Here is a 72,089-nt window from a genome sequence, read left to right as displayed (position 1 = left end):
AATTTTTTCTCAATCCATCACCTCACCTCTATACCTACATCAAGCCCACTTTGGACTTTTTTCTCAAATTTATCTCAATACCTACGGCACTTAGCCAAATCACGCTTTTCCTCCCGTCACCCCATTTTTTCATTCTATACACGATATACCTACGTCAATTTTGACAACTCATCGTTTCTGAGGTCCGCTCTACCCCCCTCCGTGTCCCTGTCCAATTTTGGATAGGGACCATTTTTGGACCGCGGGCCCAAATTGACCTTCCCTGACTGGAAGTCAAGGGACCCTATCTGGACCCCGACCCCCGACTTGAGCACCCCTGATAGCCAGGTGGGTAGCCGCGTTATATACATAGCATTACTACCGCCTCGCGTCGGCCGCTCACACCATCCCAAAAAGTGCCAAAGTGTTAAAACACTAACACTGTATAGACGCCAAACTACCGGCCGTGTAACGGACAATCCATCTCAATACAGGTTCCATCCGTTCGCTTCTTTATCCCTATTTACTCGCCATCACGCTATCGCATGCCCAAAATGATGCGCACTCCTCCCCAGGAGGACCCTGATCCTATTGACCCCGACAACTCCCCAACCCTCACGGCATCCACTTCAGGATCCACTGCCTACGCACCATCTTCGGCCAGAACTGCCAAAACAAAGCAACGTTCGCCCAAAACACCCACAAAGAAAACGACAAAAACTACTTCTCCAACCACAATCACGGAACCGGAGGCAAAAAAACCTAAATCAAGAAACCATCAGGCGCCCCCCCCACAAGACGAAGACTCTTCCTCCTCTGGTGAGGACATTGAGATACCGATGGACTTCTCCAGGATAGACCCCGACCAGCATGACGATATATATACCGACGTTTCAACCTGCCTGAACGAGGTAATAACGGCCTTCCGCGGCAAACAGGCCGGCGCCAAGGAACGAATAAATAATGCACTGCTGAGCCTATCGGAAGCCCACAGCCGGCAGAATCTAGCCATGGCCAAGCTTGAACGGAAATCTATCGTCCAAGAGGCTAGAATACTGCACTTGGAAGAAATGTTGAAAGATAGGACCTCTGGCCTCAAAATACAGAAGAAGGCTATTAAGGACTTGCACGCGCAAACTAAAATATTAAAGACCATCCAGCCTCAAGCGCCCACAAATGCCCAACCCACCGCCACGACACCTGCTCCTATGTCATGGGCCACAGCATTGGGCAGGAAAAGCCGCCCTCCTACGGCCACGATAGCAACACATGCAGCACCCTCTACTTCCTCCGCCTCTGCCAACCAACAGTTTCCGTCCCTGCTTCCCCTCGCCCCCAGACCGGGAGTTCTCTTCTTCCCGACCGGATCTGGGGAGAAGAAATCGGATACCACGAAGGAGATCCTCAAGAAGGCCTTCGACCCCAGGTCCCTTGGGGTTCAAATTACGGGTATCCGTAATATAAGGAACGGAGGCGTAATTGTTCACCCCCGTTCTGAAGTCGAGGCCAAGGCCCTTATGAAAGCCCTGGAGACCTCGGAGGCTGCCCTACGAGCCGAGCTCGCCGGGAAAAAGCAGCCTCGTGTAATTATCTTTAACCTTCCGTCGATTCTCACAGAATCACAACTCCGGGAAGCTATCTTCAACTCCACTAAGGAACAGACCAGCCTGCCAGAAAGGGCATACCAAGATATCAGACTGAGTCACAAAGCCGGGCCTAGAACAGGCAGATGCCACTTTGTGGTCTTCGCCCCGGCGGCCATCTGGTCTGCCCTAATGGCAGAAGACAGACTTTACATGGGGTGGGAATCCTTCCCTCTCAGGGACTACGTTGGGGTAGTAAAATGCAACATATGCCATCTCTTTGGACACATGGCCAAAGGATGTTCAAACAAAACACCGACGTGCAGCCACTGCGCCATCTCCGGCCACGACCGCGAGGACTGCCCCAACAAAGGAAACCCACCCAAATGCGTGGCCTGCCATAAACACAAGCAGCCGTCTGACCATTCCACCGGCAGTCTCGATTGCCCAGCAAGGCTACACGCTGAGCTGCGCGAGAGGGCGATGGTGGACTACACTGCCACGCGATGATTGCCTTCGCTCAGTTGAACGTCAACCTGAGCGACGCCGGCTCGGCGGAGCTAATTGAGACTATGCGGGCCACAGGCTTGTCTCTGGCACTGGTGCAGGAACCGTACCACTGGGGCTCTGAAAAGGGCCCCAAGGTCACTGAAAAGGGACTCGGGTGCGCGGGCCTTGTCGTCAGCGCCAGATGTTTAGAGCCAAAAGCCTGCGTCTTCGCTCTTGACCCTCGCCTTGGCGTGCTGTCGCTCTCGCACCTGTCAACTGAGCTAGTCGCGTGTGCAGATATAAGCTTTCCCGGAGGAGGCAGCGTGGTGGTTATCTCCGCCTACTTCAGCTTTAAGAGCACAAAGGAACACGTGGCATCAGTGCTCGACGGCATCTTACGCGCAGTTGGTGGCAGGGATGTCATCATCTGTGCGGATGCAAACTCGCAATCCCCCCTCTGGGCGCCCGTGGATATCCCCCTGTGCGACGCGGACGTCATCGAGGAGTTGGTTCACCAGCACAACCTGGTCGTCCTCAACGACCCCAACAGCATGCCGACTTTTGTGTCGCACGCAAACTCTGGAAGCACCCACATCGACATCACCCTGGCCACTGAGTCCGTCGCGAGACGAATCAGCGGCTGGAGAGTCCATGAGAGCGCTTCCATGAGTGATCACCGGTTGATCACTTTTGAGCTGGCCTCTGACTCCTCGCACGATGGCGTCTCTGACGTATCCCCACCCCCGCCCACGCGATTTAGAACGCGCGACGGGAATTGGGAAAAGTTTGAAGAGGTGCTTTCCAAAAAGCTTGACAGGACATCTAGAACCCGATTTCCGGACCTACACTCGGCCGCCTCACGACTGACTGAAGACATCACCGGATCAGCCGAAGCTTCACTCGGACGCTGCAAGCCCAAGCCACCAAGCCAGTCGCCGTGGTGGACGCAGCATGTTTCGCGCCTGCGTGACCTTTTCAGAAAAGCACGCAAGGCCCATCAACGTGCACGCCTGCGCAAGCAACCACCTGCCTCCATCGATCCCCTTGCAACCATGGCCAAATCCATCCGAATGGAATACAAGAAAGCGATTACTCAAGCCAAGAAAGACTACTGGCGTAACTTCGTCACCATTGAGGGAGGTTCGGACCCCTGGGGTCCTCCATACCGTGCACTGAGGCTGGGACTCAGACCGACGAGCCTCCTGTGCGGCATCGAGAAACCGGGTGGCGGATTCACCAGTACCGAGTCTGAAACGGCTGCGGTCCTACTCGAGGCCCTCATCCCCCTGGATGACGAATCCAGGGATGATAACGCCATGAGGATGGCCCGCTTTGAGGCTTCTCTTCCCATCGACACGGATCACTCATCGTTGCCTTCCGAACAGGAGATCAACCACACTCCTACATTCAGCAAGGTACTGGAGCGTCTTATGTGCACACGACTTGAGACTCACCTCGCAGAGACTGTTCCACTCTCCCCGAACCAATATGGTTTCAGGCCGGGTAAATCCACCGAGGATGCGATTCGAAAAGTTATCAACTACACTGAAACAGCAACAAGTAAATACGTACTAGGCATTCTTTTAGACATAGCGGGTGCCTTCGACAGTGCTTCTTGGCCATTAATATTGTGTAAACTTCGATTAAAACGTGTACCGGGAGACATATATGCACTAATTCAAAATTATTTCAGTGACAGATCTATATTATATGATACTGGCAATACAATAATATCTAGGAAATCCACAATGGGGTGTCCCCAGGGATCAGTTCTTGGACCCCTTCTAAGGAATATCCTTTTTGATGACCTCCTGTCGATCACGCTTCCAAACGACTGTAGTATTATTGCCTATGCGGATGACGCGCTTCTCCTTGTGAGTGCGAACAGCCGCAATCAGTGGCGCACCCAGGGGGGGGGGGGGGGGGGGCAAGGGGCCCTGGCACCCCCCAAAAATGAAAATTATCTGAATGATTTTAAACATTGAAATTGAAAGCCAATAAACTATACCTTTGGGCTTACACAAATAAAAACACGGCAAAAAATGATTTGTAACAATTCTCCAGCACCCTTTTTTGAAAAACTTCTTAGATTTTAATTCCTAACATTTCGAAACGCTAATGTCAGGTTTTTTGAGAAACCCAATCCCGAATGGAACTGTCAAAAAATTCTCGGTGTCCACCCGAATTCCGGAGTGGTGTAGGTCATGACTGGGGAGGGCTGACAGGGCTCTAATCTGGGGGCCCGGGCTGTGGGGGGCCCGGCGTGTCGGGTTGACCAGATAAGTGAGATAAACACACATCATAAATTAGCTTTAGTAGTAAAAAAAAAAGTCGCTATTATACTTCATGCCCATGAACATTTTCAATTACTTGTGCAATATATTTTTTTGATCATTATGTGTCAATACTCGACAGCTCCATTATTAAAGTAGATGTATTAAAAATCGCCAATAATTCACTGTATAAGTACCCTTAATTTGAACTAAAACACAATTTGAAAAACGTTAATGTAGTGTTTCACACTGCCTTTAATCTTAGCGGTAGGTAGGGGCCCCCCAAAATATCCTAGCCTGAGGGCCCGCTTCAGGATGTGGGGACCATGGTGTAGGTACACCGAATGCAATAGACAAAATACCGATAAACGAGAAATTAGGCTGTGAAGAAGAAAAAGAGCCTATGGGACTAATTTACATTCTCCTGCTTGGGCCCCCCCAATAATAAATCCTGGGTGCGCCACTGGCCGCAATAGTCTTGAACTAGCTGCTAACGAGGCTTTGGAAACCATTATGATCTGGGGTTTTACTAACAAACTCACTTTTGCTCCGCATAAAACAGAATCCATCCTCCTCAAGGAAGCAGCCAACCTCACTTCAAGGTCGCCCACCATCCGTATGGGTAGTACCTTAGTTAAAATCACAAACACAAACAATCAAATAACATTTTATTGGATGACAAATTATCATTTTTGCACCACGCCAAAACTTCGGTGACTAAAGCCAAAGCAGCTTACCATCGGGTCTCCTGGCTTATTGGAAGTAATTGGGGTCTTAAGTTCAGATCTCTTAAAATAGCTTATGATGCAATCTTTATGAGTATCGCTGGATATGCCGCCAGCACGTGGTATCATAGATATAAGTTATTGTCCATCCGGAAAACTCTTCTCAGCGGTCAACGCTCAGCATTAATTGCTCTCACTAAAGCTTATAAGACGACTTCTACCGACGCGCTGCCTGTCCTTGCCGGAGTGCTTCCGTTAGACCTGCACATTCAAATCCGTGGTGCCACGACCGCCTTGCTCAGGGATCTGGAGGCGAAGGTTGGCGGTATCTTTATATCGCCGCCTTTAGGTCTTGGATCCATGAGCCGGTGCTCTCGAAAAGTTATTGTACGCGACCTGGCGTATGACACGGCGCTGCGTGTGTGGCAGTGGCGATGGACCACTTCTTCCAAGGGCAGACAAACGCATTTGTTTTTTCCTAATATTAAGTGGCGCATGTAGATAACCAGATTGACTCCAGACCTTTGGACTTCTCAGTTCTTAACCGGACACGGTGGTTTTGCCTCCAAGCTCTATCAGCTTGGCCTAATAGAATCTCCGACTTGCTTATGTGGCGAATTGCAGGATGCCGATCACATCCTCTGGGAGTGTCCCCATATGTCGGTTGAAAGGGAAGAGCTTCTCAAGTCGGTCCGACCCTCAGTTGGACCGGTCGGCCATTGCGACTTGGTATCTACGAGGGAAAATTTCTCAGCTTTTAAAAAGTTTGCGGCATTATACGGCGAGCGAGAAGGTCTTTTCTCATCGAGAATTGACCATAATACATTATATGGAATTAGGGATCACGCACACTCTAGTGCACGCCAACCAAAGTCTTGGGAAGTTGCTCCTGGGACACTTTCGGCACAAATTTGAACAGCGCCTATCGTTCGTTACGCCACGGTATACGCCTGCATAACGGGTGTGGAGACGTGGCGGGTGGTGGAGGGAAAAGCAAGTAAACTCACGCTTATAAAACGCGTTATATGGATGCAGCACACATTTGGTACTCGCGCGGAAAGCGCGGTGAGACACGCGCCATCTGGACAAGATCTTATGCGTTCAACGCATATCTACGTCCTACGTACCCGGCAAACGCATGAATTTATTTTCAATAATTTTCATATTGCGGCAAGAATAATTATTGTCGATACCTGCCATAATCATTTATACTAGATTTATATTTCGCACGTATAACGTGTGCATTGAAGGAATTCATATATTTTAAAAGATAGCAGCGCATCTATTCTGTACACAAGACTGCTATCGGCAGCTATCGAGCGTAAATTTTCATATGTTTGTATTGAACATTTACAATAAGTTAACCGTCAAAAGAGTTAAAACTGTCTATCTCGCTCTAAAATTTAGCACACCCAAGAGAGGTGCTGTTAAAACATAGCACTTATTGTAATAATTACAAGTTCATTGTAATTGTTACAATAAGTGCTAATACTTCGATAAAAAACTACCCTTGATAGCTACCAATAGCGGCCGATAGCAGTATTGTGTATAGAATAGATGCTCTGATATCTTTTTCCTATTTAATTGTAAATTACAGACGAAATTTAAATTTGTTTTAATTTGTTTATTACAAATAAAATAGACCATTTTTTTTCTGAGAGTATAATAAAGTTTACTGTTTACTCTTTGTCACAATATTCACTAGAAATGGGGCAATAATATGACGTTATCGAGATAATGTGACCACACACGGTAACGATAGTATTGATACAAAACTACCGTCGATAGCGGGCGATAGCAGTCTTGTGTATAGGATAGATGCGCAGATATCGATTAACACACATTTCGTGGTTATCTAAAATTGCATAGCTTTCCTATAACTAATATATGTCGATCTTTCAAAGGAAAAAAAACAAACATTTTTAATACGAAAGTTACAATAGTTTCATTGTCCGTTTGTAACAATTTTGTATCTCATCTGTCCGAGCCCCAACATGAACGTGAAGAAAAAACTTACAGTAGGAGAAAAAAATGTCGGGCCTCTCACACTAATGCGCAGCAGCTATACGTTTGAGTTACGCAAAACGCTCAACGCTGCGCCGAACGCTGCCACTCAGGACGTACACTTAGTGTTGTTTTAAAAGAGATTTTTATCAACCGCGTTTTTTTCCCGACTCATACAATATGTAAATAAAAATATGACATTCTTACGAGTGTTAATATGCGTGTTTGTGATAAAAAAATATCTTAGTAATCGAAAACATCTATTGTTTGTTCTCTAAAATTTTAGGGTTCAAATAGACTATATGGCGATCGGGCACATATATGCTAAGAGCGTTTTAGTGTCTATGATCAAATCTATGCCATTCCGACATATTATACATACATATTGTATGGGAGCTATGACATCGTATTTACACTCTGTGACTCCCTGTGACACAGGACGCCAACATAAGAAACGGTTTTTTCGACATATATATGACCGATCGTCATAGAGTGTATTTGAAGCATTAGACTTACTTGCCATTGGTAACGGCAATTAACATTGAAATAATTGTGTTCAACCAGATTTCTTTATTTATCGATATATTTCATATACTTTAGGTGAATTTGGATTAACGTTATTTTTTAATATGGTCTATTTCACTCACTTATATTCTGTTCTGTTCATATTCTCAACTATTTTTACTATATTTTTTATACTATTTACTTTATAACTTTTAAAAATCTTATTGAAACAGCATTGTGAACGTCTCGAACTAATACAATATGATCAAATAAATAAATTAACGTATAATTTAAGTGTAAGGTCTTGTCTTAATTATTTGGAGATATTATCCACTGCTTTATTATTATCGTACATTGTTTTTCAATGATTGCTTGGAGTGAGAATATGAACCTGTGGGTCTATTCTATGCTTATCGACCGCTAAAGTCATAAAGTGATAAATATTATCAAACTTAGGGTAGGTTTGTATCAAAATATTAGCACTTATTGTAACAATTACACGAAGCTGGTTTTTATTGTTGCAATAAGTGCGATATTTTAACAGCAGCAAGATAGGTGCTGTTAAAATATAGCACTTATTGCAACAATAAAAACCAGCTTCGTGTAATTGTTACAATAAGTGCTAATATTTTGATACAAACCTACCCTAAGTTTGATACTATTTATCAATTTAGTGTTCCATAAGTATAGAATAGACCCACTGATAGGTTGAAGAAGTGGGTAACATTCATTTCTCATAAAAACAAAAATGTACCTTAAGGTCTTAGGAACGGACATGGTAAAAAAAATTGGACTGAGTGGGATTCAAACTCACCATCATTTACTGCATACTGAATGAGTGCTCTTATCCTATAACCTTTAACCGTCTACAATTCAAGCGAAAGATTTATAATAACTACCCTATTTGAGATATTTAAAATTCTGACATGTTAACGGCTTTTCAATTTAAATGAACGTAACGGTATTATTAGTATGATTTATCACTGGCGTCAGGGTGATCCAAATTTAAAATGTGGTTCCCTAGCACTTAGGAATAATTATCATTAATGGAGTTATTTGATTTAATATTTAATACTGAATAAATACAAGCTTGAAGATGAAGAAAATTTTCAAATAATGTCATTAATAAATAAGTAATCATAATTTAGTATTGTTAAATCCTCTGCGTATGAAATAATTTAATTGTTATACATTATAATATTATATATATATTGTAAACAACATTAACGCGACAGTTCGAAATTTTCACTATTTAATATTAGACAACAGCTGCTTTCTACAATAATAAATTATTTATTTAGTAAAAACATGTTTCATAATATCTTCTGATATATAAAAAATAATATTTGTTTGTTTGTTCGTATTGTATGCGCTGCCATACCGTTCATCCGATTGTGATAAAACTTTGTTAACTTATTGCTTGCACTTCCGCGAAGAGTATAGGCTATATTTTATATATAAAAATGAATGTCTGTCTGTATGCCTGTCTGTCTGTCTGTCTTTCTATCTGTCCCGTATGCGTTCCTATACCATTCATCCGATTGCGATGTAATTTTGGTAAGTGGTTGTATGCACATCCGCAAAGGTTTCTAAATTAGAAAAACCATCTTCTTCTTCTTCTTCTTCATTATATCTTCTTTTATTCGTATGGTTCCTACACTATTCATCCGATTGCGATGAAACCTTCGTCAGTTGTTGTGGTAACACCCGCAAAGGTTTCTGAATTAGTACAACCATCTTCTTCTTTTATTTTATATTCTTCTATTCGTATGCATTTCTATCCCATTCATCCGATTGCAATAAAACTTTCGTCAATAATTGTGCCAAGCCCCGCGAAGGTTTCTGAATTAGAATAACCATCTTCTTCTTCTTCTATTCACAATGAAACTTTGGTGAGTTGTTGTGCGCATGCCGACGAAGATTTCTGAATTAGATAATCATCTTCTTCTTCTATTCGCATGCGTTCCTATACCATTCATCCGATTGCGATGAAACCTTTGTCAGTTGTTGTGCGCACAGCTGCGAAGGTTTCTAAATTAGTATTATTTAAAATACAACGTTTGTTATTTGTTTGTTCCATGCAATTTTGATTTTTTTTTTTACTATATGTTAATAACATTAATAACGTTTGCATATTTTGGATTCGATTTTAATTTACTGGTCTTTTGTTTGACCTTTACTCCTATTAGAATTATTTTCATATTGCAATATTGTATAACACAGATATTTTAATATTAAAAAAATAATTACTTTACCTCTTATTATTTTTTAAATATCTAAGATAAATATAACCTCGAAGCGACCCTGTGCGAAGCCAAGTACTTCATCTAGTAGATAATAAATTATTATAGAAGTTTTTTTATGTAAAAAGTCACCATTTAAAAAAAAAACTCCAAGTGAAATTCGAACTGACGTTTACATAGTTAATTGAATGATCTATTAAATATAATGGTGTTTACACATTTTTTGGTTCTTGTCGGTTTAAGGGTAGCCAGCGGTAAACAAATTTTAAACATAGCTGATATACAGGATTGATTGTTAGGTTTTCATTCTTGAATTTATGAATTTTGCCAAAATCTGCTATGAAAATTGGCGCGGTTCCCGCCTGGCTTCCCGTAAGCCGACTTGTACTCATTTAAAAAAAAATGTGCTTTAACCGAGGCATTTACGTTGACAACTATTTCGGGCTATATACCCATCTTCGGAACGATCGACTATCTACAACTATCTTTAATATCTTTAAGCCACTTCATTTTTTTTTGCACGACGTATTAGCGTTTCATATAAACTCTCTTATGACACTGACTATATTTTTTCAGAATGTTGAGTATCCAGTATAAGAAGCCAATCACATATTCTGTGTAGTTCAATATATTATACAGAATCGTAGAATTATCATAAAGTTGATTTCCAAACATTTTATAAAACTAATTTGTTACATAATATAATGAACACTTAATAATTATATTATTAATTGTTTTAGAGGAAAATTAATGACCTTTTGTAGCAAACGATAATAGTAGCGTAGCTATTATAAAGATGAACCGTCCAGCAGTGGCGAAGGGTGGAGGTAGGCTGTTAAGATCCGCCATAAACAGTGCAAATTAAACTTTTTCAGACACACATATTTGTTTTCATTGAAATAAGACTACAATTTACAGATAATGTTGGTTAATTTTTAAAATTCAATTAAACCCTGAAAAACCAAGCCATAATAGATAATAGTCAAAAACTACATGTCTATCTATAAAATATCTAAAATTATGCAATTAAATCATACATAACTTTGAATATTTTATAAATATAATAATATTTTTTATTTATTATAGTTTGGTTTAGGCTGGGCTTAATGAATTACAAAAATTAACCAATAATATGTGTAATATCTATTTTTAATCCAACGAAAACAAATAACTATGAATGAAAGAGTGTGCATAATTTTGTCGTATTTCCCAAATTAGACCAAAACTATTATGGTTTCGTTTAGGCAGGGTTTAATTGATTTTGAAAAACTAACTAACACCATATGTAAATTGTAGTCTTAGTTCAATAAAAACAAATACATATGACTAAAAAAGTTTAGCGTGCACTATTTATAGCGAATCTTAACAGCCTACCTCCACCCTTCGCCACTGCCGTCCAGCCATCATGGTTGATCAATTAACTATGAATTAATTTAATCCATCTACTTCCTTTTCTACCCTCTCGAGGTTTTGTTATCGATATAACAACACGCCTTCATTATCTATGGTGTCTTCTTATCTCACAAAAAATTGGCAACAGAGGATATAGTTACTGCTTATTCATAGGAAAGTTTATACATTCTAATATACCTACAGAGTAGAGCTTGTGATTTATCGACTTTTTTCATTTATCTGATCACGATTATGAACATTCGATCCTATTAATGTGAACCTTGGCTTTGGATAAGCTTTGAGAGATCATCAAAGTTTGGTTTTATATAAGACAAGCTGCATCATAGGAAAGGATTGCAATACCGGTATTCCAGTATTTATCAATACCGAAATACCGGTATTTTAAATCCAAAATACCGGAATTTTTGGTATTGAGAATGCACACTCGTTTACGTTTTTGAAAATGATTTATAAGTTATGTGCTGCTAAAATGCAAATATATTAAGTGAATCCAACAGAGGTGAAAAAATAATAAAACAAATTTCATTAAATATATTTATATAAGTAATTGTCGGGATGAATCATTATAATATTATTTCGAAATAGAAAACATCCGTGACAAAATTGTTTAATTATTCTATAATTATTGATGACTGTACAAACGTTGAATTTAAGAAGCTTTTCCTGCAGCCGGACTTCATGAGATTTGAGATTTGCACTTGATGAACTTTTGAGGGCTTTAGTTAAAATTATCAATATATATATTGTAAAAAATCACTAGTTCTACAATAATTATGATCAATACATATTTTTAAATGTCAACATAATAAATGTAGGTATGCAGGTTTTTTCTGTAAAATATTATTTTAATAGCTATATATATTGATAAGCACCTACTTCTGTTTTTTTAATGTTTAAGAAATACCGGCATTAATACCGGTATTCAATAAGAAATACCGAAAAACCGGTATTGACATTTTCATTCGGTATTGCAATCCTTAATCATAGGTCTACTTCTGGCTGCAGTCTATTTATGAATTTAGATTGTGGCTTGTCTTACCGCGATCATTAATGCAAATGCAACCTATCTCTTTATATTCACGTTTTGCCATTGTCGGTAGGGTAGAATAGATTTTAAGGACTTTAATATAAACAGAATATATTATAATGGTAACAGAGAAACAGAGGAGAATGTCGTCTCGAAAGAAATTATTAGTTTTGATCACTGCGATCACGTGAAACGCTAACGTTAAACAGTGTTGCTAGTATATTGTATTCAATACAATATTCTTGCCAGCATGTATACTATAAATGCTAGCAAGAATATTGTTTTGTTGAGAATGTTTCGCGACCCACTAAATATAACAATCATTTGGGTCGCGACCCATAAGTTAAGAAACGCTGCGTTAGACTTGTGTTTCCCAAACTTTCGACATATGTGTACCCATTCATTAGAATCAATGAGAAGGATGAAATTGTTTATATTGAGACAGATCATTATAATTTGGTTCCCTGGTTGTTAATTTTAATATGAGATGCGGTTCCACATCCAAAAGCCCGTTCCTTTTTTTGACTTAATGTCTACAAAATAATATGCTGAAAAAGTAACTTCACATAGATGCAAAGATGTATTTCAGGACTTTCTCTGTTAAAACAGGATACACATGTTGCATTTGCAACCAGAATGGTGTTGAAGTAAACTCTTTATATTTATTTTTCAAGAATCCATCTGAAGCTAATTCCGACAATAATAATTGCTCTTCTTCCGCATGCGATAAACCTTCTAGTATGGATGTTGTATTGATGTCGTATTAACGCTTGTTGTACCAGGCGCAGCCAAAGCCTGGTGCAGCGCGTACCCCCACCAAACTCTTCCCGTACCCCAGGGGGTACGCGTACCACAGTTTGGGAAACACTGCCTAGAGGATCATAATATGGGTCTCTACAGAGTGGAGGTTGTATTAACAGATTTGTTTTTATGAGAAATTGATGTTAGCCACTTGCTCAACTTATTAGGTTCATACTCTGACTCCAAACACAAATTGAAAAACAATTCGGGATTCGAATCTTGGACCCACGCCATTTTAAAACAACGCTTAAGGGGGGACATGCTCGTCGAAGGTCAAAATTGAGTTTTTATTGTATTTTCAAACCATGATCCTGGACACTCCTTAAACGTTGTAGATAATCTATTTATATAATTTTGAAGCCTAATTATCCTTTATAGTTATTTTAAACATTTGATGACTGCATAAAGTATTTTTGTTACATAAAATAGTATTCTTTTAAACCTCTCGCTCTAATGTTTTAGAATATAGTAATATTTCGGTACATAACTGTGCAGTGGTGTTAAGATTTTTTAAATTTATTAATTTTTAAACGCATTTATAAAACCATTAGTATAATTTAATGCGAGATAATTTTTGTAAAATATTCACGATAAAAAATTATATTGATAATCTCTGTGATCCCAAATTTGACAAGAATTAAGCATTTTATTATTCAAAAAATCGGCAAAATTAACACATTTGAAGATGATTCTAAACATACTTATTATAAGATATGTCTTTGACCATTCAAGCGTGATAAACATCTTATGAATAATGATTGCTTTATAATAATTATTGACCTAAGAATAAGATAGTGTTTTTTTGAAATACGCCATTTCTTTTGTCATTCCCCAGTGGTTAAGCTACAACATACGGCCGTAGCCATAAATTGACAAACTATAATTGAAGTAGGGAGTAAAATGATATTGACGCGCGTGTTTGAACATGTACCGTTTCAAAAAAAAATAAAAAAAAATTCGGTTAAGTACATGTTCAAACACGCGCGTTAACATAATTTTACTCCCTACTTTAATTATAGTTTGTCAATTTATGGCTACGGCCGTATGTTGTAGCTTTACCACTGGGGAATGACAAAAGAAATGGCGTATTTCAAAAAAACACTACCTTATTCTTAGGTCAATAATTATTATAAAGCAATCATTATTCATAAGATGTTTATCACACTTGAATGGTCAAAGACATAGCTTATAATAAATATCTTTAGAATCATCTTCAAATATGTAAATCTTGCTGATTTTTTGAATAATAAAATGCCTAATTCTTGTCAAATTTGGGATCACAGAGATTATCAATATAATTTTTTATCGTGAATATTTTACAAAAATTATCTTGTAATAAATTATACTAATGGTTTTAATAATGCGTTTAAAAATTAATAAAAGTTAAAAATCTTTACACCACTGCACAGTTATGTACCGAAATATGACTATATTCTAAAACATTAGAGCGAGAGGTTTAAAAGAATACTATTTTATGTAACAAAAATACTTTATGCAGTCAGCTAATGTTTAAAATAACTATAAAGGATAATAAGGCTTCAAAATTATATAAATAGATTATCTACAACGTTTAAGGAGTGTCCAGGATCATGGTTTGAAAATACAATAAAAACTCAATTTTGACCTTCGACGAGCATGTCCCCCCTTAAGCCGCTCGGCCATCGTGAGCGTAATACTATACACAGAGTGTATATGGCGGGGCAACGGGATGCTGACATGGCCTGGAATGACGGAAGAAGATTGGTGAGTGACAGGGATTCTTGGAGGTGCCGTTTAGTGTCCATATGCATCAACTAAAGACATAGCTAATTAAAGAAAAAGAAACTATCAATATATTGTAAATGTTAAATAAATGTATGTATCTTGGGAATTTATTATTATGCACGTTTTGGAATGTTTTATTTGATTTAATCTAAAATTTTGTAGAAATGCTTGCGATTTTTCACATGTTGTGACCGATAGTAATTTATGGTTTGTTACAAATATTTTTTTTAAGCTTCATTTGTCATATATTTACGGGTAGGTTACATCTTCGATAGAAGGCTGTCTTCAACGTTTTTGAATATATAATAACATTAAGTGATTCATATTTGTACAACACAATTCTGTGAAGATTAATTTATTATCTATATGTAATCAGAACAACATCTAAGTACACAAGTATCAGTAAAAAAGTAAAAGATTCTTGTGATTTGTTCACATCCCATACCTACCGATTCCGTTATCATATCAAATAATCAATAATTATCTTATCAAATTAGCAATAATGCTAAATCTACTTGAGGCAAAAGTACTTGTCTTATTATCATCGATTTCCAGCGAATGACGATTGCGTTCAAATTTAAATGGTCTGCGTTGTCAAGCTAGCCTAGCTGGCTGGATTTAAAATATAATAGCAGCATACAATAAAAATAAAAACAAAAGGTTTCAAATATATAGCTCCGTATTTTTCCAGCAGGCGCCTCCAGTAGATTGAGCATTCACTTGTGCTATGTGTGTTATTAAAAACAGTAAAACATCGACAAGAAATCTCAAAAATAGTTTAATAGCTTACTGCTAATATCCTCTCTATCGTTTTTTTATCTCTAGGGGTTGTGACAACCATCTACGGTCATTTTCTGAGCGACGAAGACTCGCCACCCTTCACTAAAACTACTCAGGGCAGATTGAGGACTGAACGCAAAAAAACAAACATTTTTTCGTATAAATACTATATTTTCGAATAATTTTTACATAGATTTTTGTGGAAAAGTCAAAAAACAGAATTAGTTATTTTACACATTCATAAATAATTATACAATATTAATTTTACACAATAACAGGTTGTAGTGATTGAATTCGCATTATTTTGCGGATTTTATGTGAATTGAGCTGTAAAAATTAAACCATATTTTTAATCTACTATATATTATTTATAGAGAAAATTAATTCAAAAGTTTCATAAAAAAAACCACATGACTAACTTCACGGCGTTGAGAATAACTACTACAATAAAAACTGTCTAACTGTCACTTGGTCATTTTTTATTTTAAAAAATTACAAGGAGAACTGACTATGTCAAATAGTAACTCAATTTAGTTTGGAAAAAAAATGTATTCTTATGCAGATAGTCATTTTGACAAATTCAAAATATTACGTTTCCAGGCTGTAATTCAGTTGGTCATTTTTCCAGACAACCATTATGCTCAAAAAAATCCGTATGGACTGACCGTCTGCCACGATTGCCAAAAGCTTATTATCAATGGTTAAAAATCACTTTTCTGGAATCGTGAATGGTCGTGAGTAAATTGAAACAATTCCTATTTTCGTCTGCCACGATTAACCTACAACCTCAGCAAAAATTGAGAGAGGACGATCGAGAACGTACGAAAATATCCGAAGATCCCGCCCGCTTTGCGAGTCACGGCATCGTAGTTAGCCGTGCCATTTTGAACTTATCAATTCAACAGTCAACATTTCTCTGTCCAGTACTGTCAAAACTATCCACAAGATGGCAACAAATCAAAGATGAAAAGTAATAATAATAATTATACAAAACTAAAGTATTTTCATATTAATACTATCTACCAAAGTTACTTGATGGAATTTGAATTTAAATTCTAATGGATTTTAGTTTTGTTTTATTCCATTTGAGTCGTTTCTTGCTACCCGGGTTTCGCCTTTCGTGTGTTTGGTGAGTGTAAACGGCGCTTGAAGATGCCGATATGCGAAACCAGGGTCGCAAAAAACGACTCAAATGGAATAGTACAAAACTTAAACCCATTAGAATTTAAAGTATTTTCTATCCGTCAAATGACCGCGACTCGCTAGTTGTATAAAATATATTTATAGTTAGGTTTGACAGCTCAGTTTTCACGTAAAATTGCGAGGAAAAACTGTTCAGTGTAGCCACCAGTCTAACAAAGAAATAGTTTTTGGTCAACCTATATTTTTAATAATAGCAACACTATGTTTATTTTAAAGCAAGGATCAATGCGACCGAATCGTTGCGTGTAATTGCTTATAGTGTAAAGCCGATTGGTCATGACTGTCGGCGTGGATCGTTGGATCTGGTTGGAGCTGCGCGTCTGTTGGTATAATTAAGCCTTTATGTTAGTAAGATGTTAGATAGTCCAAGTTCGTAAAAAATGCACTTGGTCAATTTCTCTTGTATGACGACGATATCAGCAACTAATATTATGTAGTTAAAATAAAAAAAAATATTTTCTTCAAACAAAAAAATTATCTACGAGTTATTCAAAATTATAGAATATCTAATCCACTAACGTTCACAACATACCTACCTACAGTCCCTAATTTTTATTGAAAGATTCGTTCGCGATATAGCGTTATTTTATAACATACAATTCTTTTTTATATTAAATTTATTCAAAACCAAATCACTGTACAACAAATATCTGAACAATATTACTATCATAATACACATACGAAATGCTTTTTTTTCAAAATTATTTTACACATTTTAATTTAAAGCGACATATTATATTAAAAGCGGACATCAATAATTTCGAGCATGTGTCTCATTTATGAATTGTCAGTCAGTACCAAACACATTGTATTATTACTTTTTTAATTGTTATTTTTTTTAAATTTAATATTTATATAATATAATAATTATAATATTAAAACACAGAACAGTTGTTTAAATATGATGACTCTACAAACAAAAACGGCAGTTTCCATTTTTTTTTTAAATTTTGGCAAGTCATTAAAAGTGTACTATTTCTTTCTACAGATATAATTAATAAAATAAATATTAGTACTTTTACAAAATAATTTAAGAATATTTTTTTAGAAATAAGACATTTTAAATGACTAACCAACATTTTGCGAAAATGGAAACTGCCGCCATTGACTGTAGGCCTCTCATATATATATTTATATATTATTTTGTATTCATCTGCGTTAAAAAACAATCGTCACAAAATTTATATTGGTTCATTTGATTTCTATATGATAATTGTAATTGAGTTGTGGATTAATTATTAGTAGGACTTATTTTTTTCAAAAAAATTTGCATCTACATGTGATGATTAATAATATAAAAGTGATTTTATTCATTTAAATATTTCAATTACAGAAAATACTCTTACATATTTTTAAACCCACCCTTCATATTATTATATACATCAGTGGCGAGTGGTTTATAGATGCTGTAAAGTGTAAAGGAATGTCATCCCCAGAAATAATCGAATAGTGTGTATTTTTTGTGTAATTGTATGGTAAGCATTACTTAACCTACAATTTCTGCATTGCATAAATATTTTTAAAAATCGCAAAGCTACTACTTCGCAATACCAAATACCGTATTATTACTTTATTGGGCGCACGCCAAGATTTAGATGACTCCAAAACCACACTAAGATAATATTATTATGTAGTAAATAGTAGACATATGTGTTTTTTAACAGTATTACTGCAAACATACATCACCGCACGCCACTGATCAAATCGAATTGTTTGCAAACTAATTATATTGTTAACTGAAAGAAGATCACTAACTCAATTTAGATAACGAATGTTTTAAAAAGTATCGTAATAATAACGAAAAAAATAATTATATATTATATCTGTAGTAAGTTTGCAAAACATGATAATATATGTCCGTCTTTTGGCAAATTGAGTTATCCATACCTTCAGACTCGTCTAAGTGAGATCTACAAGATATCAAAATATGGTATGTCTAGGTCTTATAGATTGGGAGAATAATAAACTGTGGCAATATGTGTAATTATGTCCATTGTTTTAATTTCTTTCGAAGTTTAAAATTGCTCCTGAACACTTTAAAAAAACGGACATATCGTGTTTTGCCATCTTACTACAGATATTATGTGACTTAAAAATATTTTAGTTTAAAACATTCATTGCAATAAGTATACTGCATTATTACCAGTAATAAATACATTATTCTTGCATTGACTATTTTTTATTTTCATTAATAATTTATTACTGACAAATCAATCTGAAGTTGAAAATATAAACCGTGTTTTTTTTTTACTTTCATGTAGTTAGATCAGGGGTTGGGGACCGGAGTAAAACACATTAAGGTTCAATAAATATTTAGGTACATAAAATTATACAAAAATAATTATTTGATAAGATGAGCAAATCTTAGCTGTAAAAATTTCTGAAATTCGCAATAATATCGGGTAAGAATTCCGACCGCACCCCATACCGAACGTCATTAATGACTCAGCAGCCGTCACAACCACAAATTTATGAGACATACTGTCGTTTCACATGCAAGACTCTATTCTTAATATAAAGAGAATCAATAAAATTAAGTTTAAATGTTTTTTGAGTTTTCCAATTAATATTGTAAATAAATATATTATGTTACATACTTATAGTGATTCCAACCCCTAACTTACACGAACAAAAAATTATTTCTGAATATTTATTGTTAACAGTCAAAGTTATTATTACAAATATATTGAATACGTAATGTTTTTTTCTGATTTTCCTAACTGGATTTAATTTTTTTACTGTCAAAAAATTAAATATTAAATCTGTACCTTAGATATGAAAGCCTGGAAGTCACATATTCAATATTTTGCAGGAGAGCAGTTTTAACATAGTCAATCTAATCTAGTTACAATACTTACTTGCGTTCGAACTAAAACTCCGTATCTTGGACTTCCGCACTTTTGCAACTAACCTGCCATTAGTTATGCCAATTGGGAGGGCAATAACCATGTTTAATGAAATCGCTTCGGATATTGATATATTCCACTTACGTGGACGTTGTTTTATAAGTTTTTAAGATAGGGTCTATCAAAGTTCACTCTGTGTGCTTCCATCTACTTTTATTTTGTTATTTACTTTATTTCTTTTCTTATTTTATTACTTATTGTATTATTAACTCACACTTCTCTGTATTATGTACACATATTTTATGTCATGTCATGAACGCTTTGAATTTATAATTTGTTATGTTCATTATATGTAAAATAAATCAATTTTATTTGATTTGATTTGAATTAATATTTTTGTTCCAGCTTAAAAATTAGTTAAATTGGACATCCACTCTTTCAGCTCTAACGTATAATAATTGGACTACCGTCGTTTTAGAAGCAAATATTTTGAAAATTTTCAGCATTAAGAGAACGTGAATACACATTTAAATCTGTATACTTAACTAAAAATGATAAAAATGTAACTTCCGCACTTTTAGCTCTAAGGTACAGAAATATTATCTCCCAGCCTTATATTTTTGTTAGTTTTAAAATTGCGTATGTAATAACTATGTATTTTGTTAAATAATGTTTTTTTTTTTAATATACATTGTTTATCAATAAGTCAGCAAGTTTATTTCTTATAAAAGTTACATGCGAGCTTAATTTAGATATCATCATAAAATTATAAAAAAGACAATCAGACAATTTTTTAGTTGAACTTTGCAAAATTGAAGATTTCATGTACTTATTTGAAACTTTTACCTTTTTTTTAGATATTCATATAACATATCTATGGGACAACATTTCGCTAGATGAAAGCGTAAGTCATGAATCGTGATACTAGTTAAAATAAGTATTTGTGTTTAGACAGGTTTTATTGAACTGAGGATTCCAAAGTATTCATATGTGGGATGCTGTACAGTAAAACGGGGTGAATAGACATGTCAATGACATGGTGAATAAAAACAGTTCCCAGAAAAAAAATTCAGAGTGATACAATTATTAAAATATTTAGGTTTGCATTCCAATATGTAGGTATGTTATTTGACAGATAATTTATTTTTCTGGTTTATGGAAACTCCGATGGAACAGGAAACTTGACCGTTTGTTATTCATCAGACGTGAAAAAGTTTGTTGCGATTCGCATGTTTTGCGTGTCTGATAAAACTTTGTCGAACGTTTCAATTAAATAAGTAGGTACCTACTTTTGTTCCAGCTAATCCACTGATTAATGAAATAATACGGTTTATATTATTAAAATAAATATTTTTTATGTACATATTATCATGTTCTTTTTTATTATTAAAATTTGTAGTTTTCCGTTTCCGTTACTATTCACCACATTTTGTTGGTTAATAGGAACAGATCATAATTTTGAGAAAATAGTGATGGCTAGTGAATAATGAACATTCCCATTAACTAACCGTATTGCTGAATTTGCAAATACAACTTTTGGCAAATAAATTTACATTTTCAGTCATCCAGCATAAGGTGTAAATTGAATATTAATTCTGAAAACGTTTTTATTCACCCCGTTTTACTGTGTGTTTCATTACTGAAAATGAAAAATCAACAATCAACTTTTTTCTATGAATTCACATAATTATTTTATGATCTTGGATATTCATTATACAGAAGCTTTTAGCTCTCAAGTACGGTTTGAGCTTGTTATCTTCAAAATATTTATGTATTTTATCTTGTCTCCTATACGTGTTATTGGGAACACGGATTGCCGTGTCCTGATTGTCAACAAGTTGCTGGCAACCTCATTAAATTTCACGATAATTATCATAATAATTTATATGACCATAAATTATTTTAATCGAAATTTAATGAGGTTGCCAGCAACTTTTTGCCAATATGGACACCGCTTTAGTTAAAATTCAGCCACATTTTTTTAGAGTCATCTTTTAACACCTTTGCACCAAAATTGTGAAATGTTTTACTTTCACTTAGATGACGTTAACAGTATTAAGGAGGAGATCTACAATATTGAGGTTATAACGGCTTGGCGCCGATATCCAGGTTACCAACTGAATGATTTTCAGATGAGTATCGATAAAGATAAATTAAATGCGTGAATAAATACAATGCTATTATGGTTTGAAACAGTAAAATGTTAAAAGAATATCTTCAAAATAAGTTTACTTACATATTATATTAAATTATTATAATATAAAATATTATAAACAAGTAATATTATCAAGTTATCGTAGTACCTATATAGTGTTGTATGTAGTATATAGCTTTGGACTGGTTGAAACTATTCTTGTTTATTAAAAATAAAAGTACCCTTCATTGGAATTTTTAGATCATTCTGGTGTCCATGTGACGTGTGTCAAATAAGCAACACCTAATTACTAAAACCTGCAGTATTTCAAGTACGTTTGATTATTGATTAAACTTTGTTATTTCGAATATACTATATAATATACTTCATTTTTGCAAAGTTCTAGTCTTTATTCTATATTAACATACATATAAGAAATTCGATTATCTCGACTATATGGTCATGTAAGAGGACAACAGAGGCTTACGCACAAGGTGTTTTTCTTAGTAACACAACTTCAGAAGTTTAATTAAGATTTGGAGAATTGCTTGCATGAGATATAGAGATTTTTTTTATTCTAGAGATGTAAAATAGTTTGAACGCAACTTTTTTAGTCGAAGCAATTAAATTTGATAAAAAGAACGCATGCAAATTTAATTGAAATGCGTATCACGTATTACGTACCAGTGTATCGCTAAATAAATGAATGTCGAACGAAAGCAATACAACAATTACGTTTTTTGTTTTTACAGAAAATATCGCGTTTGATTTAAATCAATGGTCAGTAAATTATTCATCACATAATACATTAACATCCAAAGTGTATGTCGTGGGAAAAATCCATGGAGGCCGTAAGTATTAAGCAACTGCTCCTGAAACATTCCTAGACATAAAAAAATGAAAATGCTCATTTGATCGCTGGATTAAGACAGCGTATATTGCGGGGCGGTATGGTTTGGTAGGGCCATTAAAATTCAATGTATATTTAACATTTGCGACATCATAACGCGTGTTGCCATTGTAATAAAAATGGTAAAGGTGTGAGTCGCTTAAAGGCTCTATGGTTATCGCATAACTATTATTTCTATTTAAAGGGCATCTGTTCCCAGACAAACTAGACATGAATATATATTTCATAGTTTTAGGTTAACAGCGAAATGGAAAGAAAAATAGTAACGTAACTGAAACGGGAGAATAATACTATGTGCTGAGACTTTAATTCATAGTACAAGGTACATAGGTACAAGTTCACCAGTGACCCTGTTGAGTAAATCGTTAATTTAAATTAAATCGTAATTTGAAAATGCCCGGCGGGACTCAAACCCGCATCTACTGGATTCGTGCAAATGTAATTTTCCAATAATTAAGCCTCGTTCGTCCTACCTAACTTAGCTAGCATTCATAAATCTTAAAGCTTAACAAATTCCGTAAATTTTGGTAGTCGGCTTTTGTAGTTTGAATGGTTTACTAATAATAGATACTTACCTTGATTGGTAGCCGAGATCAGGGTCTCTCCAAATTTTAGTTTTAACGTACTTGCACTTTTTTCATTCAACGAATACCTTATTGGCAATATTTGAAAATTTTACATTATTTTTTGAACAAAGATAATTTGAAAACGAATCATGTAGTTTTTAATGTAATGTGTAGGTACTTACATATTATGTTCAATAAATAAAAATAGTTAATTTGATAAAAATAACATTGCAAATTCTACATAACTAACCGGTTTTAGCATTCTGATCCATTATTATTATTATTCCAAATCAAAACATATTAATTTATGCTTTTTACTATTTTTTGTATTTGTTGGAGGACGGGTCATACTAATATAATTCACTTAAACTACAAACGTAGCTATGAAATAAATAACCACATTTTATACACCATTTAAATGGGATATAATCCAATATTAGTTATAAAATGCGTATAAATTTTCATATAAACAGTTCCACATTGTTTGAATCATATTAATATATAGGTAAGTTGAGATGCGAAAACTGTTGCTAGCTCATTATTTTTCATTATATGTCACTTGTATTCATTTAATCATCAGCACTTCAAAATAATATACAAAACTTTTTTTCAAAGAAGCCCATATCGACTGTGGAAAGGAAAAAGGACGTAATCCACGTAAATCAAATTTTACAGGAGGCACAAAAACGTTTTTGTTATGGTTAACAGTCAATACAAAAAATGCATAACATTAAAGTACCTACATGATAATTAATAATTTGGTTGTTATATCCTTAATCATTGTTAATTATTGAGTTGATTATTGAGTCAATTAAAAAAAAAACAACAAAAATAATGGTTAAGTCGTTTTTCCCACGTTACTTCCTTCTTTTTTTTTAATTGCTACCTAAATTTAGGCATTTGCAGTTTACATCATTTGGACACAACGTGTATTTAGTCATGTACAATGTTATTATGCAATAAAACAAATTTTGAAAAAACTGAGGGTTAAGCCCTTTTTCTTTTCTAGAATCGATATGTTTTGAAGAAACTCAAGAAACTTTACCTCTTACTAGACCAATCTAGTAATCTCACACGACAAAAAAATCTCATATACTTCATAATAGGTTCATCCTTAATTAATTAATTAGGTTTACATTTTTTTTATAGGTCGGTATCTCTCTGCATTATCCAAGTCCAGATAATCGAGCTTCAATTAAACTTTTCGCATTTTCGTCCGCTTGAAAATGGAGTACATTATTATGAAACTATATCGATAGTAAGGTAATAGCGGCGATGCCGTATGTCTGGCATTAAATTTAACATCATTAACATTCAGTATTAAATCGATACGTTTAGCGGAGCATGGCGTAGGAACTCGATAAGAGTACGAAGACAAGGGCTAGTGGCGATGGCTTGAAGATGGCCGGGGAGCCATTGCATGCGTCCGTGGTGCAGGTGTCGCAGAAGTTGAGGTAAGATCCAGGGTTTCTGTTTGCTTGCTCTTCAAGAACTCGGCAGGCGCCACGGGACTCGGACCAGCTTCCTCCACCGCTGCTTGCTTGGCAACCTCTGACTATCACGCGTTCCTCTCCAACTGTTCAAAAAAATATGTTTAATAATTAACAAATAAAATCTCACCTAAACAGTCAAAATAGAAGAAATTATTTTAATAATTAAACAGTATTTCCGACTATGTCCGATCCTAATAGGATCATATTATGGACCTCCACAGAGTGTAGGTTTGTATTGACAGATTTTGTTTTTATGAGAAATGGATGTCAGCCACTTGCTCTAGGGGCGGCAGGTTATATGAAATTATGGTGAAGCAGGCTAGTATGGTGAAAAAGTATGGTGAAGCGGGCTGGTAATCAAGTTGCGGCAAAATTTCAACGTTAACATTATATGGGTAGTGGGTACGTTATAATGACCAAAGTAAATCCTCTGTGATGCCCTGATTTTTTTTTATCGCGTCGCTATATCTCGTAAGTTGTCGGCTATTGTTGGCCTGCTTCATTCAGTTGTATGAGAAAGCCGATTCCTTGCCCCTCTTTTTATTTAATACCTCTATGTACTTGCTCAACCTATTAGGTCCATACTCTGACTAATACACAAATTGAAAAACATCTGTACTTGCCAGACCCAGGATTCGAACCTGGGACCCACGACGCAATAGCCCAACGCTTAAGCTGAGCATAAAAAGATTTCAAAATTTTCAAAAAGTATTTTTCTATTGGTTATCGTTATAATATAATATTTTCTCAGAAGTGTTATCAAAATTTTGTATGTTCAATAATTAGAATGTTTTATTCTTAAATCTTGTGAATTATTTGTTGAATAAAAAAAGAAATATAGAAAAATTTAAAATTATCTATTATTCTATTCAGAGATTCAATATATAACATACTTAGTAATAATACTAACAGGTCTTTTACCACATTGACGAGAAATATATGTCAACTACATAATGTATAATATTATGCCCAATGAAAGTAGTGTCGCCAGCGACGAGTTTCTTTGACGCAGATGACGCAATTGATTTAAAAGGTGGCGAAACAACATAAACATCATCCAGACCAACCGCCCCGCACCACACTAGGTCTTCAAGCGTATCACGATGCCCTACGTTTGGTGGTGAAGCATCAGTAGTTTGTTTACGCCTGGTAATGTCTCAGTAACAGATACCCAAGTTGAGGTCACCACGCTGTCAAGTGAGCTTTGACTGAAGTTTACTGAGTTAATAAAAAGTTTCATGGGAAAGAAAGGCACGGAGAACCAACATAAAAGAGAATGAATTTAATTATAAGTATATTACAAAACAAAGTTAAATAATACGGACATGTGAAAACGATGTGAAGAGTTCTTCACGTCCGCAAAAAGACGTCGATTTTTTTAAAAGCTATGTTCCAACCAGTCATACAATTATTAAATTATATCAACATTATAAATTATATTTTAATGTAATTCGCCAGTGTGTCGGGGTTTTACGCTACTAAACGCACCACAGTATAATAGACGAAATGAAACAATCATGAAAACACCCAGGTTTTGAGAAATCACATAGATATATTGTGACCTCACCAGGAATCTAGCCCGGAGCTCGCGGATGAGAAGCCAGTGCCTTACGCATTGGAATATGAGGGATATAATAAATATTGTGTCTGCTAGCAGTTCATTGATAACTCAAGCCATGATGGTCCAGACGATCCACCGGTCTCCCGCAATATCATACAATACAATCATGTCATAATGTATGGATTTTGAGTGTGAAAAAATATGGAATAAACATAAACACGCGTTAAAGAATAGGTTATTTTCAATAGTTACGACATTCTCATAATTTTCATAAAATTTTGACACGTAAACCTAACGCGCATTCATTATTTGAGGACAGTCGGCGCGCTTATGTCCTTTGGTTCTATGGCCTAAAATAATAAAGCGAACTCTCCTTCAAAACTGCTACCATACCCAGTAGGCTAGTAAACGTTTGTTCCCTGGTGGAACCCAATCGGACTGATACCGAGACATGCACAGCAGCATAATTAAATCACATCACTTATCTTTCTAAATGTATTTTAGAATTTTTTTCTCAAGCACTTAGTAAGTTGTATCAAGTATGAGTACCAATATTTTACGGTTGAGTTTATATACCTAATATTATATTATATTACCGTTCTCAAACTGTGAAGTGTGGGGGATGAAAAAATATGTATGTAATATGATTAAGAGGCAGCTATCTGTTACTCGTAATGATCTATCCAGGGAACTCGGAAATAATAGGAACTGAAATACCTAACAGGTATGGAGTAACAGACAACCGATCTCGAGTGTGGAAGAATATGGGATAAATTTAAACACGTGTCAAGAATACGCTTGTATTTTGTTCTAACAATTGCTCTCGGTTTATGCACTGACGCTGATACAATATTGGTGTATTTTAAGGTTACAATACACACTATTTCACGTCTACAACTGTCGACACTCGTCCATTCAAAACCCTACGTAAAAATGTATAGCTTATCGGAATTATATTTATTAATCTGTTCTATGGATATATCTCACGGTTAAACAAACATTTTTTCGAGAAATTTTAGTTAGAATATTTAGATTAACATTAGAAAATAAATGTTAAAATTAATTAGTAAAAACACGCTGCCATTTTTTAAAATCTACAAACAGTGCTGCCAACGTGAATAATTATTGTTTTATCTGTCGTTACAAATTGAATCACACTAAAATCGTTGTAGTAGTGATATCAAATATTAGTAAACTCTTTGGTTATTGTATAATTTTATTATTCCACCTACAATCATAGTGAATTCCATTTATGCGCACAATTTGCATTGAATATGCTGCTAATCGATAGCCTTATCGTCAAATATAATCCTTTATCGCAATCTGACCAGTTTAGTTTCATTGTCAGATAACTCGTCTGTTTATTTAGACAGTTACACGCTGAACGATTCTGCGAAAATGTTTGCGATTATCATATTTTTTAGATATCAAGCAAAGCTGACAATAAGGAACATCGTGTTTGATTTTTATAATGAAAACATTATCAACATCCCACATTTATTGATTTAACAACATAACATTTATTAGTTAACCATATTATACAATTCGTTTAAGAATAATAAATATTTTATATGCAGGGCTCAATTTACCAATATGCAATAGAAAAATAAAATTTTAAAACACATATGAAAAACTTTGAAGCAGAATAAACAGCTGCCCACAGCGCAAATGAAATTTCAGGATTCAAAAACGCGACAAATATAGTGAAGTAGGTATTATTAATGAAAAAATACTACTATTGACAATCAAATACAAAAAAATATGCTAACGGAAGAAATGTTTTTCTATGCTAAAAATGTATATCTGTATGGTGACGTGGCGAGTCTGCAGACGCCATGACTAAGGATTGCAATACCGGTATTCCAGTATTTATCAATACCGAAATACCGGTTTTAAAAATCGGATATACCGGAATTTCCGATATTAAGAAAGCACAGCCGTTTACATTTTTGAAAATGAATTATAAGTTATATGCTGCTGAAATGTAAATATATTGAGTGAATCCAACAGAGGTGAAAAATAATTAAACAAATTTCATCAAATATATTTATATAAGTAATTGTCGCGATGAATTATCATAATATTATTTCAAAATAAAAAACATCCGTAACAAAAATGTTCAATTATTCTATAACTATTATTGATGACTGTACAAGCGTTGAATTTAAAAAGCTTTTCCTGCAGCCGGACATATTTGCACTTGATGAACTTCTGAGGACTTTTAGTTAAAATTATCTATATATTCAAATTATTTGTAAAAAATCTCTAGTTCTACAATAAAATTATGATGAATACTTACATATTTTTAAATGTCAACATAATAAATGTAGGTACCTATGTAGGTTTTTGCTATAAAATAATATTTCAAAGAGATTTTAATAGCTAAATATTCATTGATAAGCACCTACTTCTGTTTTTTTATGTTTAAGAAATATCAGTATTCAATAAGAAATAAAGAAAAACTGGTATTGACATTTTCATTCGATATTGCAATCCCTAGCCATGACATGCAGAAATCATCAATCTTGCATGAATCAGCCAAAACATTCGTGGTTACAAAAGAAAGAAGCCTATTAAATACCAGACAAAATACCAGATTGCAGTGCCACCAGTCAACATAATTGGATAAAGATTAATTATGTAATAGAAATTAGTTAGAATTTTAAAAACGTTTGACATTTTAAGAGACATCATTTTCAAAATCGTGTTTCCTATCCGATATCATACTTCTTAATACCTTTCCGTCAATCTGTCACAAATTAATTCTAATATCGTTTAATACTTTCCATAAATACTCGATACGATAGTACTGCACTATAAGCATCTGTCAAATTATTATAAAAGTGTTATATCATTTTTTCTATTTCACGACCTGATTAAAATAAACAATTTATTTATTTTTAAAATTTAGAATTTCAGTTTACATTATGTTTTCTTTCATCTAACCTCGCCCTCCCCTACACATTCACATATTATGTTTTAACTGATGTGTTATATTCAGATAAATAAAGCATGACAAATATATTAAAAAAATAAGTTGTTTTTTTTAGTCTCTAATATTTATCACCCCATATCACATCATATTCTAGAGTGAATCCGGCCCTTTTATTTAGTTATCATATAATAATTTGTTGGCATGATACCATCATAATTATTAAAATTGACGAAAACCTCTTGACTGCCAAATTTCGTGAAAATGTTTTAATGGTATTCATAGATTTATCAATACATTCACAGGTCTTATGTGGTTTATACTATCAATTCAATGAGTTCTCTTTCGATTCTTATACACCTACTCTAAACATATATGGTGACAAGGCCTGAACTAAAACTAACCATAAGTGTGAGTGCAAAAGCATTCGGCACTTGTATAATATCAGCGGTGGGCATTAGAGTAAAATAGAAGATATATTAACCAAAGAGTTTAAAAACTTTAAAAGTCTTAAAACGTGAAGCCGCTAAATATTAGTCTGACGGATGCACTTTGCGCAAACACTGCGGTTACGTATAATTCGTAATAATAATTACTGAAATATATAGTTTTGGGCGAAATATAAAGTTAGTTGTAAATATTTTAACTGTGTTTTGTTTACGTGTCATAACCGTACGTTTCGTTAGTAAATTAATAATATTAAAATTGACCTGCTACTGTGTCCTATACCTACGTAAATAAAAAGGCTTCATATACCGGACAATAAGTAGTATTGCTCTGGATATGGTGCCCTTTGTGATAGTTCCGCTTAAACATGAAAACTAATAATTATATATCCACATAAAACCTCAAATACTGGCACAAAGAACGTCTATTTTTTTTTTTTTTGGTAAGAAGAGCCAGATCGTATTGTATAGTTTACATTTGAAGTTGGAGAGAAAAACCTTTTTTAACGAAAGAACGTAAAACAAAATGGCGATTTTTAGCTTTTATCATAAATAATTCTATATTTAATAATATGTGAGAGTATAATTACCGTTATAGCTAATTTTCTGACAGTGCATCGGTGCGTAGGGGTATCCTGGTGGTCCAGCCATAAGGTCTACCCCAAGATGAGCTCCGAGACCTCCGAAACCATTCAAAGCTTTACCGAGTTCATTGCTGGATGCATGCAAAACATCTGGAGTACATTCCTGAAAAGATAATAATATTATGATTATATTGTATCTGTAGGTATAGTTAACCATTTCTACATAAAACGTATTAACGGCCCACGTTATCATATTTTTACTCCCTACTTTAATTATAGTTTGTCAATTTATGGCTACGGCCGTATGTTGTAGCTTAACCACTGGGGAATGCCAAAATAAATGGCGTATTTCAAAAAAACACTACCTTATTCTTAGGTCAATAGTTATTATAAAGCAATCATTATTCGTAGGATGTTTATCACACTTGAATGGTCAAAGACATAGCTTATAATGAGTATCTTCAAATGTGTTAATCTTGCCGATTTTTTGAATAATAAAATGCCTAATTCTTGTCAAATTTGGGATCACAGAGATTATCAATATAATTTTTTATCGTGAATATTTTACAAAAATTATCTCGTCATAAATTATACTAATGGTTTTATAAATGCGTTTAAAAATTAATAAATGTAAAAAATCTTAACACCACTGCACATTCATGTACCGAAATACTATGGCTATATTCTAAAACATTAGGGCGAGAGGTTTAAAAGAATACTATTTTATGCAACAAAAATAGTTTATGCAGTCATCAAATGTTTAAAATAAATATAAAGGATAATAAGGCTTCAAAATTATATAAATATATTATCTACAACGTTTAAGGAGTGTCCAGGATCATGGTTTGAAAATACAATAAAAACTCAATTTTGACCTACGACGAGCATGTTCCCCCATTTCCAACACCAAAGAAAAATTAATAACAACAAAATATTACGTCATATGAGGAATTACCTAAATTACTGGGTCCATACTCTGGTCCAAACACATATTGAAATACAACGTAAATTTGCTTGATCCGGGATAGGAACTTGGAGCCCATGGCATTATAAGCCGACACGTTAACCGCTCAGCTATCGTGGGTGTTACTTATTATCATTTACTTACTACTAAAAATGTGAGTAGAACCAAAATCCCTGGAACCGGTAATATTGATTTATGTAAATTAACTTTATAATCAACGAGTTGTACTAAATATTCTGAATGCTTGTCCAATAATTGCTGGTTGAATGGTGGGAAAGATGGAGCCATGTTGTGGAGAAGGCTACCAGACGGTTATATCATTCGCACGCCAATCTTCATCATGTGGTTCAAATTGCAGATAATCGACTTATTTTCATTATACTACTATTTCTAAAGATGTTGGGTAGTTGTTAGAAAAACCAAATCAGAGAGAGAACATTGGCAGACTATTTTTACTAATTCTTCGCTTGACTTTGAGTAAATCAGAAGACCGTAAAAGGTCACGATCGCTGAAAATATGGCTGCATTTTATTTTGATGTGACATCGAATAATAGGGACGTTGATTTTTTGTCGTTGCGATGTAATTTAAATAATACATCATCATTATCATCAGGGGCGCGACAACCCGGTGTGGGTCCTGGCCTCCTCCAACAGCTACCTCCACCTGTCCCTATCCAGTGTGGCCGCTTTCAAATTTGGTACCCCCAGAATACGGCAGTCACTGGCAGCTCCATCTAACCAGCAAATCTTTGGCCTCCCTCCTCTTCTACGTCCTATTGGATTGCCGGACATCACTCTCTTTGCCGGTTCATTGTCATTCATACGGTGCACATGACCTAGACATCGCAGTCTCTCAATCTTAATTGATTGAACTGCGCTGCAATCTTCGTACAGCCCGTAGAGCTCAGCATTATATCTTCTCCCCCAATTGGTGCCCTCAAATAATACATACGTATGGAAAAATAAGGTATAAAATAATCTTATGTTAACCTCTTCTTTACGATGCGAAAAATTCGTCCATTCCGTCAATGTCACCTTGAGTTACCACACGAGATAATACAGTATATGTTCAAATTATTAAAAAAGCATCTAAATTATAATCATACGACTCATTTATAACCTACAAGAAGGCCGGTCATAATTCCACTGACACGCCAGCTGGGCGGGTCTAGTATTCTAGGTTCGCTTTCTAAGTTTTTCATCAATATGTTATGTACAGCATGCTTTATGATAGCGTGGTTAACTGATATCTGACGGAAATTAAATTTATTTACTGGATAATGCCATGGATTTTGAAAATAGTACATTTTATTTGGATGTAATATTGACAATTATATGAATAGAAATATAATATAGGGTAACCCTAAGTAACATTTAAGTCTACTGACAGGCTAGCTGGGCGGGTCTAGTATTATATATGATATATACCTATATAGCATGGTTAACTATCTGACGAAAATATGTACTGGGTAATTCCAAAGATTTTAAAAATAGTGACATTTTATTTGGATGTAATATTGATGATAATATGAATAAATAATTACAAGATAAAAAGAACTTTTTATATACCACGTTTTTAAATTTTCTGTTGAATCATATAAACTTGACAATTCTATGCATTAATAATTTAGGACAAATAAGGCAATTGTCAACAAATCATTTTTTTTGCTATTGTGCAACAAACAAACAAATATAGAATACTGAAATGTCATTTTTTTTTATTTCCATAGTAACGCACGTATATATTAATAATTTAGTTGCTAGGACCACCCACTTAGCAACCAATAATAGTGGATTGGATTGCGGATTTCTTCCGAAATAACTTTTCATACAAAACAGAATTAACTGAAAATGAATTCAATTCTACTTAAAGATTGCTAAAAGTATTTAAAGAATGCATTGGCATCGTGTTCTGATATATTATAAAAGTTTCAAATGTCTAGCTAGTCAGTAAGTTAGTTGAAAATCGATTGCAAGATTTTTACTGGATAAACAACCACCGAACAAACAAGAATACTGCTTAATAGCTAAGAAAAACGTGGTAAAATATATGCAATTAAAGAGGCTGGGTAACTCTAAGTAATGGTTGGATTAAACTAATACTTATAATAAACATAATTTGAACTAGTCAACGTCAGCGTTAAACAGTGGTTAGGTAGTGAGTGTTTATCATTGGAATATTATATTATTTAATAAGACACAATCGCTGGACCAATTTAGTCATTCCGTGGTATAAAGTGGATCTAGAAATCGCTTGTTCTGCCGAGTTCTGCAGACGTATGTGGTAATGCAACACATCGGACGGGGATAAATTGAATCAGTTTGGAGAACCCTTCATCCAGTAATACGTTGATCTTAGCCAATGTTGATTGTGATGTCAATATTTAAAAAAAATGTATAAATATAATGAAACACACATACCGTTAGTTGAAGTTGGTAGCTCTTGATAGGGTCCTGGCAGGCAGAGTTCGATCTAGATTGACATATGTAGCACCTGATGCCATATCCTGTGAAAAACAAAATACAAAATAGTCGTAAATATAATAAGTATTATACTTAGGTAATTTAATTGGTTCGATTATTATGGCTCAATATAATATTTTTGGTCGGTCTGTGGGACGACAATGATTTTTTTCAAGGTTGTAGTTCATACAACGATACAGAGCCTGGAATGAATGACAGGAAGATAGTATTATACGAATACCAGACTAATGGTAATGATTATTATAATATTTCTTAAATATTTTTAGAACAATGTTACGTATAATCATGATGACTTATCAACCAGGATCATTTATATAATGGAAACAGAAATACCTAGCGGGTATGGAGTAACAGGCAACCGATCTCGAGTGAGGAAGAATATGTGATAAACTTAAACATGTGTCAAGAATACGCTTGTACTTCGTTCCGACAACTGCTCTCGGTTTATGCACTGACGTTCATTCAATATTGGTGTATTTGAAGGTTCCAACACACACTATTGTACGTCTATAATTTGTAGTTCATTTTCGTAGGACACTCACACATTAAAAACCCTGTGTAATTCTATTTATTAATCTGTTCTGTGCTTATCAATATATATATATCTGTATACCAGAGGTAAGCTACGGTAAATCCAAAACGACAACTTCACAGGAGAGACGAATTTGTGATTTTTGGAACTTTCAACTTGTGGCATTCGTGAATGGAAAAAGATAAAATTTATATATTTATCAAAACCTTTTTATTTGTTTACCGCTGTAGTTCGATTATAAGCTTCATCAAAAGAATTATATGTTTTCTTACTGTTGTTTACCTCTAATAGTTATAGAGTTACAATGACATTTTTAACTTTTATAATAAGAGTAATATGAGTTGCAGCTGTTTCAGATCTTCTTAGGATCGGACATGGTAAAATAAAAATAAAACTAATTATGACGATGACGATGACTAAATGAGTGAGTGAAACTATCATCACAGCTCCGAATGATAAGAACAAACCCTAGATTTTTCTGAATAGGAAATCATACAGGGATAGCCGGAAACGAGGACACTGATAAATATGCACTAAACAAGCCACAACAGATAAAAGACCTTCAACCTACACACACTTTCCTCTAAGTTACTTAAAAAAAACAAAAGAAGTCACAATAGAGCTGGGACAACAGATACATAACATCCGCCACAGGATCAATAACGCGGAAATTTATTCCATACATAATCTCTGCCATCACTCTTGCCAGAAACATAAAAACATCACACGAACTCACACAGATACTAACAGGTCACAGAGCACTGCGAGCCAACGTTTCCTCAATTATTTTTTTATTGTGTGTACGGATCATCAACGCATCTGAGCAGTGTCACTCTTCACCCAGTGCGGTAAATTTACCACCCCCCGCCCATCACAAATACACACATACCATTTTTCATTAATACGTATATTTTTAAAGTAGGTATTTATTAATTTCGTAATTAACGTACAAAATTAGCAATTTGTGCACAGATATATCCGTACTTTCATCAACGATATTAATGTATGAAACGGAGACATCCGTAATTCATCGAAAAATTCAAATTAGAACGCCAAATTTTTACTTCACCAGCTTTCGGGAATATATGTGTATTTAGATACATGATTATGAATATCTTGTAGAGAAAGCAAAAAAGCATTTTTATGTTTATAGCCATTCGACTAGATCGCAGCCAGATTGTATTCGCTCAGCGATCTTAATCCTATTCTTTCGTTCTTCGGGTGTTTCCGTCATTATTTTCAAAAGTCCACCTCTTTTTAAAATTTTCAATTTCATAATAGCATCCCGGTGTACTTTTTGACTTGCATTTTTAAAAGATACAACCTCCATTCAATCCATTTATTTCCAGACGTGAATTCTCCTTGCATACTGGCCGCGGAGCATATGATGCATTTGACCCAATCATCTGTTTCCGAATGAACACATTTTATAATATATTATCACCAATTCTTACTTTTTACAAATGCATCGATGCATTTGATACCATTAAAGAAAATATAAGAAACTTGAATTATGTATTATAATATGATATAATCATCATCCTGAAAATGAAATGAAAGCCTGTCCTAATTCTCTCAATGTTTCTCGGTTACGTACATCCACCGAACTTTAAAGTTCATTCATCCAACGGGTTGTAGGGTGCCTATCCTAGCCTATTGCAATTTCAACTGCTTATTGAACTCTATCACATAGCGTACTATTGTATGTTTTCTTATATATTGATTTCATAAGTGGTCTTTCTGCGTTATGTCCAACATGCACCTTTTCACGTTGTGTTACTCGTAATATTTTGACTTCTCTTACATTAAGAGTCTATATTTCAGACGAATACGTAAAACTTTAGGCTTAAAAATAATGGAAGGTCACTTTTATACATACAATATTTAGGTGACAGTTTTCCCAATATACCGACCATGATATTATCCTCCAGATTTCGTTTTTATCTATATCAGTTACAAGAATTTAGAATGAATAACTAAATAAATAATAAAATACATATTATAAATAGATTTTATGTGTAAACTTAATCTACTTACTACCAATGTGCATTATGATATCAGAAATTTGTGAGCTTTTGGCAAAGTTCCAATAAACTCCGATTATAAATCTTCACAAACTTGTAATATTCATATATATTGTTATTTTATCTAGTTACTCAGGGTTAATAATAGTACCTACTTCATAATACGTTAACGGACACACCCAGAAGACAGCTTTTCGACGTTTAGATAATGGTAAATATATTATATACTATGTATTATCATATATTGCCCATGAGGTGGGTTCATCGCTTTAAAATAGGTTATAATCCAAGAAAAGGTGTTGCTTCTATTAATTTTCAATATAAAGAATTGAACAAGAGGGTTTCACTTTGAAGAACGAATAGTTACAGGTTTTGAATTGTTTGGGAAATTTCTTCACCGGCGGAGCGTTTTGAAAATTGTATGAATTCACAATTTAGATTACATTCCATGCTATAAATCTTCTTTTGTACCAAAGAAAAATATCTAATAAAAAATATAAATGTCCCCTTTCATTAAAATAATCACATTTTTCAAACTTATACATCCAATAAATATAGCAGACTTCATGATATTATGACCAAATTATATTGAATAAAATGTACATATTCTTATAAATAGTTGTAGTTCTGCATCGTGGTAGATTACACGTCTTTGAATACGTGGCTGCTATTCAAATCCCTGATCTTGCCAAGATTGTACGCTGTCTTTTTTGTCAAGTGTGTGATGATCCAAAGAATATTATTTTGAAAGTATCGCAACTAGGATTTTTGTTTATGAACTTATGGTAGTTACTCTATTTTTTTCCGCGGTTTTAATTCACTAAGTGCTCAGCCGTAGTGGTCTGGTGGGCGCGGCGCGGCGGCGTCTTGCGTAACTCAAACGTATAACCGTATGTGAAATGTTCGTAGACAGTGCCTTTTTTGGGCATAATACACACGGTTATACGTTTGAGTTTCGCAAGACGCCGCCGCGCCGCGCCCGCCAAACCACTACGGCCGAGCACTAAGTATGTTTGTATCATATGTAAGTTCATAAGATAAAAAATAATATCCAGCTCGTTCTGCTATTAAAATAGTCAAAGGTTGATTGCAAAATCGCTTAAATTAATCAACCGCAATTTTTTTATATAACCAACCAACTTTAAGCATGACTTTTAATAAATAACATTATTTTGCCATTCGCTCTTTCTAATTCTTCTAGGTATTTTAAAAGTGTAAATGTTTTTGTGATAATCTCAAAATGACGGTCCATTAAGGTAACCGACTTTAAAACCAATAATTCTCACTAATATGGTACCGTTAAATGCCTCAATACACCTTCCCTATAATGTGTATTAATCAACTAGAATAAATTTTAAACATATAAAACATTATTCATTTTTTTTATGACATAAACTTGATTTTGAAGTAAATAAATGTTCCAGTGATTGATTAAAATGTAATTATTACACGCATTTCAAAACTCTGTTTCATTCCATTGTGTAAAGATGACCTTTTTTATTATGTTACCACGTTTTTCTTAGCTCGTATTCTTGTTTGTCCGGTGGTTGTTTATCCAGTACAAATCTTGCAATCGATTTTCCCCGACTAGCTAGACATTTTAAACATTTAGAATACATGCAGTACACGATGCCAATGCATTTTTTTAATACTTTTAGCCATCTTTAAGTGGAATTGAATTCATTTTCAGTAATTCTGTTTTGTATGAAAAGTTATTACGGAAGAAATCCGCTATTATTGGTTGCTAAGGGTGTGGTCCTAACAACTAAATTATTAATATATACGTGCGTTACTATCGAAATCAAAATGACATTTCAGTATTCTATATTTGTTTGCTTGTTTGTTATGTTATGTTTTCGGCAACGGAAATCCTTACCAACGGGCTCCGATCCTTCTCGTGATACAGTGGAAGGTTCATGTCAGTAATAAGACTCGATGGATGTTAATCTTCAGAGATGTTTATTCTTCAATACTAAATTTACAATTACATGGTGTATAAATAAAAGGGAAAGAACTCAATAGAGTTCGATCCGCAGTGAAACAACTCGGTGAGCAGAGCTGAATTATGTTTGAACAAGTTGAATGGTCCGAGTTGAATGAATCCAAGGATCATTTACAATAGTATTAATATGACATAGTAAGTAAGTAATATTAGTGATGCTTAGTTCATGTACAAGAGTTTATATGTGTGTAGTAACACAGCTAGATAGGGTGGATAAATTAGGGTTGATCAATAATATAATATTGAGTAGGTACATTGTAATGGTCGAAATCACACCGATCGAATATTCTTAACATTATTACATTATAAGTAACTTCGGGTATCGATGAATTAAACAAAAGACAATTTATTGTCATTGGGGAGATATTATACAGAGGGGAGTAACAGATCCATAACAGTTGCAAAATAGCAAAACAATGATTTGTTGGCAATTGCCTTATTTGTCCTAAATTATTAATACATGGAATTGTCAAGTTTATATGATTCAACAGACAATTTAAAAATGTGGTATATAAAAAGTTCTTTTTATCTTGTAATTATTAGTATATTATCAACTTTCTCTGTAAGTTAAATTATCACTTTTTCTGGAAATTTTGCTATAAATTATTTTGCGTACACCTTCAGACAAAGTCCAAACGTACGTGGATGATTTCTTTATCACTATTGTTTTATCGTATTGGTTTATTGATTTTTGATACTTTCATAATGTGAAAGATACGAAGCAGAGATAATATGACGTTCTATGAAAGTGATTATAATCAGTTGTTAATATTTATTGTATAATGCGAATTTATAAAAAAAAAATGAACAAAGGTCATTATATTATTTATTATTGATTCACGTTGCAGCTTGAGAAGTATCTGGAACACTTAAGTTTAAAAATATCTATGTATACTTTCTCGTTTTAAATAAAAAATAAATTATATCATCAAGGTTTTCTTAATTAGGCATCTCTCCGGAAAAGTAGCGTTATCCAGAAATCAGATCGTTTGAACTAATTTACAAAAAAACTAGTGTTATCGTCACAACGCATTTTACGCAGAGAAGGCTCATTATTTTGTTGCAAAAAATCTGGATGTGCCCTATAAAAAGAACTTGGTAGTGATCTTATGCATAAAAATGTAAAACCCAGAATTAAGATGACATGAAGTTGAAACTTAAAATATGCATATAATACAAGAAAACATAAGCGCGCAATAACACGTATCTACTCATCCATAAAATAAATACTGCCAAAAGGTGTCATCCTCTAAGTATCTATATACATTGAACCTTTAAAATGCTGGAACCATTATCGGACTTTTTTTTAATATTTAGCTACGAAGTCTCAATTGAGTCTTATTTAGCTTTTCTTTAAAACATATACTGTTAATACATATTATTACAATAATTACTCATACAGTTATTACAATACAAATTTACAGGAGAGGAAAAAAAACAAAAACAATTTAAACTTGTAGGCCACACTCACTTAGAAACACTTGGATACACTGGAACGCCTTGATATTCGGCCGAGCCAAAAATATCGCAAGCTCCAGTGGCAATTGGAGCTTTTGTTTACTTAGATCTTTTAGAAGCCGCTGTCTCTGGGTATCATACCGAGGACATTTCCAAACAACATGATTAACATTTTCAATCTCACTTCCGCACTGGCACCCAGTGTCATTTATTATACCCAAGCGAGCCAGGGATGAGGCAAGATTATAATGGTCCGCTCTACAGCGATTGATTGTGATAATCGTTTCTCTATTTAACATTTTATTGGCATACCATGGTTTAGTTTCAGAATTGTAATAACTTTGAAAGTACTTTTTCCCTTTTGTTAGAACCTGTTCTTTTAATAAATTATCTGTTTCAGTTTTAGCTATTTTCTTGAACGTTTCAAAAAAGTCTGTATACGCTATGGGGAGTTTATTAATGCTCCTCTCAAGAGTTGCTGTTTTTGCAAGGCTATCTGCGTTCTGCATATCTGCATAGAAATATGAGAATCATTTAATACGAGACAGCAAGCCAAAATCAAGCTTAAAATGTAATTATTTGTAAATAATAATATTAAAATTTTGTTTCGTACCGCAATATGTTAAGACGGCGCCGATATGTTACATGATCCGATGGTGAGTGACTGAAGTGAGACGGTTTGTTCTATTTTTAGATGATTGCATTTTTGTGCTCGATATACAAGCCTCGTCAACGGTACCTATAGTTTTTTTTTTAAATCGACAGAATACAGAGTTACTTGGATACAAAATCAGTAGCATGTTTTATACATTTTTTGAGGCTTCTTTATAGATAATTAATGTAATATATAATGTATGGCTCTCTATGTTCAGAAATTAAATCTTGTATTTTCTATGCGACCATCCGTGATTTTTTTAATCATCCGAAGTAAACAAATAACAGACGACACCATTCATCTGACAGCCAAACCGTGCGACAGGTAGTACGAAAAACTATCTCGCTTACATTTGGAAGTAATACCTACTATGCATTGTATTGTTGTTTTTATTTAATAAAACGCAATTTTTTGTAGTACTTATTCCACTTTTAATCAATAGTAAAAATTTTAAAATCCTGCATTTGAATGAGAAATCTATAAAATTGGATAAACAGGAAATCCTAGAAATTAATAGGTATAAATTTTTGCCCAATTCTAATTTGTTAAATAATCAATTATATTTTGTGTCTTCTCCATTATTATACCCTATTTAATATTTGGGATTGTTATAACATAACTTTATATATTGTACATTATTTATTATTTTAATTTTTATTTAATTTTGACTAATATTTTGGTTGTATTTGTTTTTTTATTCGATCTCACTTCAATTGATAATATTGTTTATTTTATTTTTTATACAATTTTTATTGTAAATTTTGACTAATCATAATTATTTGTTGATATTAATGTTATTGTAAGTGTAGATTGTTTCATATTTTGTGGTTTGTTAATATTTTAAATAATTTGTTTAATGCCCCTGACGTAGTATGAAATAATAATGTCCAACCTCATTAGTTTTAAATTAATCTGCTATTGGGAAGGTATTATTGGACGGATAATTATTTATGTACCTATTGTTATATTATTTCTATCGCTTTGAATTTTGTTTGATAAATATTGTTTTAACAAAATGTATTCAGTTGAAAATGTCCCACTGAGGCGGACGAAACCGGTCCTAATCTATTGATTAAAAGTGGAATAAGTACTACAAAAAATTACGTTTTATTAAATAAAAACAACAATACAATGCAGTTCCACCATGAATTGACAGTTAACAAAATAAAAGAAATACTATGCATATCTATATTAAGAAAGTTTTTACGTATTGCAGTAAATCGTTATTGAAAAAATTATGACAACCAGTGTTGCAAACTGTAATTGACAAAAACATGCCAGACGGGGTACGAAAATAAGCTATTTGGTAGGAAAAAACTCTAAATTTTGTGAAAATAAAATTTCAAGTAAATTTACTTATTCTATCAAGAACAAAGTCAATACCTTTCCTATCGCGTATCGGAAAAAAATGCAAATATCAAAAAATGACGTCTATACGTGTAAAAACCACACATTTTAATAGAAATATATTTCAAAATTTACAACAAATGCCTATATTGTGTCAAAGGCGTTCAAGTTTCGTTTCATGTCATTCCAATGATCGTCAAATTGATGTCACAATTCAGTGTTGCCATCTTTTTCTATGCTGATTATAGTACAAAGGCGTAAAAATTATAGTTTTTCCAAAAAATATATAGTACAGAAACATTTTTCGTCTTGAATCCTTCAAAATTATAGTATTTTGGTATATTTGGCGTAAAATTATAGTATTTTACATTTTTCGCGGAATTCAAATTATAGTATTTTACTATAATTATAGTACGGTTGGCATCACTGTGTCACATACCAAAGCACACAATATTAAATTATATGATATCATTTCACTATAAGGCCATGAATACTCCTGTTGTTCAAATGTTAAATTATGTTGTTTTATTTCTCACGCTATTAAAATAGGTACGGACCTGTCTGCATAAAGCAGGTACCTATCTGATATACAGAAATTTGATGCGCATGAAAATAAAGAAACTAAATATCTAGCGTATTTTCAACACATTTAAAGATGTTGGAGGCATTAAAAAATTATAGTAAAAACGCCACAAGTCAGATACGTTTTTTACAAGCTAGATGCCTATTGAAAAATGCTAGGATCTAGAAATAAAAACGCTAAATTGGCAACGCTGGTGGCAACTGCTGGAATGTTGAATTTATTTGAAAAAAAAAGTTCTCAGGAAGGATTTTGGACCTAATTAGTGAGAGATAGCCTTAATAAGATGATGACATTATACAATATGTAGAATGTAGAATGTATTAAGTCATTTATACGTTTTACCTTAGGTTACATGTAAGTTGTACGTATGCAGTTCATCGTGGGACACTTATTCGTGCGCCGCAGTACGTGAAACATGAGTTCGTATGACATTTTATCAAATGACGAGTTCTTCGTTGAACATTTCACCGTGGAATACATTTGTACGTATCTTACAAAATGCGGCCATAGTTTGCAAACAGTACTGTTCCAATTAGACCCTAACCTAACCTAGTAAAGACATCTCATAAAATTCTCCACATGTTTACGTACAAATGTTTGAACTGTTTACGTACAAATTTCCGGATACGTTTACCCTAGGGGCACTAAGCGAAATATTTTCTTCTTTCAGCTACGTGTTTTAGTTTATCGTTGGGTACTTACACTATATCTATCGTAAACTCGATAGGTATTTGTAGCAAAAATATTACAGGTTGATAAAACTATGTTTTTGCAGCTTTATACACGTTTCTAATTACTATCGTATCTCCATGGACATATCTTACTTGTTATCATTGTTATCATAACATTTACTGATTAACTGAAAGTAGATATTCTATTCTATACTTCTAATAATTAATGATTTTTATAGATTCCATTCTTTATGGAAACAATAGATTATTCAATTAGGCATGAATTTACGTTTTCCAGTCATTGATTGAAATATTACCGAAGATATTATAATTATCATTATTAGTAGTACAAACCTACAAACTTATCTATAGAATGGATGGGGGAGCCACTATCGAAAACTACCCAATCAAGACTGGCAACTGGACAGAATTTGACATTCGAATGACGTTTTAAAAATGGCGTCCATATGGTAGTTCGTAGTTCCATTTTTGACCGTTCTTTAGATAAGTTTGTAGTACTGTAACTTATAATGTCGTGGGTCTGGCAAATACACATACTTATTGTTTTTCAATTTGTCGGAGTCAGAATATGGACCTAATAGTTTGAGTAAGTGGCTAACATCCATTTCCCGTAAAAACAACACCTATTAATACAAACCTCATCAGTATCAGTAACGAAAGGTATTAAGATCCGACATAAATAGTGGACACTAAACTTTGTCAGTTATTCGTATTTGTTTTCAATGAGCAATGACTACTATGTCCAGAAAGTGTTGGTAAGTTTTTTAAAATCTAATTAAACCCTGCGTAAGCCAAGCCATAATAGATAATAATAAATAAATATTAGTCTAGCAATAAAATATCTAAAATTATGCCATTAAATCATACACAGTTTTAGATATTTTATAGATAGAAAAGTATTTTTTATCGATTATGGTTTGGGTAGGCAAGGCTTACTGAAATTTTAAAAACAAAACAACACCATCCATAATGTGTATTATTAATTCAACGAAAACAAATAAGTGTGACTGAAAGAGTGCACTATTTTTGTCGGATCGCTCATAGCATACCTAAACTATGATGATTTGCCAATACTCTGCACATTGTAGTATAATTAATACCAGGGCACCGAGACACACGCATTGAAAACCTTTGCCATATGCCCATTTATATTGCATAAAAAGAACTTGTTGGATAGTCTAATAGTTTGACTATATTAGACATAATATACATATTTTTGTATAAAATGTATTTCTTTCTATTGTATAAAAAAAGCTTCGATTCGTGGAGAGGCATCGATTATATAAAAGCTTTTTATACTGACGAGTGATAGATGCATTACGTGCCAGTTTCACGTAGAATTAACCTCCTGTTGACATTCACAAATCAATATAATTGACCCAAACTGATAACAGTAACTGCAAAACTTACTTACTATGTAACTCCAAACTTTATAAATTCTAACGTAAAGTTTTAATTGGGACCAAGAAATCAGAAAGTTAAAATATTCCAAACTAAACATTATGTATGATTATTGTAGTTGATTGTAGAATTTAGTTAAATCAAGATGATAATACATTTCAGATGTGAAACAATAATAAACTCATCGTTATAGATGAGAGCGTCTATTTTCTCCTTACATCAGTGTCAATTAAATAATATCATATACCGTTGAGGCGTTTATATTCATTTCTGAATTTTTCAAAAATATAAAATTCAAGTTTTTTGGAAGAACTGGGTATGCAGGAAATACGCTCAAAATTCGTTCACAATATTAATCATCATAATCTCAGCGAATCTAGATTTACTGCTAAATGATGTATCTATTTTTGCTTCATCCTCTTTTTGTCTTTCTTTGTTTTCTCGTTTCCCATTTATTTTGACTCCAACGCGTTATGCCTAAAATGCATCACTCCATATGACATTTTATCACTCGTGTCTTTTAATTTTTTTTGAATTAAGGATCCATGTTTTGCACCCATAAGTTAGTATATTGGTGAAACACCTTTTAGTTATACTGGTAGATCAACTTTGATTATTTTATTCAGATATACAAATACACTCCATCCCAACCGGATACCTCCTTTAGCTCCTTCCAATACTGTCTTTTTAATTGGATCTATACTAATGCATCGAATTATATCTAGGACGCCTCACGAAGAGGTTTATCAACAGTTATTTTTTTTACGAGAAATGGATGTTGGTCACTTGCGCAATCTATTAAACCCTGATCTGAGTCCAAAAACACACTGAATTTAATAGAGTAGGGATTTGAACCCGAGACCCATGACTTTATAAGCCAATTAGCTACCGCTTGAACATCGCGGCCGCATTATGACTGCATTTGTCCATCGGTTGTGCTTTTGCGGAGTGACATGTACGCGCCCCATTGTCATTGCATCAGCTTGGCCATCCCTATCAAATCGCATGTATGAATTATCCAGACTAGGTTTGCTAGAAGCGGAAGAAATAATTGGTAATTAGAAAAAATACGATTTAATATTTACCATAATGTAGTAATCCGAGGAAAAGAGTCAGTTTTAAAAGTGTTGGAGTCATCTTGGAGGGTAGCTGAAGCTATTCAAATCCTTTCAGTCCAAATCCTCAAAAGGTCGCTCTGAAAAGTCTAAATAAAGTAAAATGGTTAGATATATACATAAAAATAATAATATAAGTAAATAAAAGCATTGTATGAGTTTTGTGGAGGCCTAAATCTAACAATGTATCGATCCCGATACAAAATTTGACGCAATGTTCAAAATACACATTTGTCATTTCGACCTAGGTTACATGTAAGTTGTACGTATGCACTTCAAGGTGGAACACAAAATGCTAGGATCTGGAAAGAAAAACGCTAAACTAATACTGGTGGCAACTGCTGGAATGTTGAATTTATTTGAAAAAAAGTTCTCCGGAAGGTTTTTGGACCTAATTAGTGAGAGATGGCCTTAATAAGATGATGACATTGTACAATATGTAGAATGTATATTGAGTCATTTATACGTTTTGCCTTAGGTTACAAGTAAGTTGTGCGTATGCAGTTCATCGTGGGACACTTATTCGTGCGCCGCAGTACGCGAAACATGAGTTCGTATAACAATTTATCAAATGACGAGTTCTTCGTTGAACATTTCACCGTGGAATATATTTGTACGTATCTTACAAAATGCGGCGATAGTTTGAAATAGTACTATTCCATTTAGATTAACCCTAACCTAACTTAACTTAGTAAAGACATCTCATAAAATTCGCCACATGTTGTAGCATACGTACAAATATACTCCACGGTGAAATGTTCAACGAACAACTCGTCATTTGATTAAATGTTACACGAACTCATGTTTCACGTACTACGGCGCACGAATAATTGTTTACATATAAATTTCCGGATACGTTCGACCTAATGCCGTTGATAATTCGCATAAAACTTATAAGCTAAATCATTTTATTACACATAATGTCATAGTGTATAATTACATTGACTACACGATAATATAATATGTTCTAATGTAGAGTTTGATTGCAATTTCATTTTAATAATTATTTATTGCTTAATTGAAAACTGATAACCTTGGGATCGTCTTCCGTGAATGTACCGTAAAATCAATAAATGCTATGCCGATTTTACGGCACAGGATTTATAGCTTGTAATAAAGAAAAAAACCATCTTAATGTTCTTTTTCTTTTAATCAATTTAAACTTCACAAAACACACCTTTATTAATTATCAGCATGAACAAAGAACATGACGAATAGGAGTGCATATTTTTTATATCGTCCAGAAGAAATTTCTTCGATGTCTTTATTTTAAAAAATTCAACTATTTTCCTTTCGATAATTTGTCAAATGATTATTTTCCGACTGCCTTTCTACAAGTTATGCTTACTTTTCACTCTCTTGAATTTCGTAGGTCTCTTTTGCTCTTGAAACATTTTTGCCTGTTATCGCGAGGGACGGATTCCAATCCTGGTGTCCTAAAGAATGGACATGCACCTGCCAATTTACCTACGACGTGGTCGCAGCTATGATTTATTCTGGATCGGAACCGTTTCCTCGTCTCAAGCCTATCAGGCACCATTAGCGAGGGGTGCAAGACTAGTCTGTGCGCTCCCCAAAGACGTAGACATTTTTGGTGACGTGTATTAATTGTAAAATTATATAGTTTTCAAAATTTTATTTTTCTGTATAAAATTGTACTTATATTTTTAATAATATTATTATTATATATATTCTCTTCTCTCTTATAAGGGTAATATTTGTTATAATGTAAATCTTATATTGTAAACGTCTTGAATTTCAATTTTTTATGTCAACAATGTTTTGTTTTCTTCTATAAATAAATAAATCAAATTATTTACAAAACACAATAATACAATATTTAACATAAAACAAGAAGGGGATATTTTTAGTAAGTATAATTTTTTATTTAGTCAATTGAATTGATTTCGAAAAAAATATGTGAATCTCTCCTCCGGGATAAATGTATGATTACAAGGTGTGCTTTTGGCAAAAGTTTTCGTTCTATCAGTGTATGCCAGTGGCGAAGAGTAGAGATAGACTATGGACTTCCGTTACAAATAGTGTATATTAAACTTTGTCAGTCTAACTTATTTGTTTTCATTGAATTTAGAATACAAATTGCAGATGGTATTGGTTAGTTTTTGAAATTCAATCAAACACTGCCGAAAGCAAACCATAATAGATATTAGGTAAAAAATATTATTCTCTACAAAATATCGATAAATGGCATTCATTACATCATACATACATAATTTTAGATATTTTATGGATAGAAGAATATTTTTTATATTTTGTGATTTGGTTTAAGCAATATTTAATTGAATTAACAAAAAAGCCAACACGATCCACAATTTGTATTCTATGTAGATTAATGAAAACAAATAAGTACGATTGACAAAGTGTGCACTATTTTTGTTGACTCTCCTCAGCCTATTCTACCTCCACTATTATGGATTGGCTTTGGCGGGATTTAATTCAATTTTTAAAACTAACCAACGCTTTCTGCAATTTATATTATTTATTAAATGAAAACAAATAAGAATGACTAACAATTGTATACTAGAAGACTCCAACCTTCGCACTGGATTAGCCAGTTCCTCACCGGCCATGGCAAATTTGCCGCCAAACTCCACGAGTTTGACTTGATAGTAGATGGGCCGGGTTGTACCTGCGGGCATGACCACCAAGATGTTGAACATGTCATCTGGGATTGTCCGCTTATGGAAACTGAACGTGCGGAGCTGTTTGCCAGGGTCCATCCTCACACGGGCCCATTTGGCCACGCAGATTTGATAGCAACCGAGGCCAACTTTGCGATATTCGAGAAATTTGCAGCGTCGTATGGGGAGCGGGATAGTCCCGACTCCTCCGTAGACTCATCCATTTCGTGACACTCAGTATGCGGATACATAAGGCGCTTAACGTCAGCGGACAGCTGAGTCAGTCTAAAAAGATTTTTTTTCTTCCTTCCTAACTTTCTTCTTTAAGCACTACGGTGTATGGTTGTAGCATCAGTCCCGTGCGGCTCCGTTTCGGGATGGAATAAGCACTTAAAATCACTTTTTTCAGACACATTTATAGCATCATGGAAGGGGGCCGTGCATATCCACGGCTATACATACATGACGGGTGGTGGTGGGAAAATAACGTAGTAATTTTGTACTTTATTTTTTTTTCGGATCTCTACAACCTACATTTACTATTATTGTCTAGTCCAGGCAGGGTTTATTACTCGTTCAGTACGCACACATTAGCATGTTATCAAATTGGGGTATTTAAGGGGTGATTAGTAGCTCAGCATTCAATTTAATTGAATTTAAAAACTAACCAAAACCATCTGCTAAGTTCCAAGTTCAATGAAAACAGATAAGTATAACTAACAAAGTTTAATGAGCACTATTTATGTCAATTCTTACAACCTTTGCTACTGCTATTTATAGTTTATGTAGGAAATTAAAACTCGTGTCCAGAAACTTGTACGTATGCAGTTTGCCGTATAACACTTCAGCGTGGAATTATATACCGGAAATACCTGTATGGCCATATATTAAAGACAGTCCAACCTCTTTGGGTCGTATGGTACTGACATAAAACTCATGTCTAAATAAAACACGGTTGTTGTCGGTTTACACTTTACAGGAAGCCAGCAGCAAACAAATTTAAAAAAAAAATTTGCAAAAAATTGAATTAATGTTCATATTGAATCTACTACAATTGGAGACCGTATAGAATACGGTCATCCCTTTGCGATAGAAATCTCACTGCAAACTGTACCACGGTGAAACCATTAAAACTATGTGAAAATCTGTAAAGCAATCGCGTTATGTTTATTGGTGAAAGCCTAATAATTTTTGTGTGAACTGCCTTATACCGTATATTATTCGTACTGCAGAAATTTATTAGTAAAAATCGATGAAAATATTGAGTGCATCCGTCAATTAGTCATATTATATCGATTCACAGTGCATCCATTGTTGAAATAAATATTGGTGCGATCATCTGCCACGGCGACTGGCTAATTTGACGTTTGAATTAGAAATTGCCGATCCGCTATACGAGTGCTATACTCAGCAAAAATAGCATACACCAGCAATTTTTTTCAAACTTAATTGTCGTATTCCAGCAGTGTGCGGAGGTCTATTTGGTCACATGTGTTTTGTGAATACCAACAAAAAAACATCGACATATTCAACATATTGCAGTCGAGAGTTCTGTGGAAATATTGAATATAAAATATGAATATAAAATATTATAAAGATCGTTTTAAAGAACTCCCTTCTAAATAAAATCAAATGTGAGTTAGAATAATTCTGCATTCAGCTGACTATGAATTTTTATTTATCAGCTTTTGCACGTCTGTTTGATAGTCAACCCATAAGCACGACCCACACCTATAAGCATGGTTATCAAAGTATAATGTAGTATGGACAATCCACGTCTCACAAATTTGATCGCTTTAATTAAAGCTTACTTATCAATGATTGCGTATTTGTCGGTGTTCATCAGTGCATATTTTCCACCCGCGCAGAAAAGCAATAAAAATGCATTTGCAGTTTCTATACAAAATACGCCCACGGTGGCCGCGCGGCATAAGCGTTGGACTACAAAGCCGTGGGTCCCAGGTTCGAATCCTGGGTCTGGCAAGTACAAAAATTGTTTTTCAATTTGTGTGTGTCAGGGTATGGACCTAATAGGTTGAGCAAGTGGCTGACATCCATTTCTCGTAAAAAAACAAAATTGTCAATACAAACCTCTACTTTGTGGAGGCCCATATGATCCTATCAGGATCGGACATGGTCGAAAAAAAAAAAAAAAAAAAAAAAATACAAAATGACAATATTAATGAGTATGTATGTTAAATACTTCACGTTAAAACGCAATTTTTTCATGCTATTTTCATATGTCTCTCAGGCGGACGAAGCCGGTCTTGTTATATTATAAAAGTACAATAAGTAGTACGATAAATTAAGTTTTATTTAAATCAATAATTAAAATTTATTAGTAAATCATTTAGTTAAAACCCTTGTTGATAAAAGCAGTTTCTCAAAGTGAGGAGCAAACATTCAAAAAGTGATTTGTCACACAGATGTTGAGCTGAGATAATCACGAAAAACATATTGTTTAATAACCTAGCCTATGTACTCAAAATTGTTTTTTTATTATAAAACTGTTGAAGGAATCGGGGTCCTGGTGTTTTTGTATAATCTAATGATCATTCGAATGAAATTCAAGGCATTTCATTTATATCATATACATATTATTTTAATAAAATGTATTAGGGAGCATATTGTATAATATTATGTACAGATTGTTAAATAGACACATGTTCTGGCTCCATACAGTCACATAATATGACCTCCTGCTCTTCTATATTGGCCGATGGTTCATCAAAAAGTATTTTTTTGTACCACTCTAGTCCTTCATCTCCGAGATTCTTCCAGTCGCCAAAACATTACTTTTACATCATTTTTCTTCTCTTGGGATATGAAATGTGATAAGGGCAACGTGTCTGGTTGCACTCGTTGCAAATGTGAATAAGATAAACATTTCTTCACCAAGTAACTGTATTCTTCCGGGCTATCGTTAATAATATAATGAAAATTTGAATTTCCGTAGACCAGTACACGTTTTTGGTAACGTGGTATTATTTCTACTTTTAGTGATAATCGTTTTAAATCACTAATGCATGGAAAGTCTTTATACAGTTTATTCAGGGACTTAGTGTTCACTATGTTCCAGTCTTCACCCAGCACATTTACTGGGCCGATTCGTTTATACACTTCTTGGTATTCCTCCGGTGTCAAAATAGTTAGCTTTTTTCTAAGAATTTGTGCAATGCAACCATCACAAAACAGTTGAAGTAATTTTTTCCCCTTGGAAATCCATATTTCTTAAATGGTGCAGCAAAGCTGAAGATATTTCTTGACTACCTTTCCCAGCTTTTTCTTCTGTCCAGGTATAAAAATGTGGTATAGAATATCTTTTTTTTTTTTGCTTCAGATCGTTTCCCACCTGTAGAAATCCTTTTTCTAGAGCCAATATTGGCTTGGCCGACTTCGATATGGTCCTCTCTATCTTATTGCATTATAAATTGTTATAATAAATTAAATTTAATAACATCTTGTTGAAAACACAACCTCTTTAAACAATACTGTCACTGAAGTAACAGCTCACAGCTACACTAAATGTGATTAGTCACATATTATGCAATATGGCGGCTCCTACGCTGTGATTGGTTAATAGGACAAAACATCGTATGATTGAAATAGAGTGCTGGAGAAATCATGGTTTGCTTGAATGTGTCATTTTTAGGATTCATTTTTTATAGGATAAAACGTTCTTTGAACACTGATTCTGGTTTCCTTTCATAGATTTCAATATGGACTATCAGAATTGACGATAAACGGCATTTTTCAAAATGTGTGACAAATCACTTTTTGAATGTTTACTCCTCAAGTTAGTAAGACTTGCTTCTTTTGCTCAGTTATTATACATGATTTTTTTGGTTTATTGGTAAATGTATGTAGGTCTGGGCTAGGCTTTAAAGTTGTGCTGAAAGTTTTTTTTATTTAAAGCCTTCTGTTAATAAATATTTGGATATTTTTAAAACTTTAGAATAATCTGCCGCAGTGGAACGCCTCCTTCGCTTCAAGAAAAAGTCACTGTTGTGTGATTACATTAATATTTAGACTGCACGTCTACGTGACTATATTAATTAATTTTATTGTACTCTAACTGCTGCATTACATCACCATAGAAGCGGGTTTTTGTCAATTTACAAATTAATTTATAGTGTGGTTAGATTCTTTTAAGTGGTTAATAGAGATCTTGGACTTGACTACTGCTCAAATGTGTTATGATAAACAAAATATCTCGATGTAGGTATACAAAGCTCTTATTTAAGGAACCCGAATGACTATTAAGTCATCCAAATCGAGCTTAAATATTATTTAGGTATTGTCCCAATATTTAAGCTCGATTTGGTATAAATAAAATGGATTTCAATGTATACACATTTATCTCTATATATATAAAAATCTCGTGTCACGATGTTTGTGGTCGAACTCCTCCGAAATGGCTCGACCGATTTTTAAGGTTTTTTTTTTTTTATATTTGTTAGGTATGAGAAAAGGTCAACAAGTATATTTCATACCGCTAGGTGATTAGGGTATCTCTATCCAGAAAAATTTTCTTTTATTTTTTTGACAATTTTTTTTTTGTATTTTTTTTATGATTTGGCATAAAAAATACCTATAACTTCAAATTTTCACTTTCCTACCCCCATCCTCCCATTTTTTAATCGCGATTATATTATTTTTGTATGAACAAATTTAACCGTCGTTCGTATTTCAAACAGAACGAAATTATTTATGTTGTTGAATGACAGATGGCACTACGTCCGAGAAGAATTCAAGAGAAGCGTCGTGTCATTTTGACATTTCATTCGGCAAATCACAACGCAGTGCGTGCAAAATTTTGTACTATTTATTTTAATTTATCTATTTTTATGTGCGTGTATTACAGTGCACAATGCCAGCAAGACGCAAGGGGGGCCATTTGGGCCGTCTAACGAATAAAGCAACAAACATGCGAAATAGTAGAGTAGAAAGAACAGACGAACAAATCCAACAAGAAAACAAAAACGTGCGTGTAAGCATTTTGCAATTGCGTGCATCTCAATCACAAGAGGCACGAGCTGAACGAAATCAACAACGACAATTGGAACGGAGCCAAGCGCGCCGGTTCGTAGTTAACACACGCAGAGCAAATGACCGACAACGCCAGCAAGTACATCGAACATTTACATCCGCTTTGTTCCTTCGTCTCGCATTCGAGTACGAGCCAGATATTGAATATTCCGCTCATCCGAAAGTGCTGATTGGTGCTATGGACAAAGAATGTCCCCATTGTCATGCGCTCAAATTCAAACATGAGTCAGCAGGGATGTGTTGCGCGATGAAATCTACTTCATGGGCGCGGCGGTGAGGACATCAATCATCTGGAGCTACAATAGCCTCAATTCGCCTAATGCCAGGCGCATCGTCGGCGAACTGGACGCCCTGTTGAATGAGCACAATGAATTATTGAAATTCTTCAAAGCACACATGCACGAATTGCAAAGTGACAATCACGCTATTGTCATCAATTCTGATAAAACACCAGCTGGAGAGCACGTACGTCGATTCAATGCGACTGTTGTTGACGACATTGCTGGAATCGTGGTTGGCGACCGCACATCGACGCGAGAAATCGTGATTCGAAGAAGAAACAATAATCTGGAGTTCATCGCTGACACACACCGTTCATGCGACGCTCTCCAATATCCGCTAATTTTCTGGAAGGGACAAGACGGATATTGCATAAACATTAAACAACGAGATCCTGTCACAGGTAATTCATTCATTATGAACATCATTACTCATTTTGAATTGAGAAAATGAATGGTTGATGTTTTTTTGTTTTTATCGGTGGTCATCGTCTACAGTGCTCTATTCCTCTTTCTGTCATAGATCCCATCCCCACACACTTACGATACATTCGATATTTTTTATTTAACAACCAAAATATTCACTAGAAATAATTTATATGGCAGAACAACGTTTGCCTGGTCAGCTAGTATTTTTTATAAAAATCGATATTTTTTTTAAATAAATATAAAAATATTAAAACTATGAATTAGTCAGAAATCTGTACGAGGAAAAATTTAAAAATTAATCTACTAAATCTTAATAATAAATATGAACATAAAATATAATAAATAATAATAACGTAATTGTGTACGTAAATATGTAACAAATTCACATTTTTTTACAATTGCAAGATTATCTTTGACTGAAAAATATATTTTTATTTTTAATCTTTTCAGATACATATTTATTAATTAATACAGATGAAATTGTAAATTATCAAAAAAATATCTCAAATTGCAAGCTTTGTATTTTTTCCGCTATGTGCCTCTGGCAGGTAGAAGGTAGAAGCATCCCCCAGAAAGAGTTTATAAAATAATTGACTTGCTCTGTCGTCATTTTTTATGTTTGTGTAAAAAAAAGTGTATAAAAATTGTGATAATAATATATAATTTTTAATCATTTTGAAGTTCGAATCAGTAATCTGTACCGATTCACAGTTTTTACTGCGATAACGTATAACGTAGGTAAATAATTTTAATTAACGGCCCACATGCTTAGCGTAGGTCAAAGTGGAGCTTTATGATATTTTCAGAGCATAACCCTGGAGATTACTTAAACGCTGTAGATAATCTTTTTATATAATTTTTAAGCCTTATTATCCTTTATATTTATTTTAAATATTTGATGACTGTATAAAGTATTTTTATTACATAAAATGGTATTCTTTTAAACCTCTCGCTCTAATGTTTTAGAATAGTCATATTTTAGTCCATCCATGTGTAGTGGTGTTAAGGTTTTTTAGGTTTATTAATTTTTAAACGCATTTACAAAACCATTAGTAATATTAATATTAACGTTATATAGTGACATATTACCGGTAAAAAAAATATATTTTATATTCTTTGTGATCCCAAATTTGACAAGAATTAGGCATTTTATTATTCAAAAATGGGCACGATTAACACATTTGAAGATAATTCTAAAGATATTGATTATAAGCTATGTTTTTGACCATTCAAATGTGATAAACATTTCACGAATAATGTTTGCTTTATAATAATTATTGACATAAGAATAAGGGAGTATTTTTTTGTAATACGCCATTTCTATTGGCATTCTCCAGTGGCTAAGCTACAACATACGAAGTAGGAAGTAAGATCATGTTAACGCGCGTGTTTGAACATATACCGTTTAAAAAAACGGTTAGGTAAGGAATGTCCAGGGTTATGCTCTGAAAATACCATAAAAACTTCATTTTGACCTACGCTGAGCATGTGGGCCCTTAATATGTACCTACGTAATATCAACTGTTGGTTAAAAATATCGTGTTATCTGTAAGAGAGAGCTATTTTATTATTGACTTCACTGATAGATTGAAATCTTTTCAACGATGATATTAATCTCAGTTGGCTTACCTACTAATAACTGATCTCAATCATACGCAATATGAACGTTTACCAGTATTAAAATATCCTACATTATTGTTTGATATCTTTAAAAAATTGAGATTAAAAAAATCGTAGGTACTCTTCAAATTGTGTATTAAAACAATTTAAAAAATATAGAATTATATAATAAGTTCGATTCATATTAACAAACTAAAGGGTTTTAATACATATACATGGCTGAGATAAATACATAGCACGGAAAAATCTCAAAGACATACTTAATCTTTACCGACAAAAAAACTCTGACCTGTAATTTAAGTACACGTCTTTCACTTACTGGATGAAAGCTTTAATCAACTTCTCTTACAACAAATCTTAAATCTTTAGTCAACATGTGTCTGCACACTATTTGATGTTAAAGTTCGCTAAATGTGGTCTTTTCTCTATTCTGCACAATGACACTGATTCATACACTATCATTCAAACAATGAGTAGTTAGGTAAATTGAAAAAAAACAGAGAATATAAGATAGGTATCATGTATTTATTTAACTCAAAATAACGAAAGGAAACGAAAACTTAAATTAGTTGGTGAAATTATAAATTATCTACGATTTAAAAATAATTAATACAGTTTGGTTCAGTTAATAATACAGAGCAAGATTGAGACGAAAAATAGAATTTCACTAGTTCGACCAAAGCACAGAGTATATTTTTAGTCCAAAATGAATATAACACAGATTAAGACAATATTAACCAACATTCATTTACAAGGCATAAATTAGAAGAGGTACTTTAAGTGGTATTAAAGTTTTTTAAATACCTACTTTAAAATAATTTATGTTTATTTTTTGTTTAATAATTATAAATCTAATAGTCTTAAATCTTGTGTATAATTGTGTATATGGATGATTATAATACTAATTTATTCATTACATAGGTACTATTAGTATGTAATAAAATTGACATTATTTACGGAGCAGAATTTTGATTGAAATATTTACTCTCAATAATTTTTAATAATGATATAATTAATAATGATAATGAATGTTAAAAAATAATGTAATGTTAAGTAGAAACATTAATTATGTTAGTGTTAAAATCACTAGAAAGAGATAGCTACAAAATCGACTACTTATCTCTCATTGAAACATAGTTATTCAAACAATAATATAATATCGTTTTCCATCAGTATTTTGATAATTATATAAAAAAAATATTAGATTTTTAATAGGTACATACGTTTTTAAAAAATCGGTAGAAAAGGAATAATTTATCTTTTTCAAATGTTTCTAATTGCCTGCCTACTCAAATAAAAAAACCGTTTACTTACATAGTCCCACGAACTGAAGCAATATAATATTTTTATAGTAATTCAAACAAACTGTTTACGCAGTAATCAAAGTAAAGCTTAATTTATAAATAACTATTACTTAAAAGATAATTTTATCAGAATAAGCGTATAGTTTACTCTACAAAATAGACACAAGCGCTTACCTACCTATTTGTCCTATTTCCTAGCGTGATTTGGAGCAGTGATAGAGCGCACACGTTTCGATAATAAAATTGCGAGGTTTAGTTTGACCGGATACAATAAACTTCGCGCCCTTATCTAGTTTAGGTCCATAGGGGTTGAAAGCGGCGGTTCGACTGTCGAGCGTCGCTCGGGCGGAGTCGCCGTCGGCGCCCCATTGCCGCCGCCGCGCGCTAAATCTGCGTTCTGCGAGACGGGTCAGTGAGCCGCCACGTGAACAGGGCTGAATCTAGACGAGATGTTAAATGCGACAAAGAATGATGGTAGAACATGTATTGGAGTGAATAATAATACCAACTCCATGACACGGTTGATTACAGTAGGGTTAAAATGATTACCATAATTGAAATCTAATTGTAATTTCTCTTGTAGGACTATGGGGCATGGCGCAATCGATCTTACGGATACACTGGTACGACCGCAACGTTATTACGAAAAGATCCGATCTTCCGACACTGCGCATTATTGTGAGACGGTCTCATGGAGTTATAGCATCTGTGCACGTGCACAGATTTACTGGCACCAATAGTGTTTAATAAATTAAACTATAGCGATAATAACTGCTTAGTGTTTCCACGCAAAAGAGCTGACTGTTTCGCAAATCTCATTCTTCAAGCACAAGCAAACACGTTGTTGTCATTGCATGGTGGTATTTGGCAGATTGTGAAAAATTTGTAAACGTCAAAATGCTCTGCGCAGTGTAGTTCGTATTTTTCTGGCAGGCTTGTCACTATCGTTCTACTGCACATACGCATACGACATGCAAGTCGCAACAGCTATCGCGTGAAAATTCAGAAGCCATTAAACTTTCAGTTTTGCAACATGCAACACGTATTTATATTTGCATTCTATCATTTTACTCGCGAGAATACGTATTGCCGCCAGTAAATCCATGCACGTGTAAACGGTCTATTTGTCGCAATACTCCTAATAATGCTATCCGTAAGGCACTGGTTTCTTATGCTGGGGCTCTAAGGTCAATTCCCGGTGAGGTCACAATATATCTTTTATATTCTTGTCCTCAAAAGCGAACCTAGTAGAAAACACATTAACAAATATTGAACCGAGAAACATTCACACCCACCTCCATCACTTGCTTTACTAGTTGCGCTACCGATATATCCATTTCAGGCATAATGCTAATTTTTTTGAGGTTTATGACGTGTATGTTCTATATACTGGATGACTTTTCTAGAATACACATTTATACTTATATAGACACGTCATATTCCGCTGTTAACTCTAAATAATTATATTATCAACTTTTGGCAGCAACTCCACGATATATTTCTTAGCAACTATGCAAGGAGATGAAAATCCAAAACGAAAGACGAAAGTATGATGCTATCTATGAATAATCGCTAAAAATTATAAAATATGGTTGCCATAATTAGGGAAATTTGAAAATTATTTCTAATTTTGAAGCTATACCAAGTTATGTATGTATTATCAATGATCGTTTACGTTTTAAATGCATTTTCCATTCTTAAATCATACAAATTATTTTACTCAACCCTACGAAAGCTACATACCCACTAGTTTGCACAATCATAAATGCAACCCTCTCTGTAAGTAATTGGTACCGCACCTCTGAGTAAAATTCTTATTGCAATCAATATTCTACATTCTACGAGTATCATCTTCTCACTATGTGCATTATTTTTTTGTAAAGTTTACGTGCATAAAAAGTGTATAATATAAAGCTTACACATATTAAGTTAAGAATATGATTCTTTGTGCCATGCCCTATCGAAGATCGGCTACCATAAGGGCAATCTTTACTCTATCGTCTGTACCCGGATCCCGGAAGAGTTTACTGGAACTGCACCTGTCAATGACGTTCTCGAATTTGCACATTCTCAAAAAATACCAATAGGTTCATTTCCGTTGATCGGCCTGCTCTTCGTTCGATGTAAATGACTCAAGTTTATGAGTAATTAATTATGCTATGCATGATCAGGTTATGAACTTTTGCTGGTACAGAATTAACAGCTACTGGCATGTAGTTATCTACTGATGATTCTGTAGGTACTACTCTTTTGATATATTCCACGTTTCGGGAAAAATACTTGTCTCCATTGTAAGATTAAATATATAATATATATTATGAATGTGAGAATTTTTGTCAAAGTCAATACACTCCTATGAAATTGTAAGGACATTATCTTTTCTTAGCTTTTCTAGTTCCTTTATTGTTTGAATGTGGTAGATTCCTGGAATTTCGTGAGTATCGCCATCCATTATTACTTAATTACAAAATTTTAGATATATCAGTGAATTCTGAATTCACATTGAAATATTTTTGACATCAAAAAATCTTTAGACAATATTCTTATTCTGGTAACAAAGTTACCGATTATTAAAGGGATATAAAATAAAATAAGGTACCTACGTCCATAAATTCAAATTTTGATAATATATGGAAAACTTCAAATATGTTCATATCTCGTTAATTAAAGCACACAAATATCTATCTATCCTAATTTTTGTCAAGAAAACTTCAGTAAAAAGCGTTCTAGAGCAGTGGTTCTCATGTGCGGTCCTGGTGGCTACTTGCGGCCACAGCGCTTTACAGAAAAGTATTTCAAAAATTTATTTATAATATTATGAAATTGGTTAAATACACATGACTTGTCTTAAATTTCTTTCCACGCTCAAATGATCCATAGTGAATTATTGTGAAATATTCTGTTATTGAGAATAAAGTCAATTCAAAGAATTGGCAACAATTGCTCTATTAATATTGTCGATTTTCCTACTACCATATACCGTGAAAGATCATTCAATGTAATGCACTTCATAAAAAACAAATATCGAAGCCAGTTGACAGATGTAAACTTAGAACCAGCCATGCGGCACGCATTAAAAAAAAGGAGTATTGAGGAAATTCCATTTGCATTATTTTTAAAATAATAGATATGTACTAAAATGTTCAAATGTGGATCTTTTATTAGAAATGGATCAATTTACTAAATAAATTGTTCCATTTTTTTAGTAAATAAAACTTTGCTTAATTTTTTCAATCACAATAAAAGTGAAATTTGATGCGGCCACCAGATGCTTCCATAGAACTGTCAATGTCAATTGTGCGGCCACAGTTAAATTTCACGTGAGAACCACTGTTCTAGAGCATGACGTTTCATAACCTTTGAATCCCGGACTAACTTTGGGTTTCATAGTATAGAATATAAGGTACTGTTCGGTTATACGGAATACAGCGGAAAACGCATTTTGAAAATAGCCGATAAACTGGATTATTTGTTAGGTTAACCTAGCCAAACCTAATCTAACCTAACCTAACCTAACCTAACCCAACCTAACCTAACCTAAACTAACCCAAACTAACAAATAATCCAGTTTATCGGCTATTTTCAAAATGCGTTTTCCGCTGCATTCCGTATAACCGAACAGTACCGAATATAATTATACATTCGTCGCTCTCGTTACTATCTGGACCACGGACTTATTTATCAATCCCTCATATTACAATAATAATGGCGGACGTTTATAAGAATTTCATTCTTCAATGCGCCTCTGCGTATGACATTTGAACAATATACGCAATGCGAAAACCAGCTTAAACAACCAAAGTTTGTGCCCATCATATAAACTTGGACCGTTATATAATATGATAGTGTTACCAATCTCATAAATTGACTCAAGACATGTCAAGAGAAATAAGAAATATTTTTTAGGCCAACTAAAAATACCAAATTATCGATTACCTACCCAAATACGAGTATATTCTATTAAATACTGTTCGTAAACGAACATTATATTTAAAAAACATTTACTTTGTAATGTTTTAATTAAGTAATGCAAATTTTAGTTTATTACTTTATTGACACCAAGCAAACATTAAAAATTATAAGTATTAGATACTTATAAAATTTAATGGAAAAGATAAAGAAGAAAAAAACAGTTTTAAGAATATTTATAAGTACAAAAAACAGCTAAATAAAAAACATTAGTCATAAAAAATGCAAAGAAGTAGGTATACCAATAATTGTGTGCCCTCCCATAGCTTACGGGCCGCACAAAATTGTGTTTTTGCTAATTACTTTTCAAATGCAAATTAACACGTTAATTACAAAATTAATTAAAAGGGCCCGTAAGCATTGTGTTAATGAATTAATAAAATTACGTTAATATATACCTACTTATATCATGCAAGTGAAATATATTAATATACGAAACGGTTTCGTTAAATACGGTTATTATTCTCCCAATTGATAATACCAATGGCAGGTTCTGCAGGTTGGTAGAACAAACAACTGATTCTCTCCATTTTTCAATTATCAAAGGCACCACTCGCATTAATGCCATAGTTCTTATTTACGTCTAAAAAGTACTAATAATATCCAAATACAGATCTCAACTAAGTTTTGGACGAAGTACAGTATATTGTAAGTATAGGTAAGAGGAACCCAGTCGGATAAAGCCACGGATCGTAGGTATCCATAAAACCTCAATTAAAGAAATATCAAACGTGTCTTTTGAACTCTCACAACCAATATGCATGTAATTTAACTGATATGTGACCTAAACACTAACAGACAGTCTCATGAGTTTGCTTCGAATTAAGGTTTTATAAAGAAGTTTTAATAACAGCTTTCCACCATAAATTTACCGATTAAAGTAATTTACAAATTTCCAACAATGAACTCTTCATCCTCTTGCTGATAAATGGTTTTTAAAATAGTCCGAACATATTCAATGCAATATAGAATCTAGTCGAATATATCAAAATTGAGCTTACTGTAATTTTAATGAATATAAACTATTCTCACTTTTCATAATATATACCTAACCAAAAAATAGGTGTAAGGATGAGAAATTATTAGAAAAGAATACAAGATTGACTTTCTCTTTACATTAACTGCAACGCTGCGGCAGAAAAGAAAGGCTTCAAATTCCTTTGACTCTTGACTGCCAGTGACGTCCCTAGACAAAATGCCGCCCCTGGGCAAGCCCATAATGCCGCCCCATTTTTTTACAAAATATTTTTAACCATCCGTCCTCATGTCGTTTCTGGTCACCAAGGACGTCGAAAGGCAACGGAAGTAAACTAGACATCGCGAACCCGACAAAAAAATAATGTCCTGTTAATAAACCTTTTATGCTAATTGATAATTTTTGTTTCCAACCAAAGAGCTGAATTTGTGAAAGAAAGATATTTTCATTATTAAGTGGATACTCACTTTAGGTAGTTATTTCTATATTATATACAAAATAATTCTCCTCGATTTGCCGCCCTTCAAGTAACTGTCGCCTCCAAGCGACGATCAATCTGCCTACCCCCACGGGACGTCACTGTTGACTGTACAGATGGACGGATCTCTTTGATAAACAGTTTACTTTGATGTTTGTCGCTCGGACGGCATCCAACTTTAAATTCAGTGTAATTATTAAAGCTTTATTTGGATTTTTTTATAAAATCAGTATTTACTGATATTCATCAACATACGTACAGATGAGTATCCATGTCTCAATAATATTGTTATAATTTTTCTGTCTCTGCAAATATAGATCACAAGTCTCCGTTGTTATAAAATACAATGTCTATACTTTTTCATTTGTTTTAATTAGATTAATATGTGTTTTATCTTTTAATAAATAATTGTAAATTATTTAAACTACAGTGATTTTTTTACATATGCAGTATTTCATCATGTACATTTAGATCAAACTTGGAGCCCTAATTACTAATTTATACACTTACAACGCTTTCTTATTTAACATCTTTTATATTCTATTGATATTCGTTTCATTTTTATATATCTCATAGATTCATGTTTCACTGATAGTCAAATCCATCTGACAACTCGATCACACACCCCGATATTAAGATTTAATATTTAATTAATCTAGCCTCAGCGTTGAGCATTGCCAAACTTATCTACATTTTACCTTTTATGCCTGACATTTCTTAAATTTGTATACCAATGTGAATTTAATTTTTTTACTATTATACTATATAAAAAAAAAACTATAACAACTAGAGATTGCAATACCGATATTTCGAAGCCTGTATTCCAGTATTTTGATACCGAAGTACCGGTTTTAAAAAATAGACAATACCGATATATTCTGTATTGAAAGTGGAACCAATATAACTTATTAATTGACATAAAAAGCTTAACAGGACTGTAATTTTTTGCGGGTTATGTGATGTCTGGTTTACTTCTGTGGCTCTGCATCGTCTTTGGCGACCAGCAATGATATGTGCTATAAAATATTAATATTTTAAAGAGATTTTTACATGGCTATATATTTATTAGATATTTATGTTTTTTACAATTATTTTACGAATACCGGTATTCAATTATTAAATACCGAAATACCGGTATTGGTATTTTCATTTGGTATTGCAATCCCTAGTCTTATCCACTGATATACTCAATTTCCCTACTTTATAAAATGCAGCAATATTCTGGACCTGTGTATAGGAGATAATATCGTTATAGTCAGGTATAACCTATTAACACGGAGCTAAATGCAGAAATATGCCTACGAACTAAATAAAAATATATAATACTATATTTAGCTACATCGTGGACGACGTGTCTTCACTCGCCACTTGCTAATAAGCTTTTGTTCCACTAACGATTTATGTAAAGAATTTTTCAACAAAGGGCTTTAGAACATCATGTGTCACTTTAGCTTTTATCAAATCAGGCGTGGTTCAGACCAGTTGGACACCAGGAAAAATTCCATGTAAATTGACAAGCATTCAGATTTAAGCAAGCACTTAGTGAAAATGTTGGATTTTAAGTACCAATAACACAGACATTTAAAACTGTTGACTGAGATTGTACACAATAAATTCTGGTAATTCGCCGTATTCTGCTTATCACATTTTTATTGCCTTCAATATTCGAAAACAGAAATTAATCATTTTCACGCCAACATGAAAATTTAAAAAAAAAATTAAATAAAAAAAAAAAAAAAGCCACACAAAGTCCATTTGGGTGGCCCATTTCACCCACATAAATCTCGAATTTAAACTATGAATGAAAAATTGTTATACCAACATTATATACATTTTTTAAAAATCGTTGAATTAATATGATAATAATAAAAGGGAACTTAAATTGTACAGCTCTTTAAAAATACAACAAATTTTCTTTCATATTGACGGGCTCAAACGTACAGATATTCTCTCTCACTTGACCGCTTTATTTATAGTTTAGCCCATAGATTAACGACTTAAAATAGTAATTAATAGGCAATTTATAACCATATCTTTACAGTATACCAATATATGCTGCTAATATAATTACAAAATATGATAATCTTTATGTTTAAAACTCTTTATGTTCACTTTAATAAGAGGGAGTAATATGCAATATACCTATACCCGTCTATATTCATATGAACTTTATCTCTTACACAAAGATGACCAACTACCCCATGGCACCCACATCATAAAGCGGGCCCCCCTTACTATTGCTAATTTTAATGGTATGTGTGACGCTCAACAAAAGAATTTCAAAATTGTGTTAGTAGTAAAAGTAAGCTTTCGGTGCATTTTAGCGATTTTTTTTATAGTTTTGACTATGTAGATGAGGGAAAATTTCTCAGCTTTTAAAAAGTTTGCGGCGTTTTACGGCGAGCGAGAAGGTTTTTTCTCATCGAGAATTGACCGTAATACATTATATGGAAGTAGGGATCACGCACACTCTAGTGCACGCCAACCGAGGTCTTGGGTAGTTGCTCATGGGACACTTTCGGCACACATTTGAAGAGCGCCTATCGTTCGTTACGCCACGGTATACGCCTGCATAACGAGTGTGGAGGGAAAATCAAGTTTTGATACAATATCTACTTGAATTATGGATATGTTGAGTATCAACACAAAACAGTCAAAAATTGCACCGCACAATCGTGATGTGCATTTATCACACATATTATTATGTGATCTACCCACCACCCCGGGCCCTTAGGCTAGAGTCCTGTCAGCCCCCCCCCCCCCTTATGGTGGCCATGAACTGCCCGAGTGGGAAGCAAATCTAAACCTCAGAGCTTCACGAAGAATGAGTAAGGTAAGCAGAGCGTCTCCTCCGGAGCCAGTCTTGTGTAACAAATATAGAAAAAGTTCTATGTAACAACATACAAAATATTATTCTGTTTTATATAAATAATATTCAAAAATATTTGTATCATTTGTTTAATTATAAGATTCACGTGTTGCTTTCAAACAAACAATTAAAATTGTTTACGCACAATACAATTAAATTATCGATTATCCTACTTGATAAACGAACATAATATAAATTTCTATCTTATCAAAAAATCATTACGTATCTACGTGCTAAAATTGAAATACTTAAATGTTATTGATTATTTATTACCAATCATTTTTAATCAATATTCATATATGGAGTGAAAATGACGGGGAACACCTTAAGAATATTGGTTTTATAACACAAAATTATTTTATTGTCGATGGAACACTTCCGGGGAATCCAATAAATACTTTTGTTAACTATGATTGCTTGTAATAAATTTAATATATTTTCTTTTTGATAAAGTGATCTATTAACAGTGATAAGAAGGCGACTGATAATATTATAATGTATGATAAGATTGATAAGATTACGCTCAGACAACCTATTAATATTAAATTGATAAATCTAAAAACAACGAAGCGATACCTTGGCCGATTTTATAAATCAATAAAAGATATTATAATTATTTTTTAACAATTCCGAATTCAATACAAATTAATGTCACACCTTTATTTAGACGACAATTGTGCGATAAGCTAATGGAACAACATGTTTTTTTTAAACCTATAAATTATATTATTAAACGTATCTTCTTATAAATTTGTGTGACCATTTAGAATCCTTATATTATATCGACTATCTCATAGATCACAGAATAACACGCCAAGTCAAAATAGTGTGTTTTATGTTTTTTGAGCTATTCTTGCATAGAAAAAAATACCACACTGGCCAATTGTTTTTTTGGATTTTTTTCTCGAAAAACACCCAAAATACTGTTTAAAATAATACCTACTCGTAAGTAGAGTTATGATTATATAACATTTTTTGTAATACAATCTTAAATAACATGGAATAATAATCCACATGTAGTTGGTAGGTATCACAAGTTATTGTTATTATTTTTATTTGACACTGAATATGACATTTTTTTGAATGGTTTTTTTGTTCTCCCAAAAAGTTGATAAATAAGAGTTAGTGTGTTATTCCATGAGGTAACCGATATATCGACTGCTTAATCCGCAAACCAGCCAACTGCACTTTTGACAAAAAATTAAATTTTGATGGCATTTTGTTATAAAGCATGTTTTCTATACTCACACAAAATTTTAAACTCCTAAACTTATAAATAAATGCGTTATTGTTCTACACACAAAACACCCAACTACTGCAGGTGCCAAAATTTTAATATCGTAGATGGAACAACTCCGCTCTTTGTATAAATTTTCATTATAATATAAAAGGGAAGCTAAAATAGTGTATTAATTCATAGTGCAGCTTATTTGTAAAAAAAAATAATTCCATGTGTATTTTTGGAATTGTTAAATTCCTCTCGATACTTAAATTATTATGTTTTTTCTTCTTCCTGAACAATTTTCCCAAAATGAGTTGGTTTGTAGATTAAGCAGTCGATATCTCATGATTAAAATTAATCTACGCTGGTGGACATAGGTTTAAAGTTCGTTAAATTAATTCCAAATTTGAAATATTTTTTCTACTTAATAACTGATGACAGGCTATCAAAACAACTTAATAAAGTGGTGCTTTCACTAGTGACTAATCAAATTATAAACTGAAAATGCTATATTATGAAACTGTTTGTAAAGCACGGAATAAAAGATAAAACCATGTAGGAAGTCCCATACCATACCAAGTTTGCTTTCATAGGGAACAGTACCAAGAGAGTAGTATGTCGTTGAACTTATTTGTTCGATATGTTGGTCGGGTGACAAGTCTAAACTCAAAGGCATAAAGCCCATTGACGCAGCGAGTGCGGCGCTCGCGCAAAATTTCTACAAGTGGCGCGTAAATCATCGAAAATACAACGTAATCAAATACGCCAGCGCATACTGGACTTGACGATGCCTTGCGCCCCGCCTGCCGCATGAGTCACCGTTTTTCGCTTCTCGGCGATACGATTTAATGAAAATACAAAGAAGTCCATTCATTGAACACGGCTACCAAAATCACGCTGCTCGAGGCGTCGTCGATCGACGGGCGAGAAGCAATTATTTAATAACAGAGATCTTTTTGTTTAATTTTATCCCGTGTCCTATATTTCGCTGGTTGAATAATGTCGTCGTAAATATTAATTACAAGCCACGAAATAATATAATATTTTTATTGCTTTGTTATGAGAGACGCTGTAATAATAATTATTTTGTGCTGCTTGGGCCGCTTATTACATAGGTGAAGGGTAATGCGCGGCAAGAGACGTGTGATTATGGTTATGAATAAACGCTTCATACACCGACTTCGCCCGCTCGACGCGTTCTATGGGCACTATCGCAAAGAGTCAAGAAACGACTGGTGTGCTGGTATGCTGTAACTCGGGACATTAACGGCACTTGCAAAATGATGTCATTGTGACGTACCTATGCGCAATAAACGTATCAACGCGAGGCACCTAATTCGCTTGCCCACTAGAGGTGGGAATACTGGTCGATTTTTAAGACTAAATATACTTACTACCAGTATAAAAAATACTTAGTATCAAAACTTGTTCCGAAATACTTACTAGTATTTGGAATACTATATAGAGCGGTTGGCGTGCGTATGCGACATAAGTTTCATATAATACTAAACTGTAACTAAAACTTAACTCCATATAAGTATTTGAAATATCGGCTTCAATAGAATCGCTAAAAATACACTGAGCTGGGCTTTTCGAAATGTCCCATTTATAATAAAATTTTAAACTTATTTTAAATTTACGAGTTGCTTTTATGTTATGATATAATATTTTTATTAAACTGAATAACAATGATTTTTTTTATTGAAAACTGCGCACCTCAGTCACCTCACCACATTTCCGAGGGAATAATATGCTGCTACAGAAAATTTATGACCTATTTGTTCATACATAAGATGATGTCATTCGCATGCATAGACTAATAAATTAAAATATAATTGTGCTAGTGCTACCTCGCTAGCGCGCATTTAATGTCAATAGTATTGAAAATCTACCAACTAGCCAGCGACTCGCGATGATATCATCACAAGTTTTTTTGAACAAGTTAATTGAGCCACACGTACTGAGTATGGGTAGTTTCATCCGATACTTGAGTACACAAACTGGTGACAGTATTTCCAACTCACCTTTATTGCCCACTATAGATATTATTATGCCCACACACTTATTTGTGTATGGGGACAATTATTGTTAACGATACTATTTGAGTAGCGTAAATTTCTCGACTCTATCTATATAACTCACTCCGGTAAGGTCGACAAAACGTCAAAATGATGTATGTCATATGATGTCATTTTTTGAGTGCCTGAGAATGTTCTGAGTTACAGTATAGAGCCGCTTCGGCTAAGTCAAACTGGTTATCACAATCGCCATTACGACATTAGGAAAGTACATAATATGTGTGTCTTCCCTTGGTGGAGGCATCCCACTTTCACTGCTAAGTCGTCGACGCCGCATCTATTGTCATTCGACGTATTTGTCATCAAAACACTAAATGCGTTTTTTTTCATTCAACGTGACACGCAACGCTAGTTATGGGTTGGCCACGTGACACGTATACATGATCATTGATCAAGTACAGACGAAATGCTTGCACGTTTAGTGAAACGCCGTCAATATTAGCACAAATGAATGCATCGTTCATAGTCTGGAGCTGTCTGATATACCTACTGCCTTAACTAGACTAGACATGACGCGTCACAATACGTCTTTAATATGTAGTAAAATGGCGGGGAATTCAAAAATTTATATTCACAGTGCATTTTGATTAGTACGTTCTTTATCATATTGTAAAATTATGCAGAGATAAATAATGAGGGGGATGATAGAAGGAATTTCTATTGCATTTGCAAGGAAGTATGTCGAATAAAATGCTGTCATTCAAAACTACAATATATACTACATTTTTCCAGGCATTCTATTTTTAAAACGCATTAAAATTCAAAATGTATTGGTACATAAATTGAGTAGGTACTTAAGTAATTACTCCACATAATATTCATCATATATACTGAATTTGTGTTTAAGAGTCCAGTAAAAAAAACCTTATTGCAACATTAATATATTTTATTAAACAACATTATTGCTTTTTCTTCTCAAAATTACATATTATTTCATTGGTATCTATTGTATTTCATACTGCAGACTCCCAGTGACGCTTCGAGACAAAATGCCGCCCCTGGACAGCGCCAAAATGCCGCCCCATTTTTTTATACAGTATTTTTTATCATCAGTGCACGTGTGGTTTCTGGTCACCAAAGAAGTCGAAAGGCAACGGAAATAAACTAGACATCGCGAATCCGACAAAAAAAATACAGTCCTGTCAAACCTTTTATGTCTATGTACTCGTAATAAAAATATTAAATGATTCTCCTCGATTTGCCGCCCTTCGAGTAACTGCCGCCCCCAAGCGACGCTCAATCCGCCTACCCCCACGGGACGTCACTGCAGACTCCATTGATATCAAACCAAATAAACTTGATCAAATAAACTATTTTTTTTTATTCAACGAATAATTCACAAGATTAGACAAATTCTAGGCAAAGCTCTAGGTATCTAAGGGGATTAGAGAATTACCTGTAATGTTGAAAATATATTTACTAATCCTGTTCAGTATAATGTATAGGATTTTCATTTATAACTTTATCGACTGTTGATGTCACTTTGGTTTTTTTTTTATATTTTATAATATAGATACAATATTATCAGTATTTTATCACGATTATTAAATATTATTAATACATTTATTATTTTTGTACTGTATCAGGTGTTATTAAATTATTATCTATATTCAACTGGCATACAAATTATATTATATCTTAATTACAATTGCTATCGTTTTATAGTATTATATTATTTAATTAAATACTTTAACTAATATTAAATACACTATGTGGTAGCGATATAAATTCTTACTATAGTTTAAAGTAAATAAAAAAATGTAACTGACTATTAAATATTGACAAAACACGTGAATTTATTCAAAGCGTAATCTCACTAATCACAAATACTACATAAAATACATTATAGCAAAAATACAATGAGTCTATCTAAAGAGGTGCAACCGATGACTGCTATCTATGAGATGGCAACGCCTCATAAACACTGTGGCATGTCATACAATACAACTACAAAATTGACCTTAAAAAACTTCACAAAAATTAAGATGAATAAATGGAGGAACAAAACAATGAATCGCTACTCACTACAGCGTCATAATATCGGTAATTGTCTAAAATCTATAATCTAAATAACTGGCTGAGAATATTACTTCTCGTACATACATAACTTGAAAACGTACCTATAATCCACTGGTAATTGTTAGCAAGTTCAAATAGACGTTATAACTAGATATTTGGAGAGTGCCGGGCATCGGTTAGTGATTAAAAAGAAAATAACGCAATTTGATAAACAATTCACATATGACCTACTAAAAAACTACTACTTAAATTGTCGTTATTAAGTGGGAGGCCCGTCGCTTAATTGATTAAAGCATGTTGGCGCGATACCAGTAGATATATACGGGTTCAAATCCCGTCGGCGTCGTATTGCTGTTTACGATTTTTATAAATGACATAGCAATGGTCATTAAAAATGCTATGTTTTTGTTGTTCGCTGATGACCTGAAACTCTTCATGGAAGTTGTCACCTTGGACGATTGTCGTCAACTCCAACTTGATATAGACAATATATTAGATTGGGGCAGGCGTAACAAACTGGACTTCAATATTGAAAAATGCAATATTTTATCATTTACCAGAGCCTCGCGAGTTTTATTTTTTCAGTATTCGATGAATGGCAGAGTTCTTTTGCGAATACCATCTGTAAGGGATCTTGGCATTACATTTGACAGTAAGCTGTCATTTAGTGGTCATATAGCTATCATTTGTAAAAAGGCGCTACAAATGTTGGGCTTCGTCTTGCGTACTTCCCGGGTCTTTTCGGATGTTACTGTATTAAAAATTCTTTATAATTCCTTAATGAGAAGCCGGCTTGAGAGTGGGTCGATTGTTTGGGCCCCGCATCAGTTGAAATATGACCTTATGGTGGAGCGAGTTCAAAAGAAATTTTTGAGACTCCTTTATTTGAGGTTATATGGATACTATCCGTGGCTTTATCCAACTGACTTTCTCTTAGGTATGCTAACATACTGTAGTTTAAGTGCTAGAAGATATCAATATTTGGCCACGTATTTTTTTCGACTAATACGTGGTGTGAATGAGAACTCTGCCATTCTTGGTAATATTGACTTGTGTGTCCCTGATAACTATCTTAGAAATCGGGAGCATCAGTTGTTTGTTCTCCCGAGGAGCAGAACTAACCTGCCATTGGTGATGCCAATTGGGAGAGCAATAACTCTGTTCAACCAAATTGCTTCGGATGTTGATATATTCCATCTACGTGAGAATGAGTATAGGTGGACGTTATTTTATAAATTCTTAAAATAGGGTCTGCTTAACTCATCCGGTGTACTTCCTTGTACCTATATACTTCATATTTTTTGTATTTACACATTTATACTATAGAATAACTTAATATTGCATAATTACAATATTACATAATACTTTTTTAATAATATTTATTTGTTTCTAAATGTCATGTTGTGAACGTCTTAAACTTATAATTTGTAATGTCCACAATATGTAAAATAAATTAAAATTGAAATTGAAATTGAAATTGAAAATTGAATTATTTTTAAATGTGATTTTTTCTAGTGGGTTTTATACAGTGACGTCCCTAGACAAAATGCCCCCATATTATTTATACAGTACTTTTTATCATCATGAAATGTGTTGTATGGATATTATTACTAACAAGATATAAGTATACAATTAAAT

At 33.7% G+C, this 72,089-nt stretch overlaps 1 protein-coding gene across 3 annotated transcripts; it reads right to left on the bottom strand.

Annotated features, from left to right (window-relative positions):
• Positions 1–22,347: 22,347 nt before the first annotated feature.
• Positions 22,348–57,169, bottom strand: LOC147068468 (UPAR/Ly6 domain-containing protein CG9338-like). 3 transcript variants are annotated; one of them, XM_085953389.1, is made up of 5 exons: positions 57,015–57,169; positions 45,489–45,607; positions 33,647–33,732; positions 30,267–30,423; positions 22,348–24,820 (listed from the first exon to the last, which is right to left on the bottom strand). In XM_085953389.1, exons 2-5 carry the CDS (start codon positions 45,538–45,540, stop codon positions 24,579–24,581), a joined length of 537 nt encoding a protein of 178 aa, XP_085809515.1. In that variant the 5' UTR covers positions 45,541–45,607; positions 57,015–57,169; the 3' UTR covers positions 22,348–24,578. The 3 variants fall into 3 exon arrangements, with proteins under 3 accessions (XP_085809515.1, XP_085809514.1, XP_085809516.1); XM_085953388.1 differs by having other exon boundaries at positions 22,517–24,820; positions 57,019–57,169; XM_085953390.1 differs by lacking the exon at positions 57,015–57,169 and adding an exon at positions 53,679–53,835 and having other exon boundaries at positions 22,627–24,820.
• Between the last annotated feature and the right edge of the window lie 14,920 nt (positions 57,170–72,089).

The sequence above is a fragment of the Rhyacophila brunnea genome, unplaced genomic scaffold (genome assembly GCF_057557595.1).
Source record: "Rhyacophila brunnea isolate RB1 unplaced genomic scaffold, BYU_Rbru_1.0 scaffold_3, whole genome shotgun sequence".
NCBI lineage: Eukaryota > Metazoa > Arthropoda > Insecta > Trichoptera > Rhyacophilidae > Rhyacophila > Rhyacophila brunnea.
This window is presented reverse-complemented; position numbering and strand designations above follow the sequence as displayed.

Bases quoted from the DNA above. Each gene is read 5' to 3' on its own strand.
- LOC147068468 (XM_085953389.1), bottom strand. From the start codon at position 45,540: ATGACTCCAACACTTTTAAAACTGACTCTTTTCCTCGGATTACTACAT. The intron at 33,733-45,488 runs GTAAATATTAAA...TGTTTTTCACAG, and splicing joins CCTCGGATTACTACATTATG to GATATGGCATCAGGTGCTAC. The intron at 30,424-33,646 runs GTATGTGTGTTT...TTATCTTTTCAG, and splicing joins GCTACCAACTTCAACTAACG to GAATGTACTCCAGATGTTTT.